This window comes from Mytilus trossulus, chromosome 2 (genome assembly GCF_036588685.1).
Source record: "Mytilus trossulus isolate FHL-02 chromosome 2, PNRI_Mtr1.1.1.hap1, whole genome shotgun sequence".
Taxonomy (NCBI): Eukaryota; Metazoa; Mollusca; class Bivalvia; order Mytilida; family Mytilidae; genus Mytilus; species Mytilus trossulus.
This window is the reverse complement of record NC_086374.1, coordinates 100,478,916-100,551,004: the sequence shown is the minus strand read 5'-3', so window position 1 is coordinate 100,551,004 and position 72,089 is coordinate 100,478,916. Positions and strand designations below refer to the sequence as shown.

The 72,089-nt window shown below is 31.4% G+C and overlaps 1 protein-coding gene across 1 annotated transcript; it reads right to left on the bottom strand.

Moving 5' to 3' along the window:
* Positions 1-16,994: 16,994 nt before the first annotated feature.
* On the bottom strand, positions 16,995-48,501 carry LOC134708540 (homeobox protein Hox-B7-B-like). The gene is made up of 2 exons (XM_063569169.1): positions 47,903-48,501; positions 16,995-20,892 (listed from the first exon to the last, which is right to left on the bottom strand). The coding sequence occupies exons 1-2, from the start codon at positions 48,393-48,395 to the stop codon at positions 20,600-20,602; spliced, it is 786 nt and encodes a 261-aa protein (XP_063425239.1). The 5' UTR covers positions 48,396-48,501; the 3' UTR covers positions 16,995-20,599.
* Positions 48,502-72,089: the final 23,588 nt, after the last annotated feature.

Here is a 72,089-nt window from a genome sequence, read left to right as displayed (position 1 = left end):
AACCATTTATTATCCAGTATTTGGGATTGAAATGCATCTGTTTGCCTTTCTTATCTGCTGATATATAACATAATATTCTTTTTCCAATTTATGAGAAGGGAGCTAATTGCTTCCTTTTCATCATTTTTATATGATTCCACATAATTCTGCCATCGTCATCATTATTTTTCATTGTCATTACTATAAAACACGTTCACACCTTTTTTCATGTATTTTTCATTTGTTCCGGCTCTGTTTCCAATAACCAGCTGATACAACTATAAATGTTCGGCATGGTTCTTTGCATGACCAAACAGTCATGAATTGGTAACATATGCAAGGATAGTCTTATCTTTAAAATACCAGAACAATGTTTTGTAAAGACTTTTAAGTCATATAAACACCATAAATATTCATTGGTGATACTTTATTGCACAACACACTCATTGACACTTTGTATAACAATAGCTTGATGACTGTTCATGTTTTGAACACAAAGCAATGCATTCTACAATTTGTTCCACTGTCGACTGAGTGGACATTGTGCTACCAGCATTTAATAGTTTCTTGGCATAAAAAAATATATATTCTCATCATAATCTTGAAATACTCCGAGGGATTTAATATGAACAAGTCGTCATTCTCGTTACCCCCAGATAAAAACTCTTTTCTAGTAATACATTAACTTCAAACAAGGTCGTCAATCATCTTTCTGTTTAAAACAATATATATTGATATCGATGCAGCCTGGGAAAGGTGACAAAACTGGCTTATATCTCAAAAACAAGCACATTGACCCCTTTTAATTTTGTGCTTTTTTGATTCTTCAATTTATCCCCTTTCACAAGAGGGACGAAAGATACCAAAGGGACAGTCAAACTCATAAATCTAAAACAAACTGACAACGCCATGGCTAAAATTGAAAAAAACACACATAAAAACAATACTACACATGACACAACATAGAAAACTAAAGAATAAACAACACGAACCCCACCAAAAACTAGGGGTGATCTCAGGTGCTCCGGAAGGATAAGCATATCCTGCTCCACATGTGGCACCCTTCGTGTTGCTTAAGAGATTACAAATCCGGTAAATAGTCTTATTCGGTAGGTCACAATCAATATATACTAGTTTTATGGAAAGTTATTTATTATGAAATTGAGCAGCAGACTTCCTTAATCATTTTAAATTGTTAAATTAATTTCAGTATGTAATTGTTGGAATATGTACTATATTGTAGCAAAACAAAAGGACTATGCAAAAACATAACACTTTTTAAATTAGGAAAGACCAACACTAGTGCACTAGTTCCTTACGCGGTAATGTAAAAAATCCCTGAAAAACAATTTATGTTCGCATTTTTTTAAAATATAACGGGAATATAAATCGTCTCAATTAGTTAACAAATATATCTCTTTTTATATAAGTACACTAATGAAGATAGATAAGCAATAACATGAACCATCGAATAATAGACTGCAAAGGGTTAACCGCAGGAAAATAACCCTACAAAATGTGTTGTTTTCAGTTTCTATAAGTTGTAATTTAAGGGGTGATTTTGTGAGAAGGAGAAAAGTTATTTAATTTATTTTTTGTTAAGGAAAATCTTATAACCGGAAAATAAAAACAATATGATTTTATGAATTGGCTTACTGGTGTTCAAGTCTAAAATGAGATAAAACAAAGTTTATAATTAATATACATACCCAAAAAAAATGGAATACGAATGGAATGCGAAACGAAGCAAACATTGCAGGCAGCTGTATTATCCACATAGTGGTTTGTTTTGTTCACACCTCTTTGTCAATATACGACTGTCGAACAAGTGAAAGGTTTACCTAGCTTTAAAAACAAAGTTTAATCCACCATTTTCCACAGAGAAAATAAATATACCATGTCGGGAATATAACATTTGTTTGATGTGTTTGATTTTCTTATTTGATTAAGGACTTTCCGATTTCAAATTTCCTCGAAGTTCAGTATTTTTTTGATTTTACTTTTTGCTATATAGAAAAGAAGATGAAAACATTCTTCTTTATTTTGTTTAGTTTTAACAGTAGCACAAATTACAATTATAAAATAAAAATGCAGTGATTCGGAATCAAGAGAAACTTATGTAATTCCGTCTCCCTTAACAAAATGACCACATTGGGAGCGAAGTGAAAAGAAACCCGCTATACTATTAATTTAAATGACTATCTTATTATGTGGTTTGTCCGTTTCCAAGAGGTCAGTATGACCGAGAGATGTGATCAACTCATTTCCAATTGTTGATTTACATTTAGCTTTGAATATGATAGGTACATGTTTCACAAAATAAAGTTTATAAACAATGTTTCAATATCCAAGTTTACAAAATGATTTATTTACCAGATCTCCTTGTTTTTAAAATTATACTTTGTACTTCATTGAAACATATTTTTTGTTTCCCCATAACAATTTTGTTTATACGACATTTATGGCTTTAGACTCTAACGTTCAAGAAGTTAATGCACACATTTTTTTCAGGTATCGGTCATTTATCTTTTGTGTTGGTTTATGGGATATCTTTCAATAGACGGACATGCTTTAGTGTTAATCGAAACAGTTGTATTAGGATTTTGTTCATCCAAATTTCAATCAATTTTTTCCTCTAAAATTGTATGGCAAATGAAATATTTTTCAATTTTCTTTCAGAAATTCTTTTGTTCGAGAATTTAAGAATCGAAGCTATACAACAACAAACTATACCCCACACGAGCCTAGATAAAACCATACCTTGATTATCCAACAAATGACAAAAAAAGTTGCAATCCTAAGACGGAGGTTATACAATAGTTTAATTTGCGTAACTGGAAACAATGATTAATTAATTAATGCTTAGATCATGTGTCAAATTTGTCCTTTTTAATTTCCGATCGTTAAGAAATCATGAATCAGTTTTCAAATATATACTTAAAAACAAATAATAACTATTGTTGTATGGTGTAATATGTCATTTTATTATGGAATGGTAAATTTATTGAAAATAAAAATTCAAGAAAAGTAAACAAAAAGTAATTTCCATTTATGACAGAATAATGAATTTCCATTTCTCAAAATACGCTTTCTTTTGTGACGCCACTTTTCTCCATATTGACGATCGTCATTTTAATATCTGTAGTATCTATGACAATATTTTTGACATTTTAATAAATTTCGAGAATATGCATTTCCTTTTGTAAGATGTTGAATATAAAAATTGTCAATCATGTAACAACATTATTATTTCTAAAATATACATAATTAACATTTCATATTTATACACTATGATGATAAGGTTAGTATTGAAAACAAACGGAGTTTCAACATGAAAAGGGGCGCAAAAAATAAAACATATGGGCGATTTAAATATTACACGGAAAGTTGAGAAATAAAAAATATTTAAATATTTATTGGATATTTTTCTATCGTTATATATATTATTTTGGAAAAGATGTAAATAAACAGAAATTGTGTAATATCAGACGGCAGAATGTGGCATGAAGAGTTGTTTTAGGAATTTTTTTATATTAGTTTTATGGGATAGTTTTGAACTTATTGGTAGTATTCTCACCATAAAACGCAAGCTTACAATATTGTTAGCCAGGCCCGCGTTTTGTCTACAAATAAAGGCAACAGTAGTATACCGCTGTTCAAAACTCATAAATCCATTGACAAAAAACAAAATCGGGATAACAAACTAAAACCGAGGGAAACGCATTAAATATAAGAGGAGAACAACGACACAACACCGAAACGCAACACACACAGAAACGGACCAAACAACAGCCAAAACACCACGAGGATAAAAAAATATAACATATAATTCATAGGATACCATAGGACTGAATAAACCTTTAAAATTAAAAACTCATACCTGGAAAACACGACATAGATAACGAGATAAAAGACAAATGTAAGCAAAATATTTGATAAAATACTTTCTAAATAAAGTACTTTGAAGTTATTTTTAAAATAATCTTTAAATGTGGTTGTATGTTAGGTAATTTCGTCTTGATGTTTACGTAATTCGAAATGAAACACCTTTAACTTTCTTCTTTTAATATTACAATTGAGAAGAAAAGCAAGCATTACTGAAAATGATAATTACAATTTACAACTATCGTAAATGGAGCTGCATTTCCAATAAATGGCCTCAAATCTTTTAATTATCAAACACTTTACGATCACAAAATACTTACTGATCAACTTTCAATTCGTTTCGTTTAATATTTTTTGGTAGTATCATTTAATTGCACGCAAAATAAGACTGCAACTACCTGAATCTAAATTTACCTCCACAAATATTTGTGTTTATTGTAAAAGTAAAATAACACAAAAACCGATCTCCAACAAAAATCATATTGGAAAATCCTTTATCATTATGATGTTTTAATATGGAATACAGATAAAGTATGTTTAGCCGTGATCTTTCATCCTCCAAAATTCTAATCCATTCACAAATATCGTCACTAGTGACGTTAATAGCTTCCCTAAATGTATTTTTGTTACCAAGAAAGATACTCAGGGACAAGCAAAAGCAGATAATGACATGACAAAATATAAGGTCAAACAAAATGCCACAAATAACTACATAGAAATTTAAAGACTGCGCTAAATGAAACCAATAAAAATATTTTTGAAAAAGTAAAATCCCAAAAATATTGAGCTCCGAGGCAAATTCAAAACGGAAACGTTGTAATCAAATGCTAAAATCAAAAGCTTAAACACATCAAACGAATGGACAAACAATTAGTATAGTCCTAACTTAGGACAGCCATTACGTTATGTAAGCAATTTTTGATTTTATCGCTAAACTTTTTTATGCTTTCCAAACAAAATTAAAAATTTTTCGTAATAACATTAGTATGGTGTTGCTGTTAGTGAACAATTTTACCACATGCTTATCATCCACCTATAATGTCATATTGCGGGAGTATTGTCATTATTTAAATAATAAGTGTTGTCTGCCTCTTTTCTTATTCAAAACTAAGCATGTTATTGCTGGGGCAAAAATGAGCTTTTGGAGGTTTTGATGCTGTTGGTATGCTGATTCATAGTTGACAAATGAATTTTTTAAAGTGTTGTTTGCATTATTTACATCACTGTGTCGATACCTCTGCTTGTGTAATATCAGTTTCAGAGGGTATCCAAGATGGATTTGGCAATGTTTAGGTTCCTTTATTTATTTGGCTCTTCAACTGTTTCGGTTCCTAAACAAATTTGGCTTTGAACGTTCATGATAAAGGTAAATAGAAATAAAACGCCTCGGACGCGTGAAATTTATCATATCTTTATTTCGAGCTTGTATTGGACCCCAAAAAAATGTTTGCTACTTGCCTCCTGGCATAAAAATAAGTAAGCTAATTAAAAGTATTTGTGTATTTCAAACATTAACAGATGCTCAAATCTTAACAAAAACCAACATTAAGTAGAAAGTTAAACTAAATCTTGTCTTTTAGATACCCATTTATTCAATTTGGTTAGCAATCCCCTTCAATGCAAAACTAGACAAATAAATGTAAAATTTGCACGTTTGTAACAAAATGACTTCATTGCAACATGAACCCCTATATATATAAATATAAAATAGATGAGGAAAACAACGAAACTACAGAAAAACCTAAAGTGCAAAAAAACGAGAATGCAACCCACTAAAAAATGGAGATCTGAGACTTGATTTTTTACAGAAAGTAAAAAAAACCTATTACAATATGTATAGATAATAAAGATTATTTTGATGAATTGGTTGTATGTCTTTCGTGTCTATCAATTATGAAATAGGCTGCTCCATTTGTTTAATTAGTTATCAAAGGTACCAGGATTATAATTTAGTACGCCAGACGCGCGTTTCGTCTACATAAGACTCATCATTGACGCTCAAATCAAAATATCCACAAAAGTCATGGTCACCGAGGAGGATTGACTCAACAACTGCATCTGCATATTGTTCTGTTCTTTTATGATGTATTGTAAACTTATTTTGATGATTAATGTATGCCTTCTACCCTATTGGGGTATAACTGTGCATTATTCAATAACCTTATTCCTATAAACTGGTGTAAAAATCGAGGCTTATATCATTAGTTACGACAGACGCGCGCCTCGACTATACATACAAAATATCGGTGATACTCAAATCAAAACAGTTCGAGGGCCAATCAAAACCTTAGTTGAAAAACATTTCAACCCGAAAACTTCCATGGTTATTGTATATATTGTGTAACTTAAAAAAAACAAATTATTTGCCTCTGCTGGCGTATATTTTAACCGCGAGAGTATCTATAGACCAATATACATCGACTCCTTTTTGTGATTATGTATAATACACACTGTGTGTGTTTTGGCAAATTAGCTGTCCGTAAACCTTTGAATCAGAAAGAAAGCAAGGCATGCATAATAAGAATACTCCTTTCCATTTCAAGGAAAGACCATTGATTTACAACCAACGTAAAACAAATGCATTCCTGTTGTTACACACAACATCCGAACTGCTCTCAAATGCTTTAAAAACGACAATCTTTGTGAATATTAATTAGCAATTATTTCTCTGAACTTTTGAAATAATGCTTACATTTAACGACAAGATATTTAAAAATCATATACATATGATTGTATAGTTGTTCAACCTATAAGTTTTGTCCATAAATTTATCATCATATTAGAATATAAGATTATTTCGTTAACAAAAATGGCTTTCGATGGTAGAGAAGTCTAAGTAGTCTAACTATTATAGGTCCGGATCTATAAAGGGTAAGTAAAATCCATAGGAGGTGAGGTCGAAGGCCGAATCTCCTATGAATTTTATTCACATTCAATGGTCCGTAGGGGGTATAAGTTTACCGTATAACGAATTAATCGCACGCTGAACGTTTTCTTCTTGTTTTGTTGAAAAAATAAATAAAGAAAAACAAAAACATTATTAGATGACGTAACTGTTAACGTGACGTCAGGAACCACCTCTGAAATTTACTTACCCCCTACGGATCAATAGGGGTCACCAACTCATGGCTGTAAGCCAATCAAAACGAAAATTATCCGCGGTCCGATAATGATCATTAGCCAGTCAACACAGATGTTGTGAGTTCGAATCCCGCACATGACACATGGTAGGTGCACTCGCACCAATCTTAATAAACGACTATTGTCTGTTGTTCATATACATATAGTCCCAGCATATGGATCCACAGCAATGAAATGGGTGGACAATGATCTGTCTACTCAAGGTCCTTTGAATGCAAAAAATAAATAAAAATTCTCACCCTCAATCACCATCATACCGATTACAACCAAAATAACCTGTGATGATGTATTCTGAAATTACACCTACATTATTGCCTCAGGCATGTAAGGAAAATTAGTGCGACCATTGAAATAGAGAACAACACAATTGTCTTAATTACTTTCCTTCTTCTTTTGTCGGTTGTTAGTAATTTTATTTAGAATGCCCGATGTTCGTTGATGCTGCCATTACTTCTGCCTCTACAGTTCGTCTCCGTGCTATTCTAGACATTCCTTCCGTTCGTTTACCTTCTTTGGTCAAATGGAGTATCGTCATTTTTCTCTCTCCGTAGGATCTGACCAATTAGTCTCTAGTTTCTGATTATTATAGTGCTCGATATTTTTTTTGCATCTAGAGAGACGGTTTTAGTTTGATAGTTTCAGGCTTAAATATTTGAAAAGTTCTTGTGATGTTTTTAATATGGAATACAGATAAAGTTATTTAGCTGTGATCTTTCATCCTCCAAAATTCTAATCCGTACACAGATATCGTCAAGAGTGACGTAAATAGCTTCACTAAATGTATTTTTGTTACCAAGAAAGATACTCAGGGACAAGCAAAAGCAGATAATGACATGACAAAATGTGGAGTACGACGAAGGTCAAACAAAATGCTACAAATAACTTCATGGAAATCTAAAGACTGCGCTAATGAAACCAATAAAAATTTTAAAAATTCAAAACAGAAAGGCTCTAACCAAATGGCAAAACGAAAAGCTCAAACACATCAAATAAATGGATAACAATTGTATATTCCTGACTTGATACAAACATTTTCTTCTATGTAGAAAATGGTGTATTAAACCTGGTTTTATAGATAGTTAAACTTCTTTTGTATGACAGTCGCATCAAATTCCTCATTAACAGTAGTGAACCGATGTTCAGTCTCTTTTTTAAAAATATATTAAAACAGAAAATCAATGAAACAGATTCAGGGAATAACATGAACTTCAAAAGAAGCAAGACAGGTTGTGTCAATATGGTACGCTTCTTGATTTAATCCAAACACAGTCAAACGTCATAATTTGAAATAGGACTCAATAGGTAAAATCCCAAATAAAATGATTATTCTGTTATGTAAGATTTATCATAGCAAAAAACGGCGCTATTAAGTTGAGACAAAGGCATGTCTTATTAGTCAATAAATGCGTGATGGTGAATGTAAAATTTATGTTGTGTCAGTTTCAGTTGTTTTTTCTTTTTACTTTGTTTGAGCAGTTTTTGTGTAAGTAGCACACCCTCGGTAATGGTGGGCATTAAGTGTGTACGAGCGTAACGAATTAACTGAGAGGTATCTACGACGCACAATGGGGCAGGATGTTACTGCAGAAAAATTGAGATGCTGACAATTGGAAAAAATGAAATACTAGTAATCTCGTGTTTTCATAGATTTTAGTTTAAAGTCGTCCTTATATGTAAATCGAAGATGAGATCGAGATATGAACATACCTTCCAGTATCGAAGAATCCTTAATGTGGTACCTAACACTACAGGGAGATAACTCTGTAAAGTCTTCCAAACGTTTTAATTACGTTGTGTTGTAAAAGGAATATTAATGATAAACTGCTATATAACCAATGTAATTTTTCTGACAAAACGGTTAGTTCCAATACTTGAAATTTTGAAATTTTTGATAAAGGATTTACTTTGACAAAATTTTATGAAAATTAAAAGAGCCAAATTAATTGTAGTTAAAATGTTGGGTACCACCTTAATCTCAAATTGACTGGAATATTTGACATGCAAGCACTCACAGGTATGTGGTTTATTGAATTATCTTATATCTGCTTGTGAAACTAAAGAACTTTGGAAGATGTTTTCATTTTCACATCGTGAAAAACTATTTTTCAATTGTCAAATTTACAAAAATCTAACAAAATAGGTCAACAGGAATGAATACAAACTAAATCTGGAACAATACATCAATAATATTGTTTATGTTCTTCATAATGAGCAACGCTATCTATTGAGCTTAAAACAAATGTATCGCGAAACAACAAGTGGAAACAATATTGCATTCTTCTGTACAGTTTACTTGTTGTTTGCCAAAAAGCATTTTTTTACATATCAAATTTACAAACTGTTGTCATCATGCTCTTATTGTTAATGTCTTGCTTGATCATTTGTTTGTAATTGCCTTTCTTCCTTTATAGCCTATTAATAAACAACACTTTGGGAGTTATTTCTTGCCAATTGTCTGTTATTTATGGTCAAGTTTTAATTCAATTCTTTAAAAGCACAAGACGGTTTAATATCAATACTTTGAAAATCCGCCTGTATTGAGACTTTAATTTTTAAGTCTTATAGTTAACCCATCCCGAACACCTTGCATTTTTCAGATCTTTGATCCATATTTTTTTAATATATTTTCTCGATAATTGTGTGTTCGAAAAAATATTAAACTGTGCGATATGACTTTTATTAATGAATCGTTGGATTGCACTAACGGACAAGAGGTATACACTTCCAAAGCAATCCATCGTATTAGAAACGAACAATTACAAAGGTACCAGACGTAGTTCGGACCTTTCAAATATGTATAAAGTTTGCACAATCATATGAATATTGCTTTAATCGTTTTGGTAAAAACAAACATTTTTGGCAACTTACTGATTATGATTATGAGCACTTAGTTTGATTCGGGACGTATATTAAAGCTGTATCACAATACTTTATATCTGGTAACCTCAACCCCGAACCTAGTCATGTAAGGTAGGACTTAGCCAACTACCTTATTAAATATACTGTGGATTCATTCATTTCTGCGTTTCAAAATTGAGTGGATTGAAGAAAAGTTGTACTTTCGTGGCAAATTCAGAAATTAATGCGAGGTTTTTATTACTGCGAAAAATGCGACAGATTTGTACATTCGCATTCTGAAATATTTTATATGAATTAAACAAGATTTTCTCAAAATTGTAAAAATTAAAATTTTCTGAATTTACAGTATGTAATTTCGTGGTTCACCAGTATATCTCAAACTTGTACTCCCTTGAACACTGAAATTCGTTGAACACCTATACCACCGAATTTCACGAACAGTGGTATCAAACAAATAATAAATGATGTAAATATAAAACAGAAAATGTGGTATGATTGCAAATGAGACAACTTTCCAAAAGAGACCAACATGACATAGACATTTTAAACAACTATAGGTCAACCATCTTCGCTAGCCAAGGGTTACGATCCACTCCCGTTCTCTTCACCCTTGGCAGATTGAGCTAACATTTGTGATATCAATGTTGCGCCATCTATCGGAGGATTAAAGTCACGCCCTTTCCGAAAATACATTATTCTTGACCAATGGAAGCACTTGAACTCTTCAATTTGGAGGTTAGCGTCTTGATTCTACACACTTGGTAAAGCCTGAAACGAAAATATACGTCAACATTCATGCATTTGTGTATGAAACATACACAGGAACTTCTATTATTAGATTAAAACATTCAAGTTTTCACTTAATAAAGTCGTATGTTTAGTGATGTAAAGACTTGTTGCACAATACACACGTGGCAATTGTTTACAAACACTTTCTACATCTACACGTGATAATGTTATAAACGCTTTTTGATTTGGTGCAGCGAGTTTCTACTGCAACCAATAAAAATCCTTATATTGTGTCTCCGAATTTTTTATTTCAATCCGCCAAAGGTGAAGAGAACGGGAGTGGATCGTAACTGTTGGCTAACGAAGATGTAGGTCGCCGTATGGCCTTCAACAATGAGAAAAGCCCATACCGCAGAGTTTGCTATAAAAGACACCGATATGACAATGTAAAAATATTCAAACAAGAAAACGAGAAAACTAACCATATTATAAGATATGAGTGAAAACAAACCCGGAAAAGTTTTTTAATATCCTAAATTTCCGTAGATTATGTCAATACTGATTGTCTCTTCCATCAAAAGTAAGGTTAATGGTTTAAGATATCTTCTCCAAAAACCATATTTAAATTGAATTCATCGATGATGCTTTGACCAAGTGACATTGAAATGTCCTCTCAAAGAGTTCCAGTTATAAGAGTAAATTCCTGATTCAAATGATAAAGTTATATATGTACTCCCATTTATCATTATAAAAGCCAAGACTCATCTAATTGCCACTAGATATTTCCAATATATGTTTGACGTTTTAACGTCCTCCGTACCAAAAATCGTCCAAACACCAGTCGTATTATTTAGCACGTAAAAAGGTTCGTTCCATCTACGTAATACTTCTTAGAAATGTTTAAATCAGTAGATGAGTAACACTGCAAAGTAAGTGTATAAAAAAGTGTCTGTCTTGCTTATTGTTTGTCCATTTTTGGTAACATCATTTAGGCGATGATCGGTACTTATTCATTCCACCAATAAGTTGCGTTGTGGTAGTTTTTTGTTTTCTTCTGATTCATTTTTGCTCATATGTTTTATCTATTTGAACTTTTGTTTTTTTTCTTTTCTGACATAGGGTTGTTTTACGGTGTTTAAAATTATAACACAATATTGCCCTATATTTAACATTTTTAACTATTCTGTCTGGATTATTTTGCTCACACATTCTTGACAGTATAAAGGAATTCAATGCGACACCAATACAAGTGAGACGTTAAGCTAGCTATAAATACAGGTCTAATCAACTGTTTTCATCATAAGAAAATATATGTTCCAAGACAGAAATATGACAGATATTTTCCATTCGGTTGATGTGATTGAGCTCTATATTTTGACATTTAATAAGTGGCTTTCATATTTGAATTTTCTTGGTGTTTGTTATTTTGTTATTTTACTTTTGCTACGTCCATCTATGCATGGGGGTAGAAAATCTGAGAGCAGGATTAAAAACTTAGTTAGTCTATGGGAGGATGCGGTGTAAGTTCGAAATAACATAGCCTTTACATATTATCGCTGTTCGCCAGATACAAAATGTCATCAATTTCAAACAACTGGCAATGCTACATGATGATACGTTTAAATAATGTTTATATAGGTAAGGGCAATTGTGTGCCTTCCTTGCTGAATGTAACATACTGTATCGGTGAGTTCACCTATCAAAGATACACGACTTAAAATTTCGAATGTCTAACGCGTGTTTTGTCTACAAAAGACTCATCCGTGAAGCTCGAAAAAAAAATCAAGGCTAAATAAATTATGACGTTGAAGAGCATTGAATCAGACAGGCAAGAGAAAAAACGATTTTTTTTAAAATAGAAATTTATATCTATATGTTCAAGATTTCGTTTTGCTGTAGTTAGTAACTTTTTGTGAACGTTCATATATTTATGTTCTTTTATTATTAATTTATAAATCATTTGTTTTTAGGTAATATCGAAACCAGGTTCAATCCACCATTTTCTACATTAGAAAATGCCTGTACCAAGTCAAGAATATGACAGTTGTTATCCATTCGTACTTTTCCTCGGAGTTCAGTTTTTTTGTGTTTTTACTTTATCCTTACTGTAGATGTTTCTTCAATATTGATGTCGTTTTTTTGTTAACAAATACCAAACAGTCGATACCATTAAACGTGTCAATAACACACTTTTTTAAATATTGGGTATATGATGCTGTTTAACATCATACTTGTTTGGCTTTCTTAACTAATTTGATATTAGCGTCACTGATGAGTCGTATGTAGACGAAACGCGCGTTGTGTGTATGATATTATAAGCCTGTTAATTTGATAGTCATATTCTTGCTATAAAACAACTTTGTAATTATTTGTTTTGGAATAAATGTTGTATATAGGTTATACCGAAATATTATTTCAAAGTACATAAAAGGTTTTCTTTCTGAGTATTAAAAAGTGTGCAGTTTCTCCCCATTCAAATGAATACCTACCATCAAACGATTGTAAATATCTGTAAAATTCGAAGACACTCAATCAAGATGACCAATGTACTAGTATAGATTTAACCTGGCAGTTTTATTAAAATCAAAATCAAGTGCAAGCCTTCTGACAAAAAAGAAATAAATTTTAATACGTAAGTCCAAATGTGGAATTTACATCGTCAGAAAAGTCAATGCCATTCAATGTATGAAAAAAATAATGTATGCGTACCGAAACAGATCTATGCAACTTAAAAAATAAATAATTGCAATACGTAGGAACTGACTGATGATACCCGCGTGTTAAGATACTCCACTAGCAGTGCTGTTGACACAGTGTTATAAATAATAAATAAAACCCTTCATATATTTATCAATTATGGACTTTTGACGAGATAAGTAAGTTATGTTGTAAATGAACCTGTTCTGACCGAGCACCAATCCTACAATATTTAAGAACAACTGTTACTTAAAATTATCTTGCAAGTAAGATGTTTAGCTATCTTTAAAACAAAGTTTATTCCATTGTTTCTACATTAGAAAATGCATGTACTAAGTCAGGTATATGACAGTTATTTTCCATTTGTTTGATGAGTTCGGTATTTTTTGTGATTTACTTTGTGCAGTGAATGCAATAAAAAGTAATCGTTTGTTCATACCAAGTCAAGAATATGGTAGTTGTTATCGAATAGTCCGTGTTTAAGAATGTTGCATTGTTTTTTGTGTTTGTTGCACTTTAGTATTTCTGTTGTTTCTTTGTTATTAATACGTATTGCAATATGCATTGTGTTTAAATGTAATATCATTATTTAGTTCTAATATAATCTTAAATCTATCCTAATTCCATCTTACTTTTAAATCATAGTTTTTCATCTGTGACGTCATTTTTATGCTGTTTCAGAAATTTCATAAATTCAAATTTGACGTATTTGTTGTGCCTTTCCGCCATCGTATGTGACGTCATGTTTATGATTTATTGCGTTGAAGCCTGGACTGTGTCGGGTGTGTCTATTCTGTGTTGGTCTTAGCATTATGTTTTCGTTTTAGTTTTCTGAAATTAGTTAATACTTCAGTTTCTTTATGTATATCTGTTTTATATTCATTTGATAAAATTTACTGTTTGCAATAGCATTAATTGTTCTAAATAATAAGGCTGTTCTTATCCCAAGCATAAAAACATAGCCGTTTTTGACACAACCTTTTTCAACTTTTGATCTTCAGTGCTGTACAATTGTGAACTTTTTTCACTTTCGATCATTTTTATCTGGGCGTCTTGTGTCGTCTAGTCTTGTGTGGACGAGGCGCGTTTTTGGCGTATTGCATTTTAAACCTGATGCTTTTTGTTATCTATTAATCATGTGTTTCTTAGTCTAATATGTTCTCCTATTTATTTGTATTGTAGTCCTGTTATATTATGTTGTCATTTCAATGTTATATTTAACATTGCCATTAAAGTGCGAGGTTTGGCATGCCACAAAACCAGGTTCAACCCTATCATTTTTTCCTTTAAAAATGTCCTGTACCAAGTCAGGAATATGGCCATTGTTATATTATTGTTCGTTTCTGTGTGTGTTACATTTTAACGTTGCGTCGTTTGTTTTCTCTTATTTTTGAGTGTAAATTCACATTGCGATAAGACGTGTCACGGTACTTGTCTATCCCAAATTCATGTATTTGGTTTTGATGTTATATTTGTTATTCTCGTGGGATTTTGTCTGATGTTTGGTCCTTTTCTGTGCGTGTTACATTTCAGTGTTGTGTCATTGTTCTCCTCTTATGTTTAATGCGTTTCCCTCGGTTTTAGTTTGTTACCCCGATTTTGTTTTTTGTCCATGGATTTATGAGATTGAACAGCGGTATACTACTGTTGCCTTTATTTTTCCTCCTATAATTGATGTGTTTCCCTCGATATTAGTTTATAACCCGGATTTGTTTTCTCTAAATCGATTTGTGACTTTTAAACAGCGGTATACTACTGTTATCTTTTCTATATTTTGTAAAGTTCATGGGTATGATGGTGGAGAGACTGCAAAAAAATACGAATGAAAAATCATTATCTATACCGTCTTCGTACGAGATTCGTAAGTTATCGAACTATATATTTTTATCTGAAAGAGGTTATTCTTATCATATGGATTCCGTTCTTGATTTGTTTGTTTCTTTGTAGGTCCAATACTTATTGGTATGTATTAATTGCTTTGTCGTCTCGTATTTTTTGCAACTGTTATTATCCTTTTAATTTGTTATTAGTTACCATATATATCCTTTTACTTGATAATAAAAAAAAGAGTATTATGCATAACAGAAAAAAAGGCTTTCCCTATAGATGTTATTCCTGTTATATTTGATGCGATTCCCTCGGATTTTACCGTGATTTGTATCTTCTTTATGATGAATGTAGGTGGACGACTACTGTTACCTCTAATTAAATAATCGTTGTTGGTCATCTGATTTATGGCATATATGATATCATTCCAGTATGTTCGACACGTGCTGTTAAAAGACTTTCAATTGCATACACTCCAGACCAAAAACTATGGAAACAAAATTCACAGTAAGACTCGAGAATCAAATCAAAAAGTGTTAATAAATACTGTTAAGACCCTCTAAAGCCAATTTTGCCTCAGGGAGTTATAAACGTGTACCTAACTGATATCCATACAAAATTTGTCAACCTAGGTATCTATGATGAGTTAAGTAATACCTATTTTATCATTTTCGTTGTTCATATGTTTTTATTTATTTTTTCACTTTTCAAGATTGTGGGATTAATTGGATTAATACTCTATTTTGTATCTGACTTGACTGCATCTTGAGCATGTTTGCTTTGTAGTTAAAATAATATTAAAGCTTTGTAGAAAACCCAGTAAATAAAATGCCATGAGGCCCTATAATAGAATGTACGTTGTGTCTCGTGTACAGTACCCAACACTTTCTCACAAATTCATGTATTTTGTTTTGATGTTATAGTTGTTATTCTCATCGGATTTTGTCTAATGCTTAGTCTGTTTTTTGTGTGTGATACATTTTGATGTTGTGTCGTCATTCTCCTCTTATGTTTAATGTGTTTTACTCGGTTTTGGTTTGTGACCCAGATTTGTTTTTATTTCTTTTGATTTATGAGTTTTGAACATCGGTATACTACTGTTACCTTTATTTATATGTCTAAAAATACGACTTACTTTTTTTTTCTCTCGCGTTCTCTGTTCTATAAATTCACTAATCGTGATAACAAGAGCAAGTATTATATTCGTTTGCATTATCTCTAAGTTGTCTATGCATGTTTATACAAACATTTCGTTCTATATCATAGTATTTTAGCCCTAATATTCTAAGTAACAAGTATATTTAAAATTATATGTATAATGTCTAATTTGTTTAAAAACGGAGTTTCAATCCGTTTTTCTTATTACTTTTGTGTGATGAGGTCTTGAACTTGTACTTTAGTTGGAAACTAGTCGTCTCAAATGTTGTTTTTTTATTGTTTTGACTGCTGTGTCAATCTGATTAAAATACAGTGTTCGAGATCTAACAAGGCTCCGTTTTACTTTATGTTCTTGTCATTTACGGCATCAGCCAATGACATTTGAGCTTTCAAATTTGTGGCGGTGTGTGTTAATCAGACACAAAAAGAGGATCCAAAAATGTCTTAAAACAGATACGATTTAAGAGTTCTTTAAACAAAGCTTGGACATGGGATATGAATTTCAATCACAATGAAAAAAACAGCGCTACAACGTTGTACTTGTTTTTGGCTTTTTAACTGCTCTGAGCGTCACTAATGAGTCTTGTGAAGACGAAACGAGTCTGGTGTATTAGAATAAAGCCTGGTACCTTTGATAGCTTCTTGGACCAACACGTTCTTTAAATTGACAAAAATGAATAAACACATATATTTTATATAAAAAATCAACAATAGTCATTTATTGCGTTTCTCGTTATGGTTTTCAAAAAAAGACTAACTTACAGTGATACATAAATATACAATTGTAGAACATGATGTTCATTTACCCCATCGTTTAATAAAAAGGTATTTTCTCAAGAAAAACAAATATGACATATACATATATATATAAGATAATGCGAAATGAAAATAAACATACAATATGTCTATTGATATATAAGGAACAAGTCATAGCATACATAGCCATAAGAAAATCATATTTTGTTGTTTCTTAGGGAACAACTGTACACTTTCTTTTGAATTAACATTTTCCAATGTTTGTCAAAATAGAATATCGGATGAAAATTAGTGCATCTGTAAATGTTTTGCTTTTAAACCCAAAAAATGAGAATTGTGTTACGGTTATTTAGCCAATGTTACGGTAAAGCCTTTTCACGAAACTCATTTCGTAATAGTACTGGAAAATTATATGTTAAATGATTTGAAAGTAGAATTAGTGTTTTGCACTACATCAAAGAATTTTTTTTTTAATTTTTTAAAGTTTTCTTGTTAATCCCAAATTCCCAAAAAATTTTAAATAAGTTCCTCTCGATCATTATTTTCAACAGAGATGTCTGCTTGCTGAAATTATTTTCTATAAATAGCTTTAATTATACAGTTTTACATAACAACCTAGGCTCTGACTAGCTTCTAAATATGTAGATAGCAACTATTGTAAAGTGTTGAGAAATACACAAATGTAAATACACTAAGCATAAAGAGCATATGAGAAACTGTAATAACAGAATGCATTTTATAATATATGAAAACATCTGACGTAGCAAAATTTGTTAAAATATGTATTATACTAATTACAATTAGTAAACTCTGCGTTCAATCAAAACTGAAATTTCAAACATTAAATATCAAAATTTATGTTGATATTTAGTATTTGAAACTTTAAATAGGCTTAAAAATTGTTCCAACTAGGAACTTTTTGTTCTTACTTTTTTCTAACCTTTTTGTCATTTTACTAATTGATTGATTGCAAAGTGACAACGTACATCATATTTCTTTTCATGTCGTAAAAATTCGGTTAATGAAATGTTGTACAGCCCAGGTGCTTGAATACTTAAAACAAATCGTGTGCTCGAATACTTAAAATATTTTTCTCGAATGCTCTAAAAAGTTGGATGCCCAAATGCTCTTCACACTCTTGATGATTTGACAACTAACTACATGTATACCATCGAGAAACATAAATACAGTTAATTATTACAAGGATAAAACATAATCAAAACTTGGAATTTGTTTCTTTGCTAATTCTAATTATTCTCGTTATGAAATTATAAATACATATAGGTTAAAATTAAGGGATCTCTGCCTATCTTATAAAGGTAAATATAAAATATCATCTCGTTTCTAGGGAATTGTTTGAAAAGAGTTGCATTATTTTGAAATTTTTAAGATACAAAAATGAGTGATCAACAAAATTAAACATTTAAATAGTGGGAATTTGATTCCAGATAATAGATTTAACGCGTTACGACGAATTCAGCTCAATTCTTTTAACATAAAATGTAATGGTATTGATTGGCTTACTAAAAAAGAATATGTAATCAACTAAAGAATATGTTAGTTGTGTGATAGTTTATATTCAGATATCATCGTGTATATCTTTACTTTTAAAGATTAATATATGAAATGAAGTTGACTTATTGGTTGTGTTTAGGGTTGTGAATTTTATAAGTTTTAATAATTTAGAAATAATGGAAATGCGGGGGGAAAATGAAAAGGTTTCCACTTTTAGAAATAAAAATGATGACGTATTTTTTTCTAACTGAATATGTGACCGGTCGGGTTTGAATTCCTATAAACAAACGACATCAGAGCAAAATGAAATAAAGATGTTGAAAGGCAGTTTCAATCTACGTTGTAGCACCTAAGAATGATGAAAAAATACACATATATATAAAATCAAATGTAAAAACGCAAAATTAAAACCTGAGGAAAAATTCAGTCATCATGACTGGTGTGACAAATTAAATAAACTACAAAGCTTCTATATAACTATTGTATCTACATATTTTTGTATATGTTGCTATGTAACCTCTGAAAACCTAACTGCAAGATTAAGCTATATGCATACGTTACCGCTAAAAATATCATTTTCAGTTTCTAAAGTTAATCATTTACAGCTCATCATTTCTCTTTTAAAATATTACAATTAACAAGAAAAATTGTTAATTGTAATATTACACTCTATAGAAAAATTCACAAGTATAGATATGTATCGATGGAGTTAAAGTAGAATCGTTCATAATTATAAATTGTTAATATTATTGAATAAAATTTGTCATAATTTAGTTATAAAACAAAACATAGATGGATATTGTGAGGACCACACAAAAATATAGTTTTTATCTCTTACATTAGTGTTTAATTTAGTCCACTATTTTATTGGCTACCTGCGGTCAATTGTTACAGGATAATCTATCATCCATTATATCGTGTATTTTAAGTTTTAACATTAAAAATATTATTTATTTATAAAATAAGCTTCTTGTACATGTATTTCAGTAGATTTCCTGGAATTAACTGTTTAAACGTGTATTTTATTTACATTGTATTACGTATGAAAAAGGTAAATTAAAATACCGAGCTCCTAGAACATTCTAACCGGAAAAAAACCCAACCAAATTGCAAAATAAAAAAAAACTCGCTCCTTCTTGATATTAGTATATTGCAGACAGGTTTACAGAATTGACAGTAAAAATGTTTAAAACGAATTAAGTACTATATCCTAGTTAAGCTACATCGAACAACTAAATCATGGGCAACATTCCCTCTTTACTCTTCTTTTATGGAAACAAATTTTGAGTCCTTTGCATTTTGAATTTAAATGGTGCAATTTATGAAATGAAAATAAATATATCAAAGCCGTAGAAAAGGAACAGTATTGTAAACCCCATCGCAGATTTTTTTCCCCTAACAACTGCAGATCTGAATTATCTGAATTTTCCTTCCAACATTCGGATTTTTGTTCGAAAAGCAATTTTACTATTACAGAACATGTAAATGTATTTTTCTCCTATATTGCACTATTATTTACGGCAAGAAAATTCAGTAGTATCAAATTATGGTTAACTTTGAATTCGGATTTATACAAAGCAAAACATGAAATTTTCACATGTGAAGTACATTATTTTGAGCAGTATCTTTTTATATATAATTTCAACAAGTTAATGTACATACATAAAAATATACACATAATAGCACTATAAACATTTATGACGATGAACATTTGCGACGATAGCGATGATAAATGAAAAGGTTTGTAAAAATAAATGATATCTCCACTCTACTTGCATCCGCCATTTTAAATGGCAGGCCACTTGGAAACGCTTTCGTATTCACGTAAATTCTCGTTAATAGGTAGACCATTCTCGTTTATTAGGGCAGTACCAAATGTCGGGCTCCCGTATCCGTCATCCTATAATGTGAAATAATAATTCTAATTTTTCTACTGATAAACGTATAATTTAAGTAAAAGTTCTCGTTTCAGTCTTCTCGTGTAGGAAACACCGGATGTTCGGGAATGAGCTCTTCAGTCCGTGGAGGTAGGAACCTAAGAACACATAATCTCTCAGCTTGATGCATCGCCTGAAGACACAGGTGATACCGGTTTAATAACAGTTTTTTCTGGAGATTTATTCTGTTCATTTATTTCTTTTATTGCTAATAGTTCTTTCTTTTCTTTCATTCTTCTATTTTGAAACCAAATTTTAATTTGTCTTTCAGTCAAACACAACATATGAGAAAGTTCTATTCGTCTCCGTCTCGTGAGGTATCTATTGAATTTGAATTCTTTTTCTAGTTCTAATGTTTGAAACCTTGTATATGTTTGTCTGCCTCTTCTTCTCTGGTTTGAGTTTGGTCCTGAAATCAAAGAAATAAAATTTATTATAATAATTTATATATTTAGATAGTTCAAACATCAGTTATACTTCTGCGGTGTTTTTTCTCACTCTTAAACGATTGTGTTACGTAATTAATACGATAATTTTTAACGAATTTAATATATCTTAAAATTATCTCAACTTTAAAGCATTCAATGGGAGGAAACTCTTGATTGAAATAAAGTTTTAAAATTAAATTTTGAAATAGTCGTAGGATATTTGAGAATATATATACGCCTCAAGAAATCAAGAGAAATCAAGAGATATCAACGTCTAAATTCGATTATTTTACAGCAGTATTTGATTGTCCATTAAAGACGCAATGAATTTCCAAAGTGATGCTTTTATTGATTGTAAGTGAACGAAGAACGTATATAAAGCATATTTCAAAAGTTCGACAAAAAAAATATGTATAAAAAAGAAGATGTGGTATGATTGCCAATGAGACAACTATCCACAAAAGACCAAAATGACACAAACATTAACAACTATAGTTTTGCATAGTTTTACCAAGAAAAAAAGACAATCGACCCATGGCAAAATTTAAATTTTAAACTATTGTTTTCACTTTCTGACAAAGAAGCAGATAACTTACGTCTCGGTAGAGGTAAATTGGGAATTGGCAATGAAATGTTCAAGATTTCCAGTCATTTTTCATTTTTATTTATTTTTAATCCTGTAATTTTTAGTGTAAATGTCCCCTAAACTCCACATCTGGAGCTAGCAGCGTTAGAAAGAACGAAAAAAATACAACAATGGTTACCAAAGGTCGAAAGGTACAAAAATATTATTAATCTTTCTTTCTGATGGCCTCTAATTTTCAATACTTAAGTTCTGAAAATGCTTTTTAATTTTTTCACTATCAACAAATCAAAGATCAAAGGATCGAGAAATAATTATCTTGAATTATACCTTTATTTAAATCATTGATGGAATGTATGGTCATTCAAATGGGGAGAGAAACTTAAAAATGAAATATTTTCTTCCCTTTATGTTTTTATCATTGTTTTGTGTGTAAGTGAGTTTTAACTTTTTGTGTTTTTCAAAATAAACTGCGTGTTACCAATCAATCAGATTTCGTTGAAATAAAATCGAAGATTCGTCCAAAATTTAATATATGGAATTTCAAAAGGTATAAATGGAGATTTTCTAGTTTTTTTATTGTGTTCTTGAGTAGTGTTCTTACATATATCATTGTTAAATTATTTTTTAGAGCAAAATAAGACACATTTTAGAATGTTAATATACATTCGATCTATGGGGGAATGAGTTCTATTTCTGCACATTTTATTAAAAGCCGACTTGCAAGCAGGAACAGAACAACATTTTTTCATTGGTTATGGTATGGCCTAAGTTATATAATTTAATAAATCAATAACCCTGTTTTAATAAAGTCCTAAATGTAATCTTGCCTTTCATGATACAAAGAAGAACATGCACCTTTTATTAGCAATAGTAAAGAGACGTAATTTGCACTCATGCAGTTTAAATGATTCCAAAGGATCTAACTGGTACCATCTTCTCCAATCTCAAATAATTAAAAACGAACTTAAAAAGCAAAGAATCGGGTCAATAAAAACAACATTTGTGCATTAAGTCAAAGAGTCAATTATATATAACAAAGGTCCAAAAGGTCCCACTTTACTTACCTAAAATGACACCTATCAAATTTCTCATTTAGCTTTGAAGTTTTATCAATAGATTTAACTATGCAATTTTTAAAATTTGGTAATTTAGTCTTTCTTGACTAGAATTACATTGTGCAATCTTATACATGTATTATAACACTGTTTGATGTTTTCTTGACATTTGTTGAATAGTACCATGTACTTACAAATGCATGTCACATGCATGCAAATAAAATACTTATTACGAATGTTATTAATATAGCTTTCCACTATTAAAGTATCCGTGTCTATAGAGCCTTGTCTTTTTATACAGATGTCTGTCTTTTTGTTGAATACCGGAGTGTACCTCATACCTCCTTTTAGTCATATTCCTTAAAATAAGATACTCAATATGTTTATATCTATCAGTTCTTGTCATTGCATGTTTTGTATTTTTTTGTTTTTTAAAACAGTCGGGGTCTTTTTTAATCAACAGTCTCAGAATAAAATTTCAAAACTGAGGGAAAGCTGTGCCGGGGAAAGAGCAGACATGTGAAAACCATGCTAGTGTCCTCATCTTAGGTATAGGATATACTGACATGAACTGAAGCCTATTTTTACTTCGAAAATCGAAACAAAAACAAGAAAGAGATGTCAGATGGTTAAAATATTTGTAAGTTCTGTTATAAGGATGTTTTTTGTTTTTGTTTGGGTCATTAAATTAAAAGACGACGAGTCTGAAAAATGAACCAGACTTTTAAAATAACCATATAGTTATACTGATATCTATTACATTAAATATTTATTTAAAAAAATTAGGAGATGTGATATCATTGTAAATTAGACATCTATACACCAGAGTCCATATTACGTGAATATAAGCACCCATAGGTTACAGTACGACCTTCAACGATGAGCAAATACAATACCATCTACTAGTATATTCAGCTATAAAAGGCCTTAACACGAAAAAAGTGAAACAAATTTAAAAGAAAATGCAACGGTTTGATTTAAGACAAAACAATAATCAAGAAACAAATATGGCAGACAACAACCAAAACAGCATTATATTTTCTATCTTATTTATGTTAATATTGGCTTGGAAGGTTGAAATACACAGTTATACTTCTAAGATGAATATGATTTGAACAAGAAAACAATATTGCAAAAAAGCTTATGTTCTCTTCAACGGTTCAAATAGTTCAATCTACTGAGAAATTTTAAACAGGGAGGTCTTTGAATGGCAGGAAATCACATCGTTTTTCTTGGGTGTCAAATTAATAATCATATCACATATTATTATGAAAAATATAATTTATGCTTCATCGGTATACTTGATGAATTATTTACTAAGGAAAAAACGAGAACACTTTACCCATATACATAAATCACTCCGCCGCTACTGTTTGTATTGTCCCGCGACATTGTTTATAAAAATCATATTCCATTTCTCCAATCTAAATTTGAAAAGGTGGAGAATTTGACATGTAAATGTGTGAGGTATACGTCCATTAGATGCCATAAATAACGTATATGAACATTAGAACTATTTAGATAATGGCTGAAGCGATATTTTTACATTTTTATTCACTCTATAAATTACATTACGAAAGAAAACATTATTTCTTTTTTAAAACATTAACAGGTGTAAGGGACTCTAGTGTGATGACGTCTTTTAAAAACAGCGTGTTTTTTTTTAAATATTAATATGGACTAAAGAACCCAATGACAATTTTTAGACAACATGGGCGAAAGTCTGAAACCTCCCACATACTTAACATTGGTACAGACCACCACCCAGAACGGGGAGATATGTGAAAATGTTACGTATTTGGCTGAAAACGTTAATTGTCTTATAGACAAATCCAGATTAAAAACTAGGGCGATAGAGATCACAAAAAAAATCCAAATTAAACACAAAACAAGTTAGAAGCTTTACTGTCGAGTTACCGTATAAGAAGATAAGATAAGAATTGTATTAATCTAATCAAGAACCCATAAAGGGCATATATAATTATGTTTGGAGATTTCGGGTTGGTGGTACATTTGATAACTGTTAAAATGTCCAACTGTTTGAGAAAAATGACGATTTAGAGCTTGACATACTATATAGCCATATTAAAAGTCTATTATTGACCAGCGTATGTTGATGTTTACTTTTTTTTTGTTAGTTTGCTGTCGTATTGACGTATGCCCTTTATCTCCGTTTACTAACATATCTAACAAATAAGAGTTATATAACCATTCAATGACAGTTGAATAAATCAAAATTGAATGCATATTTTAGATAATTATTTCGACAGGAAACAAATGCATGTTTAATTCATACGCTAATTAAATATTCCATCTTAAAAGTCAAATTTGACCTAAATACACAATTTATAGGAGCACTCGATGACCTACGGTAACCTTCTATTTCTTGTGTGTGAAGAAAACATCTTTCACAACCTTCAAATTAAAGAAAAGCCACTCGACTAAATTATATTTCCATTATGAATCTTGTTTAATTTTTGCTTCCATCAAAAGCCCACTTTAGATAACATATGAAAAATCTTCTTGGGATGAAGCCACACAGCTTAAGCAGTCGGACCGCCCTTAGCTTCGATGCATCTGGTTGTTTGATACCACAGGCAAGTAGCAAACATTAACCTACAACGGCGTAGCTACTAATGGCCCATTTGAATGATTGGTGTACTCAGCTATTCACATTTTTATGTTACAAAATATGATAATGTTTTCACATGAGTGACTTGCTGCTTTTTTATGCTTATGATATCGTTTTATTTAGTTGAGTGAAAGATGTTATGATGGATTATTATCTAAGGTGAAATTGGTACATTTGCCAACACTAAATTTGTTCACACGTGTTGTATATTATCTCTTGTCAGGTGAAGATATTTTCTAACATATCATGATGTCGGTATCTCTATGTGTATTATATTTTAAAATAGCGGAATTTTGAAAAATAAGATGGATTCCTATTTAACTGTTAACAAATATTCGTATTTCTTTAAATTAAAGTTTTAACTTTTAGATGCAAAACATAATAGAAAAGAAAAAATATGGAGTACCTATATAATGGCCATGAAACAAAATCAGTACACGCGCACCAAAATAACACAAAATGCAATTGAACTGCGCTTTTATTAATGTTTATCATCTTATAGCGTTTATCTTGAGCTTTAATGTTTCTTGCACTTCTGGGTTTATTATTAACTAAAAATTAATAAGATGTGGTGTGATAACCAATGAGACTACTCTTCACAGGAGACTGCGTTGTGAAGAAATTAACAACTATGGGTCACCGTACGGCTTTCAATAGTTATCAAAAGTACCAGGATTATAATTTTATACGCCAGACGCGCGTTTCGTCTACATAAGACTCATCAGTGACGCTCAGATCAAAATAGTTAAAAAGCCAAACAAATACAAAGTAGAAGAGCATTGAGGACCCAAAATTCCAAAATGAGCCAAAATTTCAACAATGAGCAAAGCGGATTAACCCATTAGCATAGTCAATGATAAAAGGTCCATGTATTTCAAATGAAAATCAATTCAAACGAGAAAACTAACGGCCAAACTCATTTCCTTTTTCCATTTTGATTTATTATCCTTGATTCTCATCACTCGATTGTAGTAGCCGTATAACAAAATAGCAAAAAAAACAAGAAAAATATCGGATGCTTGAAACGCCTTTTCAAGCACTCTCAGTTAGCTTGCATTATCTATTAATGTCGCTTGGGTAGATAGCCATGAGACATTTTCAATTCAAAATTGTGCTACTAGCGAAATAAGAAACGAACATTAGAATTAACAAGATTACACTACACTGTTGGTGATGCATATTGCAAATAAAACCAGATTATTTTTTCAGATCAGACCAACTGACAACAAAAATGTGGAAAAACAAAAGATACATGTATCAACAATTAACTATATGACTAGTCGAAATGTATATAAACCGGAAGTGGTGTCAGCCAATCTAAATAAGGAAACATATAAAACTGTTCCGAGGCGTCTAAAATTCGCAAGTCAGCGGTGATTTCATAAGACGGCTAGACTGATAGCATGAATGAAAGCATGTTCAATACTTGCACTTTATTTCGACAGAGTTTGTGATTTAGTTTCTGATTAAATAATTGTGTGTCCTAGTGGAATGATGTGGATTAAACAATCAAAATCGGAAATACCGACTTACACATTCAGAAGCGCAGTGATATCTAGAACTTGAATAAATGTAAACATTTCACATGGTTTGTCAACACGGATCGTTTGGCTTTAATGACTCGTTAATTGCATCTAGTTTATGACAAAAGAACATGTTTTATTAATGAACTATCTTGCTTAAAGCGTAATTTTAACATCAATATTTCACCGATCATGGCTATATTTCATTTCCTCAATTTTTATACAATTCGCTCTTGGTGTTCTATGTATTAGTGTCTACGACCTTATTACATAATACATGTAACAGTTGCGTGTAGTGTTTATCGTGACAAAGATAATTTCTCATGTAAATGTGCAAAGTGTTGAAACTATAAGTGTGAAATGTGAACGTTAACAAATTTGTTTGGTGTGTTTAAATGCTTTTGTTCATGCATTTGTTATGATAAATGTTGCAACATTTTGGTCTCAACAACAATATCGTGTTTCTTCTCGTGCCTACAGATGTGAAAGACACAAAATAAATTTCCTCTGTCTTTTTAGTAGTTTTTGTGTATAATTTATGTTATTCGTGTATAAATTAAAAATAATGTCTGTTGTATATTTGAGCCTTTGGATTTAACTGGTATCACTTGTGTGTTGCAATTTTGTTTCCATTCGGATCTCGAGATTCGGATAGCGTATTAGTTGATTAATTGATTGATTGATTGATTGATTGATTGATTGATTGATTGATTGTTTGCAAAATGTTCAGAAGCAGCTTCGGTATTTGTTGCATATGTTCAGGTCGATATCTTGTTTTGAAAAACTACTTATTATCTTTAAATAAAGTTTACAAAAAAAGGGAACTACAATGAAAATCCAAATTAGCAAGTCATGGTACCTTTAGGTACCTATGTTGCAAATGGTGAATTAAACCTGGTTTTATAGCTAGCCTAACCTCTCACTTGTATTATAGTCACGTCAAATTTCACTAAATGAAAACAATTCGTGTATGTTGTTTAATTTATATTCTGAGTTTAGTAATAAAGGTATATAAATGACGAAAAAAACAATTGAAACATATCTCAATTCGGTGGACACAGCAAATGACATCGTTTAGTTTGAAGTTTAAAATTTTGTCTAAAACAGACAATCAATTGAACACTCATGCAGAGTATATACTTTGTGCATTGTATTACGCATAGGGCTATATGAAAAGGAGGCTATAGATTCTGGGTTTACCCCCACCCTCATACAGATATTCAGCATATAGAATAGTATATCAGTTGTTATGCCATTGGTCATTGTAACGATGCTGACTGACTATTTATAGCCCTGCTAACAGATTATTTATAGCCCGCAGGAATACGTTACATTCGAGCTGTAAAACAGACAATCCACATCACTAATATGAAAAAGTATTGCAAAAATACTATGTGATATAATCTTCTTGAATACTGTACGTTTGGGAATCTTTTTCATTTGAAAAAATAACAACAACTTTACGATCGTTCTTTACAGGCACGTTCTGCTCGTGACTATATCTACTGGATCTCTACAACATGACATTGTACTAGTTAAGTGAAAAAAGAAACTATTGTTATCTTTACCAATATTGTATTCAGTTGCATGTCACTTTCAGGACTTAGACTCTACTAGAACATTAGACAAAATTGCAGAGATTTCACATTAAAAGATCGATTTCCTTTGAAATTAGTTTTTGTTTTCACTGAAAGCAACAACATTGAGAAAAAGTTTTTGTTAACATAACGAGTTCATTCTCATTACATTAAAGCCATATTCGATTAATAACTTGGTTATTTGACACTTGGTTTCATTGATTTTAAGGAAATTTGCTTTATTTAGAAACAAATATTTTACTGCAATAATATATTGACCACATTGTTGGTAAAACAGTGTCGCTATGTTGATGAATGAGTTCTCAATTAGTATCACAGGCGTTAGCTTGGTTTACTGGTTGGAATCGAACACACGTTGTTTTACGTCATCAGCAGAAATTTAAAAATTGAGATTTAATTAGTGTTGCTAAAACTTTTAAATATATCAAAACAATAAATCAATATCTGCAAAATAAAGACTGATAGTGTACTGTTACATACTTCTAATCTGCTCCCAAGTTCCATATTTTTTCTTCTTAAATTTCTCATCTTTCGTAGTCGTTACAAAAAGTGATTAAGAGGGAGTGACACGCTTGAGGAGATTTGGGACATGGGCGATAAATTTCTGCAAAATATAGACTGATAGTGTACTATTACATATTTCTAATCTGCTCCCAAGTTCCTTATTTTTATTTCTTTAATTTCTCATCTTTCGTAGTTGTTACACAAATTTATTGAGAGGGAGTGACACGCTTGGTGGGATTTGGGTGATTAGAACATGTGGGAACGTGGGATATGAGGATAGAAAAAGAGAGGATGTGGGGAAAAGAGGATACGAGAAAAAGAAGGAAAACAAGGGGGGATACAAATAAAGCATGACTTGGGGAATGTTTACCCCATGTCATCCCTCTATTACATGCGTTTGGTTCCCCTCAATGGGTATGCACTGTCTCTTACGACGGGCGACTGACGCCAAAAAACTTGCGATTATCGTGGTATTTTTCGTTGAGAAATATAACAGCCAGGTATTTCAATCAACATATTCAGACGATTTACAATCAAGCACAGACATTGATATTATAATTAGTATTTTGTGTCTGAGCTTTACATATACTCGTTCATTTATTTTCTTCTGGCAGTGTCTCAAACAATATTTGTGAATGATACTTTGGAAACTTGGCAGGCATTTTAACATGGCTAAATGAACATCATTTAAGCTCACCTGACCAAAAGGTATAACGAGAACTGTTCTCGTATCTTAGTGTTCATCGTGGGTCGTAAACATTTCAAAATATCTTTAAAAAAACTCCACTGGAACGTCTTGTTTGAACAATATTTCTTTCAGAAGCTACGTTCTTCCAAAAATTATATATTACAGCCGATTTCATTGAATGTGTAGGCAAACGTTAATTTTGATTAGCTTTCTTGCTAGCTGAACTGTGTAGCCATGATAATGTAAGGTATACTACCTCCTTTCGAACGAAGTGGTCTAGTCCTACAGACAAATAGATTGGTTATCTGACGGACTAGTCTACTCGTAAAGAAGGGTAGTTTACCTAACCTAACAATGACTTCAAGGTAAAGTTAGCAAGTAAGCTAACCAAAGAATTTACCTTTGACCTTACACTCAATGCAATCGGCTGTAAACAGTAATGCTAGTCAGAACATCAAAATATTGTAAAATTGTTCTGTAAGCGATCCAGTCTTGGGCCTCTAGTTTTCTGAGAGAAAAATCGCATCAATTTAGATAAAAGATGCATGCATATCAATGAAATGCAAAAACCTATATTTCCATTAATATTGTGATATAGTGGATGAAACTGATATTGAATAAGTTTTATTTGTTTTTTAGGTAGACATATAGTTGCTTTTGAAATACGTCGAGACGCATCAATTTTTTAAGACTTTTTTGCGTGATGCGGAATTATAAAATTTAAAATAAGCGAGTTGTATGTATATGCATTTTTGCCAATAGTTGTTGCATTTATTTTGAATGACATCAAGTAGTTTCAAAAATATAATGAATCAAAACTTTTGAAACTCGTAATAAAATTTTGTGTCTGTAATATTCGGTGCGTATTCCGTAATTTGATTGTTGTAAAATTAATCAATTACTAAAATGAAAAGTACCAAAGTGGCAAATGATCAAAGAGGAAAAACACAATTAAAAAGACAAGCAGCAGTCCAAACAACACTATACATAAAACCTCTTTTTTTTTAAATTGAACAACTCGAACCCAACAAAGATATTTATTATGTATATTTTCAACTGCTATATGGATATCTTTTCCTATCCTATACATCTTTTCCTATCCTATATATATCTATTTTTTAGCTGTCATATACGTTATATGATGGTTTATTTCGTTTTCCAGGTGGACAGTTTTTGTCTCAGGTTCATCTTTATATGGAGGTAGTCGCGTTTTATGTTTATTCTGCGGATAGTGCTTTTTTAATTGTCGCGTTGGTACCTTTCCCTTTTCTGCTAAGTGTTGTGTTTTTTTTTTATTAAGTTTAAAATTAGATTGGCTGATGGGAGCCTTTCAACTAACATACTTTTATTTAATGAAATTAGTTAAATTGTCAATCAGTTGTCTTCGTCTTATGTAAAATAATGTGTTCATTACACAAAATATATATACACATAACTACTATAAAAGTCATATAAATCATCATGGCACGATGCCGCGGTTTGTTTTGCTTTCATGCAGTTGTCTTTACCTTTTTGGGAAATAATTAGGTTAATTAGATTTGGTTTTTCTATCACCAGTGACAAGTATTATAGGCTGCTTTAAGACGAGACATTACTAATTAAGAATCAGAGGTGGTTTAAGGACCTGTCCCCACTTTTTTGGTTGAATATATAGGGAATCAATGAAGCATAACTAGATTAGGCCCCCTCTTAGGCAGACAGTGTCTCCCTTCAATTTCTGGATCCGCCACTGAGAATAATAGATTAAGAATTTGCAAAAAGTCCAGTGGAAAATAGTTCATGCAACTTTGGTCAAGACGACAAAAACGAGACTGCAAAATTATGAACAATACTATATAAGCCATATTAAGGCGGAGAATACAAGTTAGGCAATAGTGTGATAAAAAATGACAGCCTGGGAATGAATGGCAAGCTTATGTATTTGTATGCAATATGAAACTTTTTTTTCTAATTTTATATCAAAGCTTTCGTCCTGAACATGAATACAATATTCTTGGTGTTTAAAAAAGTGGTTATTAATCGATATATCAATGATAAATCAATCATTTCAATCAAAATTATTATTTCCGTTAAGTATTTACTTCATTGATCCCACATGTCGTCTTATGGAAGACCTAATAAAAATAAGTGTAGAAGAGTTACGTATAACGGTCTAAAATACCATTTTACGCTCATATATGTGTGAAGAATTTATGCGTCTTTTTCTTATGTCCAGTAAACGGATTGGCACATTCTAATGGGAAGGTCAACGACCAGATTAATATTTATACTAGTACCGTGAAACAGGTCTAAAACTGTATATTTTGAATGTAACTTTAAAATGCAGAATTGAGTTGAAGTTGTAGATATCAAAAGGAATTTTATACTTGGAAAAACGTCCCAAATAAGCAGAAGACCGGAACAAGCCATGTGCCACTGGACATGTACTCAATGACCAACTCTATTTATGTTTTGTCTGAAGGCCACTTCAGGTGTTCACCGCCTTTTGTTTGATAATGGGTCAATTTGTCATAATTTAATACACATCAAAAGGTCTAGTTATGTTATCTGATGAAGATGTATTGATAACAATATATATTGTCCTGAAATAACCTTGGTAATTCGTGGTTTCTATGTATGTCGGTTTATCTATGAAACAAATAAGGTTATACGTATTATTTTGTTTTGATTTTTCAATATTTTAATATCGTCGCAAACAGATAGCTGTATATTGGTATATGATGGATGTCGTATTCTCGCAAATTCACTTTGGACTCGATTTCCTTTGATAAACATATAAACTTATATATTTAGTCATTATTTATCAAATAACGTTAAACATAATGTAGGCCAAATGCGATTATATGGATTGATAGTATCCTTATTTATGGCTAGAAACAGTAAATAAATAAATGGAAAACCGTTAAATATGCAGTCTTCAACCATGGTAGCGGCTAGAAGAGTATCGAAAATTTAAACGACGACATAAATTACTGCATGTGCTGTACCGCAAACTTTGACCTCCCAAAATTCTCAACGCTTGTGTCATTTGTGAACCTACATCAAGCTGCTAAACACCTGTGTTTTATAGACTGATTAATTTACCTGTACACTTTGATGTTACCTAATTTTACTTATTCAAAGAAATTTATAGCCTTGTCTTAGACATATATTTGCATATCATTTGGAAGTGATATAGTGACTCTTTTAAGCTTTAAATATCAAACACAGACCTACATTTTGAAGAAAAAAAATTAGTTCGTATGAGAATTTTTCAAACGTTTTCTTAATCCATTAAATACTGTGTTCGTGTTCTTGGTAAATGAACATTATATATTTGCGTAAGTCGAAAATTAAAATTTTAAATGTAGTATAATCTCGATGAAGATACACCTACTTTTTAAAATGGGTTCATATTTCGTGTACCGATTGTGTTAATTTTAATCACACATATCATAAATACACGAATCATCAAGCTTACTGTGTTACACATTTATGATTGTCAATTAGACAAGTATAAAAGCCATAGAGACGAAAAAGACAAGGATTTAAGAAGCTGTAAAGTATATGGTTTTCTCAGATAAGTAAAACCCATTCAGTATAGAAAGATATAAAAGACTGTAAAAATTATAATAGTCCAAATGAGCCTGGAAAACAATGGCCTGTTTATGACAAGACAAAACACAAAACACCAAAATGAAAGACAACAACGAACTACACAAGTTGTAAAAGAATGAAACAGAAACGAACGAAAATCTGCCATTTGGATGCGTGGCTTGGTAAAAATCAGGAGTAGGTAAAAGAAAACATAAAGTTAATTTAAGGGTCAACATTGTAAATGAATTGACAATTCCTAAGTGGTAAAAACTGAAAGCAACAACCAGTAAACAAAATTTTGACTTTGGGCTCGCCTCTAAATATTTGATTGGAACCGTAGATTTGCTAAACGGAAGAAAATAAACATATCGATGTTTTGTGTATTGTGTTTTGTTTCGTCATGAATAGGCCAAGAACACTTCATGTGTATATCGTTAAACCGGTGTTTAACCTCTTTCTGTTAAAGTTGTCTCAATTTTTTACTGTCATTGCTATGACCTACATTTCAGTGAAGTCGCACCGTGTGTTCCTTATTTACATTTTTTAAATTTAATTCAGCACTAGTCCTCACAAGTTGCCACGAAAATGTAGATAATCCTGTTTCAGATCAGGTCAAATCTCTTGGATAGAAAAATATGTTTGACATTTGTGGTATTTGCTGTAGAAATGTTTTATAACAAAAGTAATATTTATAGTTGAATCACATTTTACCATATATGTGGTTAAAAACAAATGTATGGCATGACTATGCATGTATAAATGACATATTAAAATTAACCTTGTAGTAAAAGGTTTGGGAAATGTATGTCTTGCCAATAATATTTATGTATGTTAATGTGAGGGAGTATGTTTAGTTGAATGTTCGATAGAAAATGAAATGAATATTTAACTATTCTCTGTGTATATGTATGCCAAAATAATGTTCATAATTTGTTTACAATTGGAATATATATCATTTGTCATCATTGTGAATGAATAAAGCAGCATGATAGAATCTGTGAAGACCAGTTACGTGAATTAGATCTCAATAAAACATCGAGAAAAATTATAAATATCATCCATAGAATATCACACTATGGTTTTCAACGATTTGGTGACAGTGAACTGTTCTATAACACGCTCGAGTAGTAAAAAGCTCCGAGAGATTTCAATATTCATCAACAAAAGCCACTAGACACCCAAAACTACGAAATAATAAGTCCACATTAGACAAAGGCATACAAACTTAAATAAATTTCTTGATTTGCTGAAATGCAGTAATGCAAAAAGAATGTAATATCCGCATGACCAAAAATATGCAGAAGAATAAGTAATGATACTACAAAGCAACCAAAAAGCCTTTTAATAGTGTATCAATGTAAAAGATCTACTACACCCTGCGAGGTCAGCTTGTTTCGTGGTACGAATTTGTACCTTCTTTAGTGAAGACAATGAAAATAGCGTTTAAGACCTAGACCTCGGTTTAGATGTCCTATGATTTCAAATATATCTTAATGCAGGATTTCCCAATATCTGGTTATTTCTTCTATTTGAACATTAAATATAAAACGAGGGACAATATGAATAAAAAATAAAATGACTAAGGTCTTTAATTATGTGCCTACACGGTCAATTGGTTCAAATAAGGTGTAAGACAAAAACTATCTACAATATACAATTATTTTCTGTATTATTTAAACAAAGTCAGGCGTGTTTGGAGTTCAAGGTTTCTCTAACTTTCAATGTTAAAACTGTTAACACCCGTCATCAGATTTTAAAGATATCACATTAAAATTTAGGGCCTATATATGATAAATATGAACTATTTTCTCTTAAATTTTACCACAAGGTATTTCAAATTTGTTTGAATACCTTAAGTCACATATTCATTTATGAAGTTAACTTTTGACTTTTGATGAACACGATTTTCTATCTTTTTAAATCATGATTAAAAAAATTTGCACGAGAACTATTTTTCTTCTTTGTAGGCTTTTCGTATCTTTCCCCTGAAGAGTACTGTTCCGGTATATTTATTACAAGGCTTTTTGTATCTTGCACCTGAAGAGTGATGTTCCGGTATTACTTTCTTGAACAATATTGTGACATCGAAGATCTTACAGATGATTAAACGTTGTGTGATGGTAGAAAATATCAAAGTAGTTATTGGAGTGCATTGTTTTATGCTTTTATGCACATGAATACATCTATTCTGCAATTTTCACAATATAATGTGCCATCATTAACATCGGAAATTAATTTTAGATCTACAACTTCCTAAAAAAAATCCCTAGAGAAAATTATTATATTATTTAAGTTTTGAATAATCGTCAAGAAAAAGTTAAACTGAAATTAATAATTAGCATCTTCTTCGTTGATACTTGTACTTTGGTATTATTGGGAAATTGAATATCCTAATTTTAGTTGGTCATAAATATAAATCTTGAGAATCAAAGAAGGTTTCAAGGGCCATGCATTTAGATGTTTAACCGTTGATCAATGAATAGAAAAACTTCGGAAAAGGCCCTTATTGTTACGAGCCATAAAATCACGAACTGTTAATATAAACCAGACTTCTATTTTGGGATTTCACATACCAATAAACTCCTACTTATTTGTACTCTACTTTCTTCAAACTCGTTAGAATTCTAAGTGACCGACTTTTACGTTTTACGCGCTTTTTTGATGTTTTGATTTCTTCTTTTTCATCGAATAATATCGGTTGCCCCCTGAATGGCATAAATGTTCTTGGAGATTCAGGTCACGGAAAGCTTAATTGCCCTCCCATTGGTTGTATTTTTTAGACAGTCAGATGGTAATATTTCGTATGTCCAATACAATTTTTTGTTAACATTTCTGATCTAAATTCTCATTCCAAAATTTCAGAACAAAAATTGTTTGTCGTCATCGAAACGTTTCCTGAAAGATAAACACTAAATATTTACTAAGGTACATATTAAAGCATCGTTCTAAATATGCATGATATATCTTTCGCTGGACTTAATTCATTTAGTTTTAGAAATTAATGTTGCAAAACGTTTTGTTCTATGCCTGCTTACATACAAGTCGGTACCACAAAGAGTTTATAGTACCGACTTGTAAATATTCTACAAAAAGATCTATTTTAATAAGATACTAAATTCATTTGTGCTAAATTCACGAGTATTTCAATACTATAGAAAAATTAAGTCAAAATGTATATGAAATTCAAATTATATCTCAATAGCTATTTTAACTTCCTTAAGTAAAGATGACTGAATATGGATTTGTGTTCTTTAATGTCATGTAACTCTGTAACTGTTACTGGTTTTAACCGTTTCCTAAGTATAGGGAACTTGTTATCTCTTTCTTACCCTGTCCTTATGTCGAAAATATTTGTTATTGTTATTGCTAGTATCATGTAGCACTGGTTTCTTTGGAGTTTTTTTTGTCGTTGGGTTGCTGTCTCATTTTTGTTCACCTCACATCGTTTATACAAGGTTTTGTCTGTCTATGTTCTACATGTCAAATTGTCATTTTCTTTGGAAAAGAAAAAGTGTTATTATAACGATTGGGATTTGAGAAAATGGACAGACTAAAGTTTGTGGCCATTGGCCATCTCGAAATAATGGTATCTCAGGATGTTCTGGTTTTATTCTACATGCCTAAAGCAATATATTTGTAGATGAAATATGCCTGTAACACACAAATAAAAAGAATTGTCACTCGAAGTGTAAAGATAAATGTTTTCTGTCTCTTTTACCTCCCCCACACACAGAAAATCTTAACATTTTCATTAAAAATATCACGAGACTACGAGGTTAGTCACTAGTAACGGTTTTATAAATGTCCTGATTGAAAGTTTAAAAATTTCACCTTCCGTTCTTTTAATGTATTTTTAAGATTTGTTCCTCAAGATTATCTATTTGACCTTATTGAAAGAAACGACCTTTTTCACACCTGCACGTGTGGGTTACTCGGACTTTTGACGGTGACAAATGGTCGAATTATGCCAAAACATTACACAAGCATGACGTATGGAAATCGAGGAATGACAAACTTGTTTACTTTTGGATTACAAATACCGGAATTGTGACCGGATTAAGTCCCTTTATGTCCTTTTTATGGTCACTCGAGCAATAAAGTTTGATGTACTTTTCCGATGATAATAGGAATAACGAAAAACATATTCATTTTAGAGATAATGGTTGTCCAATTCTTGCATATTTCTAATCTTAAGAATGCATAAGTGATTGTAATTATTATGGCGGTCATTACAGTTACTAGTGAGAAATATGCGAGAATGGGACATAAAATTATACTTGACGAAATAAGCTACTCGTAAACTTAGGCATAAAACTGCTATTAGAGCACACCTGTTTGTTCACACCTGTCCGCAGTAAAATTGTTTGAAGTTCTTAGTTAGATATAACAATGATCTCATCAGGCTCGTAAAATCGGTTGAATCCCGACTTCGTTTTCCAGTTTAGAAAATTATGGCATCCATTAGTTGAAACTATATTGCTCAAAAGTCAAGTTTGGACTTATTCTAAGATTAAACTTAAAACTAATGTTTCAAAAATACATAACCTGGGGCAATTTAAACTTGCAGAAACATATTTACACATTTAACAGAAAAGAAACTACGAAATCTTCAACATGAATATGACTCTTACTAATTGTTGCAACTTTGAAGTAAATTGTTTTGGGTTGTAAAACTTTCAGGAACAACAATTAAAAAATAAATAAGTTTGGATACTTCATTAAAATTAGACAAACAAATCTGCAAAACGATCTTCAAAACGTGGGAAGCTAGCCATTGAAAACAAATTTGAATTGTCAATATTCTGTCCGTCGTTGCAGCAATCAGTTAAATATTCATTCCTCGCCATATGTACATGATTTATAGTCATTTGTCAATAAATATTATGTTGTGGTCAATTTTCTAGCCATATGCAACTATTACAGTCATAATTACGTTCGATAACTCTGCATGTGACTGGTTCATTTAGGATTTTTTTACTGGTTACCTGATGAATTATTTAAAGAAAATTGAAAAATATATTTAGTTCACCTCGGTTTATATCCATTCGATGTCTTCTTTTATGAATATAAAATAATATTGCAAAGAATTTCATTGATAATCGGACATCACTAACCGGCATAGGTATTGTCAAAGCATGCATCTACATGGGTATTGTCAAAACTTACATCGTGATTAGGTGCCATGTTTGTTTTCTTTGATCACGTTGATGTTATGACTTAATTAATATCTCCTTAATCTAGCTATATCTAAGGCTATTCCTATAGTTACAATAACGTGTCATATTTAATTGCAATATAAACAGTGAAAATAAATTGAATTATGTGCATTAACAAAATAAGTGTCGAACATCCTCTACGTTTGAAAATTATTTGTTCGCCATTTTTTCAAAGTTTTATAAAAATAACAACAGCATGTTTAAGCTTGATAAAAAGGAACCAATGTTCGATTACATGCTGCTTTAAGGTAAGACAGTGACTGAAAACGCGAGCATCCAACAGTTATTTAATTTTCATTGTAAAAATCGTACAAATTATATTTTTACCATGTCGCCCCACGCTGTCAATCTGGTCGCCATCTTGAAAAATAATAGCAGATTTTCTGAAAATAGCTTATTTTCAAATCAATTTGGAAGGGACATACTAGAAAATTAAACTATTCTTTATACGATATTTCAAATATTTATGAATATAATAATAAGCACAAAGACCCACAATTATTCCATCTGTTTTGTTTAAATCGCAATTTAAGGCTAAAGACGACAGAAAATCCAATAGTTATCGTAGTTGTATGATTTAACAGTGTGAACTATCGAGACAACAAGACAAATTTTCAAAAGCATTTGGAAGGGAGAAGATCAAAATTTAAACTATTCCAAAAGGAATATTGTTATTTCTAAATATATGAGGAATTACTACAAAGACCCACACTTTTAGTATCATGAATTTAAAGTAATGTATTTCATCGATTCCAGAAAGCCCCTATGCATTTCTATACAATTTACTTGGGCTTGATACGGGTGATGTGTGACGTCACAAAAGTCACGTGATGACTGCTATAGTTGGATATGTTTCTCCTTTTCTCATTTCTTGTACAATCAATATACATTCTAGCCTAGTAAATCAAAAATATTACGAAATCTTTATGATTTTCCGTTGTATTCATCTTGCGTTTGTGTCAATTCCGAAGAAATATATTGGAAAAGACTTGTCATGCGGGCATTAGTTTTGATCTCGCAGATTTATGGGCAAAAATTGTGTACAGGAGTAAAGTTCCTTGTTGTCGCCGAAGGCTTTTCTTGCTTTACAACGTCAAAAAATACGCAATTATGGATATTGGATCTGATTTACAGTTTTACCAGCAGAGTAGCATCTTGGCTGGTGGCCTACATATAACGGATGACATTCAGATCTAACGAAATCCCGAAAAAGTAAACATACAACGGTTGACATTCAGATCTAACGAAATCCCGAAAAAGTAAACATACAACGGTTGACATTCAGATCTAACAAATCCATGTTAAATTACTGGTATCGCTTGGAAAATCTTGATTCCCAATTTTCTCTTCTTAAAGATGCTTATGTAACATCACAGAATCTTTCTCACTCAAAAAAAACATCTTGGTATGGCTCTATGAAGTCAATTCTTGAAATGATCCCAGACATCAATCATCTATCTTCACCATTACCAAAAATTAATAGCTTCAAAGTTAATATGAAAAAAATATTAAAATCATATTTTATAGACTTGTGGAACACTGAATTGGTAAAGCATTCAGATGGTAAACTTAGAACTTATGTTACATTTAAATCAGTTTTTGGAAGAGAAAAATATCTTTCCATTATTGGGAATTTTGAACAGAGACGAAGCTTAACAAAGCTCAGAATTTCATCACACCACTTAAGAATTGAGTCTGGAAGGTATCAGGGTACTCTCCTAAATGACAGAACTTGTACTCGTTGTAACTCCGGAGATGTGGAGGATGAATATCATTTTTTATTCCAATGTGTTAAATTTAATGATGACCGCAATCATCTATTTCAAGAGATAACTAAAAGTTGCCCCAACTTTTTAACTCTTAACGCAAGAGATAAACTGATATGGCTTATGAACACAGAAGATAAGTCTATTCTCACTGCTGCATGTAAATTTATTTCGAAAAATTGTTAATTATGTGGCCTTCTTGTCTGCTTCAGACACGAGGAGGACTGTGTAAATACCACAGCTCCTTGAGTACCGCCCCTTGGTGTCTGTTGCAGTAGGGAAACCTACACTATTCTCAATACCTGTTTACTGCAGTATATGTTATTTGCTGTGAATATACATAAACTTTTTTCATTTGTGTTTGTTTTTCTGCATCAGATACGAGGAGGATTGTTAGAGCTTTTAAGATCACAATCCTAGAGCATCGTCCCTTGGTGTCTGTTGCAGCTAAACAATCATTTATTTTTTTATATTTTATATTTATACATTTTCAGCAAAATATTATAAAATCAAGTGAGAAAAAAAATGGGGTTTGCCACATCTCTGGAGTAGCAACTCTCAAATACTTTTTTATTTAACAAATAATACCTGTATGACTATTTCAATAGTTTATTTTACAATGTTATGTAAAATACTGTATGTTGTATCAATCATATATGTTATGTGTATATGCCCCCCTGGGGACCTAATTTGGAAAATAAAATTTATCTTATCTTATCTTATCTAACGAAATCCCGAAAAAGTTAACATACAACGGTTGACATTAAATCTGAAGAAGTCTCGAAAAAGTTGAAACTATATTGCTAACATTTCATATTCGATAACAAAGTTAAATTTATCAAACGATTTGAAAGCAACTTTATGTGCGAGTCTTTTTAGCTAGTTTTAGTTTGCTTTCATGTCCATTTCTTATCTTTTTTTTTTCAACCGCCTCCAAATGTACTGGTTTAAGTGATTGCCATTATGCTGAAAATTTCATATGATTGCAATAAAAGTATGAAATATAGATAGACCTTAATGATCACCTACAAAGACTATCAGAAGACCATAACAGACCCAAAATGTCTTCACAACCAAAGATAAGTTTTATATCCCTGAGAAAATATATTATTTGATATTTTTTGTTCGTTGACATGGATTTCAACTTGTTTTCTTTTTATAAATCTGACTAAAGGAAATCATAGACATATTTTATGGTATAAAATGTATGAATCGATTTGTAAGATTTCAGGAAAACTATAATTATGCATTTCATTTTAAAACAAGATCAGTTTTCAAGAAAATGCTTTGTCAACCTTGTGTGGATGATTTTAGCTTTTTTACCAAAACATCACGGAAATGTGTAATTACAATTTACGTAAGCTCAGTTTGCTTTTTTTGCCTCGAAAACCTAATTTTCTTTAGGAAAATATTGAACACTATCCTCTAGGCATATTTTCTAAATTATCTCTATGGTAACCATATCTTTCATAGAAAAAAGATGCAATCCATATAATTATCTCTTTGCCTAAAACGCCATTCTCACTACGTTTAAAACGGATGTCAAATTACTTCATCTCTATGAATGAAACACGAAACAGTTACATGACGCTTGACAGTTAATTGACACATACAAGTCAAAAGCTTTTTCTTGCTTTTCAATTTCTAGAATGACTCATATATCTGATGGCTAAGCATATAACGTATATGAGACTTCTGGAAAACCAAGATAAAACAATTGTTTAGAAGAAACAGGAAGTGCTATGGTCAATGTTTAGAGACTAAGATAGCCCTTCCGGATCACGTGATACGACTACATGCTGGCAATGCGGCTTGGCTTTTATTATTGGAATTTGCTTGCATTTATTTATTTTCTATTGTAAAGATTGAGAATAGAAATGGGGATTGAATCAAAGAGACAACAACCCGACCAAAGACAAGAAAACAGTTGTATGTTGTTTATTAATATTTCCTTGTCTTGTTCAGTTGTGTCTGTCTTGTGTTGTCCAAAGGACTTAAGATGTGTGTTCATTCTTATACCGGGTATATGCTGAAACGTTCATTTTTTTTTAAATATTGAGATAAACGCATGGTCATGAAACAGATGGTTACTTAAAGACAAGTTAGACAAAATGTGTCCAGACTAGTTGGTTGAAAGATGAACCAAAGGAAACGGAAGTCCAGATATAACAGAAAGATCTAAACAAGAGAGGTATAGACCGAGGCTCCTAAACATTTGAAGCAAAAAGTTATATATTTCAGACAGCTCATCAAAGATCACAATGTTTCTCTGTGATTATAACCGTTTTCACAATTTTTAATAAAGTACTGAAACGTAGAAAATTGTCACTCAAGAATTAATCAAAGAAAGCCTAATATCTTATATAATTTCTGTACTTCTGTGACCAGTCACTAGTTCAATGAAGACGTACTATTGCTATACTGACTAACTAACATTAAAGATGATAACTAGTCAATTTAATTTGAAAACAGTTAAAGCAAATTGTATGCTAAAAGTCACAATTGCAGATACACGTTATCATACAATGTTCATAGAAAGACAAACCCCTGTTCGAAGTTACATAAATGTTTTTCAAGACCCAGAAAGTTTAAAGTGGCTCATATCAAAGAATTCAAGTTTACTGTTCATTACAAGTTGTTAACTTGATTCGAAATGATAATTGTTAATTGATTGATTATGTGTTGTTTAACACCACTTTCAGCACTACTATGCTATTTCATTGCGGTCAGTTGTCATTGGTGGAGGAAGTCAGATTGTCCAGAGAGAACAAACAATTACAATAATGTTAATAGAAAATATAGAAATGTTTCATGGAATTATTCAGAGAGGACAGATGAATTGCAAGCTTGCTTGATAAGATTGTTACTAGTAACTAAGAAATTGGTCGATTGATCGACTTGTCGATATGTAATGTTTATCACCGTTGCGGGTCAAGTTAATGCCAGGTCGAGTTAAGTCTAAATCTGGTTATAAGTAATTGTAAAAAATAATTACTTTGATTTACTCGAAAGGCATACGGTGAGATGTTTTTACTTACATTGAATCAGAAGGGTATGAAATTAAATCCTTAGAAAGGTAAAGTACAATTTCAAATCTGTAAAAACAGCATTTGCAGAGGAGAAAATTTCTAAAAAAAACTTGAATTAATAGTTATCTTTTTCTTTTAACAAAGAATTAATAGATCCCGCGCAACCAAATATCTTTACGTAGGTCCTGGGAGTCTGAATATTTTTGCAAACCAATTCGAAGTTTTGACTGAATAAGTAAGCATATTGGAGTTGCAAATTGAACTACTCTAAAGGTACCAATTCGTGTTGGCGATGTACATTTCCACAATATTTGCTAGAAGTTACTTTAACAAGAAAAATATAATTTTAAAATAAAAGATTGTATAATCGGAATTAATGTTTAATATCATTTGACCCCTTCCCTATACTCTTTCCTTTCCTTAATAATTATTAAAAGTTGAACTAAGGAGGTTACATTAGAAGGTACTATATAATTGATTATATCTTGGAATACGCATTGTATCATATGTGCTTTGTCCAATAAAATATTTGAATTTGAATATAATTTTCATGAAAGCGCTTTTAATTATTTCTTAATTTTGATTCTCTTCATTCGTCCCCCATTTTCTATTGGTACACTTCAAACCCAAAAGTATAAAGCTGTCCTTCAATCTTATCATAAAGAAACTGAGGTTGTAACTCCCTCAGGCAAGGACATTTAGTGGATTTGCCTTTTAAAAGGGCATTGTTGTTTCATAGCTTTTCTACTGTTTCGGTAATTGTACATCCTTTGCTTTCTAAGGGTTCATGATGGTGCCACAATGGTAAATCCAGAAAAAGCACTTCGGACGGAATTCATATACTATTGTTTCTCTTATTCAATATAAAGATTTAAAAACATGGTGACCGAATGAAAAAAGTTTTGAAAAATCAAATGAATTCATATTATTTAAGATTAAACTTTTCAATCATGGTACAATTTGATTTCATTCTAAATCTAAAATGCGACCAAGGAAGTAATAACAATCTATTTTACTCTTATTTATTCTGTAAAGTTATACGGCTAGATAATTTTACTTACATTGAATCGGACGAAAATGAAATTAAAGCCTTTACAGGAGTTAGTTATAATTTCATATTTGATATAAAATAAATGGGTAATGTGTATGATATGAGTTAGTCTGCTTTTCTTGGTGGAAATACATGGATTGATTTGCATTTTAACACACAACTCAATAGTTGATTTGAATATCTTAACGTTTGATGAACAGAATCCCCTTTAAGAATTTTAAACAACTAATCCTCATTTTAGGCAAACCTGTAAAGTTTTTTGTGTTTTTAAACTTAATCTCGATTCAAATATTTTAGTGTAGCAGTGATTTTTTTTTACAAATATTTTTTCCCCTTCGTTTATAAGGATCGCTTTGTAAGGTATACGATACAAGAAAATTCACATTTTTCTTTCAAAAAGTTCCTAAAGCAAGTTAATAAAGCAGTCTTGGTAAGTCTTCAGTAACAACCAAACAAACGATAAAAGTTGACAAAAAAGGCGCCTTAAACCGATAGATAATCAATTCAAAACAGAACATGCTTAAAACCCCAAAATTTTATACTTCACAATAAGAATGTATCTAGTCTTCTTTTCGCTGTTGTGTATGATTTGACAACAAAGGAGACTTGTCCATCTTCTGCATTTAAATATTGTATCAGTCTGAAGGTTCTACCTATTATGAGGTGTGGGGTAGACGCCAAATTACAACAACCAACCAACTAAAACATCAAAAAGTCAACATACGGTTTCCAACAATAGACAATTGACCACTCATATGTCAAGCTCTAAATTGGTTTAGTTTTGTGTTTACAAAATGATTTAACCAACCTTGTTCCCCAAAATGAAGAAAAGCTTATAAATAAAAATACTCTTCGGTTACATATATTTGTATTTTCTTTTAAAATGAATTCGCAATATATTTTGTAATGAGTTATAGAAATTTATAAATCTAATTTAGTATAAGTATTTCACGTTAGAGTTATGTTTTCACATACCTAAGTATCAATGGGCAATTTTAAACATGTAAAAATAAAAGAGTACAGGGTATATGTCAGTGACAGCAACCCTATGACACACACAAATCTAGAATATTTATTCATTTCAACTTCTTTTAATCTTTTAACGATTAACTGTCTCTTTATATTTTCCATATATTTTGTACAATATCTTAAATTAAAAAAAAACATAAAAAATTTAATGTTCATATATTTGCAAATTAATTTTATAGAGCTTGACTAGAGGCTGACTTATAACAAATAAATATTTTTGTTTTCCAATTGAACTGAAACAAATCATCGGGCTATCAACAAAGTGCTCAACTTCAGGAACAAAAAACAAACATACCCAAAATCCTTTTTGAGGTATCACGAAGCAGCTATTAAATAATACAAATAAATTTATTGTGATCTGACATTAATATAATTGTGTTTAATGATGGTTCGTATTTTTATGAATTAGTTTGATCCGCCATCAAATCCTGTCAGGAATAATGAGTATTTAATAGTTTTGGTTGTGGATCTTTGAGATTTATACAGCACTACCTATTAAACAGTTGATTATTTTCTCATTTTGTTGGACAGCCATAATACGTCACGGATTATCACGTTTGTATAACCCTATTCAAACTTTCAACAATATTTTCTTTGTGGTTTTTTCAAGTTCAAAAATTATTTGAATGATATTTTGTATTTCTTGACAATGACCATAATAACTTGTAAAAGGGTGAATAAGATCTAATTGATATTTTGTGTAAGGATAATTTAAAATCTTGATTTTTTTTTACATATACACAACAAACTAATTTTGAAAACTTGAGACAATTTTTATGCTTTAATTTGAAGGGGAAAAAATAATCCTTTTTATCCTATAGGTAGCCTTAATGAACTAATATAGATATATAGCCTTTTTTGTGATAATGCGGCGTAAAGCAACCAACAATCAATCAATAGATATTTATTAAATTTAAAAATATTTTTTTCTAAAGAGTGTTGAATAAACTAAATGTTTTTCCTTCTTTCAATGTTTCATTTATAACTTTTGAGTCACTGTTTTATACAAAGAACTTCAATGATCATTGGATTCCTGTTAAAAATTTTGCAGAAAGTTCGCTTTTGATGAAAGATATTTGACTGTGAGCAGTGTAATGGCAATTAAACATTTTAATCTCAAAAATATGCAGTTAAACTTTTACATCACAAAATGAATTAATCCATAGCTATCTGTCTAGACTCAACTTCTCAAACCTCGGCGATTTTTTGTTACTTTTTTGTCTGACTGAAATATCTTTTAGCCTATATTTACTAAACCTAAATAGTGTTGCTTAAACAACGATCTTGTTCAATGTTCTAATTTCAAAGGGTCACATATTTTACCTTTTAAACTTTATAATTTAATACAGGCGTTAATTGTTTTTAATTTTAACTTTTCGTGTGATTTTATCTTTATTTTGATCAGGCAATTCGCCAAAAAAAGTTGATGTTCAAATGTTATAACTGGTAAAAAATACAATAAAAGGGAAACAACTCGAGAGTGAAAAGCTGAATCATTTTGGTCGTTATCAGATGTAATTATTGTTATATGATTACAGCAGAAAAACAAAAAAATAATCTTTGTCATTTTTTTACAAGAGAAAAATTCGCATGAGACGTCATGAAATATTTAGTACCATACTTCACTTGCAATGTTATTCACTAGTTACAGTAAAAGAACTTGTTCAGTTGTACTAGGTTATTTTGTCTAAAATGAATTTTGAAATTTATTTCATTTTTATATGTTTTTGTTACTCATTGTGAAGTTCTCGGTTAACAGGCAGTACACGTTTAACAATGAAGCGTCGTTTGTAATTTCTGTCATTAAAATGTCTTTATTATTAAATTTGAATTTTAAAATTTGTTGAAATGATGATACAACACTTAAGTTGATCATTCTCGCCATTTTCAACAATTAATTGCTATTTTTGTTACATGCGGGTACAATTTCTATTAAATATTCATAGTGATCATATATTTTATTGCCCTGAAACATTGCTCAATTTACAAAATGATTTAAGGGGAAATTTCTACAGTCAGTAATTTTCAATTTACATTTTTCACCACCTTTATTTACAAAAAAATAAATTTTAAAGAATATATTCACCTAATTTGTTTCATTGTTTATTTTTTAGTATTTTTAAAAGTAGAAAAATAGCAAGAAACAATTTTATCTTGTAAACGAGAACAAATTTCTGAAAACTATAAAACCAACAGTGTTCGTTGATTTAATGCCTGTATTGCATTTTTATTGCCGAGTATCTGAGGGTTTCTGAGGGCAAAAGAAATAAAAAGAAAATGTTATGGCAAAAGAAAATGCTTGTGCTTATAGAACAAGTTCTAAATGTCAAACAGAAATGAATTTGATATCTGAAACCTAGCGTTACTTAGTAATAAATTTTGTAATAAAATAGAGAAAATTTTCAATATCAAATACAAGCAATAAATTTAAGGACGTAAACATATCGTAAAAATAAATACATGTTTATCCTTAAATCACTATGCACTAGAAAAATTTATCTAAAAAATGCCGCAAGATAAAATTGATGTTCTGTGGTTAAGAAATCTTTATTATTATTTTCCGGACACTAATAAATAATACATTTTGACATTTGTATTAATAAGTTTCTATCTCAATTTTTATAACTATATTGGACAAACAATCTCCCAGATGAGGGGTCATATATCCATGTTTACTGCCCAATCATTAGTTTTATGTGTATTTTATTTGTAAAATGAAATAAAACAAGGCTACTAACCTACAATTGACATCCACGGATAGAACGGTGGTGGTGGCTCACCATCCTCATTTCCAGATGGGGTCCCTGGTGTCAGCGGACTAATTGGATCTTTACTGGTTCCATTATTTATATTATTACTTGTAGGAATATTTTCCGGACAAGTTTCCCTATAACGTAAATTCCCAGAAACACTCATATTGGGATAAAACGATGGACGTCCCGCGTGCATACCCATTCTTTGGCTGAGATCATGAGTCCGTTGTAGAGCCTCCATACGACATGCTTCGGCCTGGTTATATCCCATATAGTACCGTTGGGACCTATAATCAGCCCCTGTTGGACAAATATCGGGGATGTTCAAAAAATGATCCATGTATGATGAATTTTCTGTTGTACCATGTAAATCATCACCTCTCGTCGACGCCGTATGTCGTAAGGGCAAATACGAGCTCATTCCAAAATGTTTGTAAGTGTGAGAGCCGTCCACAGTGTTTTGTTGTGAGGACACCATCTACGAAAATATTATTTCAGTTCCAGAAATTTGTTTGAGATGTCTCAGGGACCCTGTAGCCCTTTCAACAGATAACTGACACATTTAATACTCAACCAATCACATTTCAACGGTTTTGACCTCTGGTGACCCTAATTCTTCACAGCTTCGAGTCTGGATTTCCTCCGCTGCGTAAAGCAGTTCCTCGGTTTTCGTTGCATAGATGAATTGAACGCCTGTTTATATTTTTAAATTATGTTGATTATATAAACAAATAGCTTAGTGAAACTTATTCTAAATTAATTCAACGGAGCGTTGTAAATATTTGGGTAAGTGAGAAAGAAGGTGTTCACTATCACTGTAATTTGTTTAAAAAGTCTAATAACAACATCAAAGGCACTTATCTCTACATATCCCATTATTTAGAAATTTTTCAAAAATTCTGTCAAAGATATTTTTCAATCTGTTTTTCTGTAAATACATGGATTAAGTCAAAGAGATCTTTCTTTGCACTGAGTAAATTTATATAAGTGATAAATAGATACAAGCTAAGGCCTTGTCTGACGGAATTGAAATATGATTGGGTTCTGTTACCGTCCTAATTACAAAAGAATAATGGTGTGTTTATGGCTTCTTTATTTTAATCTTTGTTCAGGTGGCGAAGAGAGAAATGAACCAAATATACAAACCTTTTTGATAAAGAAATCTGGTTAATTTAGGATTTTATCGGCGTTTGTTATGACGAATAAACAAAACAACTATAAAAAAAATATTCAGCCGAGAAAAAAAATACTAATAAAAAATTGTATATTTTTATTGCACCTTATTCTTAAAAGTGTAGTTTTTTTCTGTAATGGTAGAATGTTCATGAAAAATAATTTATATTCATTTAATTAATATTTTTCACTTGATTATATTTTTCAGATAGAAACGTTATGTGCTACAACAAGAACAGAATATGCGAAATAATGGGAAATATATTAATTAATTGAAATACTGACATAAACAATATCAGAAACCTATTTATGTTAATTTAATTCCACATAACCCTACGAGTTATTTTCCATATTTTTCCAATATAACACGTGTTAATTTAGTAACGGGACCTAGTAAATATATCAAAATAAAATGAAACAGCTCAAATTAATATAAATGTCTTTTGTGGAAGACCACACAATTTAGAACACACATTATACCATTGACGAAACAAATTTAGCGAAAAAAATAAATGTGTTTCTTAATGTGAAAAGAAAACATATTAATTTCGTATGATATTAACAGATTGATTTAGGGAACGATTACCCAGCACCCCCAGCCAATCCTGTACGGTTTTCTTCACAGAAATTGCTTATGTATAAACATTGAAATTCGAGGAACCTGTGGGTATTGTGTACTCAACTGGGACACCATTCTAAAATGACTTCGTGGACAATTACTTTGTCACAAAGATGCTACAACCCTATTATTACAGAACAAACTATGTTTTAGAAGGTTGACAAGCCAAGAAAATTTAAAACCTCACTCCTTTTGACATCCAAACCAGTTTGAAAATATCTTTTCACTAGGTTGAAAGTCTATATGAATTTCTTGTCTATAATTAAGACATGGATAAGTTCATATATAGTTTTCTTTTCATTTAAGAGACAGTAATTTAATGCAACACCTGGTATTTTATATTAGAAATAAATCTTAGCAGATAATACGTACAAATTAGAGGGTTCAATAAGTTTTTGATTTAGTTTTGTCCGGAGTCTGTCATGTCCTTACATAGGCCGTTTCCTCTATGTATTTATTTGATGTATAATTTTATCTATTGGTCAAAGGGTCGAAGAGATATTTGTTTAATATTATTCTATAATTAATGCGTTGCTGGACAGGATATGAGGGACATTTATCTAGGACTAATAGTTGTGGATTGAGTAACCAAATCCATTCAGCGAAAAACTAATTGTTCTTAATTGTTAGGCACGCTTCGTTGGCAGACTAGACTTTTCTCTCAAAGGCCCCTTACAACAAAAGAAAAATAATTTCCTTTATATTTTCAATGGGTTTGTCGTAGAAAGTTTTGTCTTAAATAGAACCCACATCTTCTTGGTGACAGAAAGTTTCAGTTTCTCCACAAAAAGTATTAGGCTTTAGTTTGAATATCTATGGTTTCTAATGAAAAAAATAAAACCTTGTCTATGTTTGATAAAGTTAAATACATTGACTTTAAAAATTGATCAATGAGCACATCAGAGATTATTTAAAACGAACTTACACCTCTCAATGAGGATATAAAAATCAAACGGGGTAGTACAAACAGTTTCGATACACTATACCACGAAATAGCTTCCTATAGTTGGTAGATTTATTCTATGTAATTTTTTCTGTTAAAAAAATACAAAACCCGAAGATTTCAAGATACAGACCACACCTCAAACACAAAGAAAAGGAGAGAAACTCAATTATAATAAATCAAAACAATGGATAACTTCTGTTGCGCCATAAATAAGCTTTCTACTAATTGAGGAGGAATGAGAATTTTGATACGCAACAAAAAACTAATTTCACAGCAAATGTACATTTTAAACCAAACAAAATGAAAAAGATCATTCGTTTATCCAAAATTAATGATAAAAATATGGCTTCTTGAGTGAAATCAGTTTGTGAGATTGTTCCAAGTTTTACTGTCATTGTTTGAGTTACAGCCCTGCACGTGGTGGAACAAAATGGAGAATTTAATGGTAGAAAGATTAAGCCTAATACCTTCTTTAATAAAGATCACAATTGGTTGTGAAGACTTCAGCTCAACGAAGACAATAAACCAAGTCTGATTTATTCATCTTGATACACATAAATACTCATAAAATTGACTTGAAATTATGCATCTCGGTGGAAAAAGCCATATTTTCTTCTTATTTTGCTAGCAATGTGAAACGCCTCAAGCTTGTTCAAATGACTATGCCAAGTTTTTTATGCTTTTTGGTACAAAACAGCAAATAACCAGAAAGGCTATAAACCAAGTATATGTATAACAATAAAACATCCCTGCGTGGTCATATCCCCCTAAAGAAAGTCGTAATTTTGTAAAATTAAAGTGGTTTAGTATCAAGATTCGTTTGTTGTTTCGTTTTAAGAGCTTAGAATTAAAAGGAAGGTTATATTTCCATAATTATGTGAGCCGACTAGAAAGTTTATGTCTTTACGACAAAAACGGGTCAGGATACAAGAATGAAAGAGTAATAAAACTTTGTCTGCGGTAGATATAAGAAGAAAACGAACGCACCTGCCCTCAGAACGATTTTATACTGTGTAGAGTGAAAATCCCTCTTCATTTTTATTTTGTCTTCTAATCCAAGGAATATTTGTTTGTTTCTGTGTTTTTGTGTACATAGAAATTACTTATACCTTCCCTCTTGTGGTGGTCCGGAAGATTGAAATGGATTTAAATATGGCGGCTTGTTGTTTTCAAAATCATTTTAATATTTTGTTTTACCTGTTTCTTTGTGCTTAAAAAATATCTCTTCTTGATTCACTTCAGGATATGTGGGGAAAAGGCATTGACCGGTCGGATTAATAATTGTTCATGCTACTTTTATGGAGTTTTAAGAAGGATTGAAAGAAAACAGGATTTTCTTATGTTCAAGTGAAATCAGGAGGTATTTTCAATAATTGCTGAATAAATGCATGTATATAACTATTTGATGAACTTGGCTAACATGAACCTACACATATGTTATAACGAATATATTTTTACACACATTCGTTTCTATTTTGTCTTCTTTTACAAGTAAACAAATGAGTACAAATGGGTCAACAAATAAAAAATAAATATGTATATTTTTGATGTCGGCTTTATTATATATATCATTAAACATATTTATTTGATATCGTTATTGAGAATTTTATTATATTGAAGAAGTTTACAAGTAATTTAGTTTTTCTTTCAACAAATGCCATGTTGTATATTATTTTTAAATGATGTTTGAATTATGTTTATAGAATATTTTCAATCAGCTCCTTCAGTGGAGTGGGTTATAAAATGAACAAACAAACATTCGTCCGTACTGATTTTTTTGAGTATGAATAAAAAAGTGTCTTCTATTTTATATTTATTTTAATTTTGATAAGCATGCGAAGTCATATTTTTATTTACTTTAAGTACTTTAAGTAAATAAAAATATGAAATCGCTTGCTTATCAAAATTAAAATTAGTTTAATTTTAGTAAGATGTTCACGGAAAGGGTGAAATGGAATGATCAGAAACAGTATGAAAATATGTAAATAAAATATGCAATTTAAATTAATAAATCAAACATTAAAGATGTGTAAAATAATAGATTAAAATATCATATAAAACATTTAATTCGTATACGATTGTTAGACACAGACAAAGAACTCTGACAAGGTTAAATGTATATTATTTATTACTTATAAACAAAATAAAATATAATATAATAAACATTTTGATTAAGACGATACCAGTAGTCAAATTTTTAAAAAGATCAAAGAAATTAGTCAAATTAAATATACGTATATCATAATTTTAAAGAGTTAAAGGTTCGTGACATTTGAAACAAAAGATCAAATAAAATTATTGATACATGTTAGTACGTATCTTGTAGGTAGTAACGCTTTATTTCATAATTATAACCGAATGACAAAGTTTGTTTTGAAGTTTGTAACACGCTATGGTTTTAAAGATTAAGGTCGAACCCTTTATTACACGTTTTGCACAAAGAAATTACTCAATTGTACAAAATGTATAAAGAAAAAGTCATAACGCCACTACTGGGGTCACTCGCTACTGCGGAGAGCTCGCGAACTTCACATTAATCTTATATGTAATGATTGCCTCGTTTATAAGCCATTTGGATACTTAGCCGATTAAATATATCTTAATATAAATACAATTTATCTTAATAAACTCGGAACATTATTGATAATTCACCTTTTCGCCAGGTAGCCATTATTATATTTATTTAGGACAAATTCCAACAATGTATTCATAAACACGATGACATACCACGTTGAATAAAGAAGAACACACACAATCATATTGGATAACGAGTTCGGCATATTGTATTCATACGCTGTCGATATCAAATGAAAATTTAATATTTTATTTTCTTTCATGATAATTGCATATGGATATATTTTGTAAATTCAATAGTTGGTTGATGATTTTTCGGTTAAAAGAAATTAATTGAAATTATTCTAATGGAAATGAATTTATTTAAAATATTCTTGAATCTCTATAACTTCAATAATTTGTAAGGATTCACTGTAAAATAAAATGTGTATACATCTTTTAAAATCTTAGTCCAAAATATAACTTTATTGCTAACAAAAACACTTTTTTTTTAATTTTATACAACAATTTCAAGTAAATAAAGAGAATTCAGCATAACATTTTTTTCTAATGAAAATTAACTGTATTAATATGATATCACAATTATCACTCTTATAAATGGGTCTTGGTAAAAATTAAGAAGCAAAATACAATTTCTATAGGGCGAAAATTCTATCACAATTTTTTAGTTATTCAAATTAAAGATAAATTTCTTAACTGGTACTACATACATCGTTTTTACCTTCTAATTTTTCAATTCTTCTTAAGGTAAGATTTTATTTTCACACAATGATTATTATCCTCTAGTAAACATGTCATGAAATATGTATTAAAAATGTAGTTTTTAACAAATTTGAAAATAAATTATCCATGTTAAAATGTTGTTAAAATATTTCTCCCAAAACTGCATCTAAAAATATAAATTGTGACTCTCATTAAAAGGTACAAAATACAAAAAAAACACTCCAAGTCTTCGAAACAGCTTCGAAACACTTATCCGCATGCATCTTCGGATTTCAAATGTTTGGCTTTGGGCGTTCCTAATGAAGCTAAATCCAGAAAACCGCTTCGGACGCATGGAATTATTAAACGTGTTGTTTTCATTTTTTTCTATCTTTTACTCTCTTCTTAAAGGTCTTGGATTTGATTGTAAACACTAGACTTAAATGTATTAAAACAACTCTACAAAAAGCAAAGAATCGTTTCTACAATATCTATCCTGTTTACTGTTAACTTTGAAGAGAACAGAAGTTCTCATAGTGATCGAAAAATTATCAAAATCGACGGAAATTTGATTAATTCATCTGCATTACAAAGCAATCTAATTTTAAATAAGTCTTATTATGTATTAATTATTTCAAGTCATGTATGAATTCGTGTGTTTCTATTTCCAAACAGGCAAAACCCCCTCCCCTTTTTTCGCTTCCTCCATCCAAACACAATAAAGCATACTTGCAAAGCTTTCCTTGTTTTTGATATTAAACAACTGATTTTGTCAGTTAAAACAAATCTTCAAAAGCGATATTTGTTCAGTAAAAGCCCGTTTGATATTCAAATACTTTAACATTCAAGAAAAGTATACCAAGATATCAGTGTAAAAAATGAATAAAACAAACGAACATTTGATGAATTCGTATTTATTTCAAATCAATGCATGTCATGTTAAATGTAACTTATTCTGCTGCCGTTTAACATCCTCCAATAATAAAAAAGGGCCCCCTCTTTCTCCAAAAAATAATCAAATCTTGCCTAGCTAAAACCGATCTACAAAAGTGAAATAAGTGCTTCTTTAATAAGAGCCCGTTGGCTATTCAATTACTTTAGCCGTGATTCAAGAAAAATATGCAAAGATCGTAAAAATTTAATAAAACAAACGGAAATTTGATGAATTGATCTATATTTCAAGGTAATGTAATGTAAAATGAAACTTATTCTGTTGTTTTAATTTTCAAGTCATGAATAAATTCTTGTGGATCTCCCACAGGCCAAACCATAGGCCACACAAAGGTAGTACAGACCTCAAAATGTGTACTGAGAATACTAATTTCGCCTCGAGGCCATCAGGCGGTATTTCAACAATCTCATATTTACAAGTAGGTGTGATCATCATAATACACTGTGCAAAGATTTATTAAAAGAAATATTATATTTTGATAAAAATAACAGATAAGTCAGTAAAAATGGATGATATAGAATTGTTTATGTTATACAAGGCTTCATATTTTGGATTTTTTTCGCCAATATTAATTAAAAACCTGATACAGCCTTTTGATGACGTCATCTGTCTCCTAAAATCGTGTGTAAAATCTGCAAATTTTGATTTTGACTATTTCCGAGCTTTGCTATTTATGATATTTTTCGGCATTAAAGTCAAAGGATCAGCAGGGCGATACAGGGTAGTGCGTTCACATGTTACTGCTGACACAAAAAAAATTTTTTGGGCACATTTTAAAATTAAATACTTGCAGAGGTTTCTTATCGATTTTTTTAATTTTCGATACAAAAAAGTAAACAAATCTTTCCAAGCTTAAAACGTAGATTAAAAAAATGTTGCATGTCCTCTATTGCTAAATCATTCACCAGTGTGGCAAGCGGGATTCGGTTGTTTTTTTAAATAAATTCGTGAAAATGGTTTGCTGTATTTTTTTAAAAGACGTATCAAGGTTATTATTAAATACTCTGGTCAACTTATAAATTTATTTGAAGTTATACCAGTGCACTTTATTCAAATTCAAAAATATATTTTGTTCGAAAAACATGGAATACGAGATAAAACTGAAAAGCTTCAAAAAGTAAAATCACAAAAATACCGAACTCCGAGGAAAGAGTTAAATTCATTTTTTGCGGTCAGAAACTTTGTTAACTTTTCCTTACTTAAGACATCACACGGGACATGCTAGTAAAAAACATTAATTAACATCATAAACAATTAATGTAATGCATGACCACATATTCATAAAAAAAAAACCATAGCCAGTGTATGCAGGCGGAAAGTACTACACGTTTCTTAAATATAGAAAGAACATTTATTTGCAAACATATACTAGCAAGAAGATATATATTAAGACTTTTATTTAAGTATTCGTTTGAACAAATAAGAGTCCCTTTAAAAAAAAACATTAAATCAGATTCGACTGCCTTCAACAATGAGAAACATTCATACCCTCTAGTCTGCTATAAGAGGCACCGATACGACGATCACTGATTGATGAACAATTACAATATATCTGCATCTTAAATATTTTATCAGTTTAGTGTTTTTTGCCGGCGCCGTAGCGCAGGGCGTTTTAAGTTTTACCATTGTCCGTCTGTCCGTACGTACATCCCAAAATTATTTTCCGTTCTGTAACTTAAGTTTGCCTCAACCAAATGTTATGAAACTTATACACAATGCGTATTGCCTTAAAACAAAGATAAATTTGGTTGTGGGTGGCGTCACTTTTATCGTACTACAGTTATACCATTTACAAATGGAAAAAATGCTGAGTTTTTTGTTTCCGTACCCGAAATTTAGTTTGCATAAACCAATTGTTATGAAACTCAAAGTTATGTCCCTTTTCGATTTGAAGAATTGCAGAATCTTTCGTTTCCAATCTTTAACTTAAGTTCGGCTTAATCAAATTTTATAAAGCTTAGGCACAATGCTTATCACCACAAAACACAGATAAAGTTTGAATTAAAGTGGTGTCACTTGTTACTTTCACCATTCTATATTTATGACCCTTTACAAATTGGAAAATGGCTGATTTTTTCGCTTTCGTTTTCTAACTCAAGTTTGCCTCAACCAAATGTTATTAAACTTTTACATATTGCACAAAACTCTGATCAAATGCAAATTTGGGTAGTATCACTCATATCGTTCTTATGTCCCTTTATAACATTATATATGTAGGGGCATAATATATGTCCCATGGACACATTCCCCATCCAATTTTTTTGTGTTCAACGATTATTGTATTTTGGATTGATAATCAAATTGTAAACCCATCGAGGACGCGTATTACTTTAAATAAAATAGATTTTTGTTAAGCTGATGCCCGCCACCGAATTGGGGATCTTATCGCTGTGTAAAGGACCCACTGGTGGCCGTGGGCTGTGTTTTGATTTTTGGTCGGGTTTGTTGTCTCTTATGACATATTCCCCGTTTCCATTCGCCATCGTATCACCAATTTATGTATCACTAAAATTTCCGGATGTCCAAGCATGAAAACATGGATATCACAATTAAGGAAAACTCACCAATACATATTTCAAAAATGCATAGCAAAGAATTTGGCAGGATAGTAATACCCCTAAAGACTGTTGAGTTTATGTTTATGCCCCTACTGTAACGGAGGGGCATTATGTTTTACCCTTGTCCGTCTGTAAGTCTGGTCGTAAGTACATCCGTCCACGGGTACGTCCCAAAGTTGGTTTCCGTTCTTTAGCATTAGTATTAGCCTTAAATTCAAAGTAATGAAACTTATATAAAATGATTATTAACAGAAAATACAGATTACATTTGAATGTTGATGGCGTCACTTTGACCGTTATACATTTATGTCCCTTTACAAATGAAAAAAAAAATGCTGATTTTTGTTTGTTTCCGTTCTCTAATTTAAGTTAGCCTCAACCAAGTGTTTTGAAACTTATACAAAATACTTATCGCCACAAAACACAGATCAAGTTAGAATTTTGGTAGTGTCACTATACTATTCCAGAGTTATGCCCCTTTACAAAACGAAAAAAATGCAGTTTTTTTCGTTTTTGTTCTCTAACTTATGTTTGCCTCATAAAAATGTTATGAAACTGATATGCAATACTTATTACCACAAAAATCAGATAAAGTCCAAATTTTGAAATCGCCACTTTAACCGTTCTTCTGTTATGTCCCTTTATAACTTTATATGATATGCTAGCTGGAGCATCATCTGTGTACATTAGACACAGTCCCCATTTATTATTTAATGTAAAAGAAATATTGTTTTTAGTATATCTTTGTAAGAATTCTTAGATTTTTTAAGTGCCTGAAGAAAACTTTACCAACTGCTGTTATTTCACTTTAAGACATGCAGTATCTAATAATTTGAAGGCACAACAAATCAATAATCGATCGAATTCAAAAATGCTGTCTGACTTAAAATGATATTCTCTGCAATTTGAGGTTATCTGAAAAATACACAGCGCTTAAATCCATCAAATAGCAGAAGAGGAGTTGAATCGAAGTCACATTGACAGAACGAGGAACAATGGGTCGTTTTAACCATTGTGAGAGGGTTAGCGCTATAGAACCAGGTTTAATCCACCATTTTCTAAATTTGAAAATGCCTGTACCAAGTCAGGAATATGACAGTTCTTGTCCATTCGTTTTTTATGCGTTTTGTTATTTGATTTTGCCATGTGATTATGGACTTTCAGAATTGATTGAAGTTCAGTATTTTTCTGATTTTACTTTTTAACATTTCTGGATATTATTTTTTAACAGGAATAGATATATTGCTTAACACTAACATTAGTTGCCCAAAGGAAATCCCCTGATTCAAATACAATGTATGTGAGAACATAAGATATTAAATATATTAAACTTCCTAAAATATACTGATTTTATTAAGATGTAAAACGTTTGAATGATCTTGAATTCATTAAATCAGAAAGCAGTTTGTTGTCATTTACTCGTCATTATCTTGAGCATTATACAGTGAGGACTTGTATTCAAGAAGATCCAAGACATTAAATCATATGCCTCGTGTAAAGAAAATGCTCATCTGCACGTGAGGGGTTCGTATATATGTGGCCTGTTGCAAGGCAACATTTCTGTTCTTATCCAAATACCACAGGCACTTGTTTCTATCCATTGGAAGACCCACTATCAACGTATGTGCCAAATACTCTCATTTTTCAGTGGTAGTCAATTTTCTCGACCTTCATCCGGAAGACCTCCATTACAGGACTTTCCTATTGTATCTCTATTGTTAACGTGTTCTCGTCCTGAACATGGATGAAGTATTTGCCACTGGATGCAGTGCAACCAGAAATCATTCAGTCTATTCCAATCTCGTTCTGGTGCATAAATATGTTATTTGGTATATGGGATCTAATTACCTGTCAATGCGTAGCATCCAATGAGATACCAGGCGATTAGAATATAGGTCACTGGCAGGGAATATGATCCAATATTCTCTGTAGCACCAATAATAATAATCAGTTCAAAATCGTTTTTGCTCACATGAAGAAACGATCGAGCTCATATCCAATCAAATTACATATTTAGTAGGGGTGTTTTAACTCCAGTATAAAATATAAAGGCCTACATGTAAGGCTCGTTTGACGGAATTTTCCTGAGGAAATTAGTAATCAAAAAGGAACAAAAAGAAAAAGAAAAATGACAATGACAATCAGAAAAAAACATCATTTCCCTCCAATTTAATTTTCAAAAAAAATTAAAATTAAAAGATGAATATGATGTTACTCGATCTATCTAACAAGTTTGTTTCGAAATATTATAGTACTATGCAAGGACGAAAAATTGGATTTCACTTAAATTCAAGGCACCCACCTTCCACCATCCCGGCTAGCAAACAAGTAACGGACTTCCCCTCCCCCGACTTGCTCTAACGACGACAAAACAGTACAAAGTACTCGTTACATAAATCTACAAAGCTTATAAACGGTTACCAGACATTTGTAAAGAAGTACTTATTCGTGTTGTAATTTATTTTTGAGCTTCTCGTTTCCTAATCCCAAGTTTTAATTATTTGGACGCTTTGATTTTTTTTCTTATATTTAAACGTATAGAATTCGTTCATGAAATATGTTCACACTAGGTATGTTGGGAATACATAGATTGCAAGAAGTAAGAAACTTTTGCATTAAATCAACAATTAAATGAAAAACAAGGAATATCTGCCTCTCAGCATTGCTCTTTGTAGCACCGAACAAGTAAGTAACTATATTCTACAAAGTCTGTGCAATTAAAGTTTTTTGAGTTCAAGATTTCGGAAATGACATGCTAGAGCCTATCTGAAATCAGGGTACAAATGTGTCGTCCCGAAAGGAAAAAGATAATTTTCAGTAATCTAGACACTAAACATAAAATAGCCTTAACTTTAAAATAGCGATACTGTACATATACTACTTATAAATACCACAGGATCACCGAGGGTCCCAGTGCATATTATTGCAAAACAATGGATGTTATCATTTGTCTGAGAACTGAAATATTATAGTTCTATGCAAGGACGATAGATGTACAAGAGGTGTGATCGATAACACGTTGTGGTTTGATTGACTACATGAATGAATATTAATATTTACGTAGATTGATTGACTACTTCGATGGATAGTAAAATGAAGGAACAGTATACATTGGCTTAAGCATCAGACATCAAAGTCACACCTCCTATACATTATTTCATTTGTGTAAAAAGTCACACCTCCTATACATTATTGTGTAGATAGTTACACCTTTGTTGGGCTTGGTCTGATGAATTGATACATATTTATCTTACTTTCTCATCAAGTTGTGTACCGTAAATCCACAATCAATCACACATAAAAAAAAAACCAACGACCTTGAAATCTGTATGAATGAGCAAAAGTCGGTCTCAATTAATATCAAGCTTCGAATATCATCGATTGGTTGATTGTTACTTGCTTAACGTTCAGTGACAAACATTTCATGCATTTTCAGTGGGTTATTTGTTAATTGTAGGTCGACCGGGATTATCAGCGGGGAATTTGGACCGTCACTGAAGAGTTAGAAAGAGACTTTATATAGATATAAGATAATCAGAATATGTAGTATGTGTGCCAATGAGACAGTCACAATTTGTAATAGTTAACCGTTATAGGACAAAGTACGGTCTTCAACACGAAGTCTTGGCTCAAACTGAACAGTAAGCTAGGAAATGCCCAAAATGACTAGTTTAAAACACCATTCAAACAGGAAAACCAAACAGTATAATCTATATATATAGAAAAAACTAGAAACACTTATGAACCACATCAGCATACGAAAACCACTGAGCACCAGGTTCCTCACTTAGGACAGGTGCAAACACATGCAGCCAACCTTCGCCTTACCTGAAACAATAGTGTAACATTGCATCATAGAAAGACACACTATAAAATATCAGTTGAAATGCGTGGCTCATTTCAATCAAAAGATATATCAAAGTATGTCTAGATATGAGCAGACAACAGAACACCAACAGTTCCCTCAGAAAGTTCTTGCAATGGTTCTTTAACGCGTGGGTACCGTGATACCACTCGCATGGACAAAGAATTCAGAGTGTCTGCTTTGACCTGATGTACCTGCACATTTATGCATCCGTGTTGCCAAACGGACGTTTGTTTTTATTTTGCTATGGTTTACTATCGAAGGCTGGAGTACAGTGATGCCCATGCATGTGTTTGTATCCAAGTCAACTTAGGGTGGACAATTGACGGCAAATTCCGTAAAATACAAGGCTAAATTGAAAATGTTGATACAATTACTAATGAATTTACTAATTTATTTGCAATTCGTGTAAAACACACACATATCTTGTTTACAATCCGATTAAAAGGTTGTTTTACCATGTGTGAACGTACACTTCGTGACATTCGATATCCAAGTTATTGCTATTAAAGTCAAATATCAAACGCCAAGGTTGAACACATTTCAATGTGCCAATTGACCTAAATTACAATGGTAGAAGCCTGGCTTAACGTACACGCAATCTTCATAGTATTTTTATCGCCTTGTGTTTCGTTCTTTAAAATCGCCTTCTTTGATGTTGTTCAACCTTTAAATTCAGATTGTTAAGGTACCAGTCAGTACGGACAGATAAGTCTGCATGTAATGCAGTCCTTTAGTCACACACAAACCGAACGAGTTAAAAGACAAATGCAAACTTACATATTATTTAAGTTGATAAAACAATACGCAATTGTTTGGATGTTGTTATAAGACAAGGTTTTTGTTAGAGACGAAAGTTTGATGTTCGTACGGACGTAGAATTTTATCTAAAATATGAAATGAAGATATTCAAAATTTAAGAAAAAATAATCAAACGATTTTTATTTAACGGTGCATTCTATTGGCTGTCTGATATACTGGCTGGTAGTGTGCACACAATATAATATACTAGTACATGTACACGATTCGATGTGAATGCAGGATATAATTTTCAACGCGTGTAATCCAATTTGTGTTTTCTTGCCTAACAGTCTGAGATAGTGAACTTGTGATTTCTATTGTTGAAAAGTTATGGTTTCAATTATAATTCGACCTTTATTTCACATTTTTATAAACAGTATAACTCATCTGGATAGTGTATAGTGTTGATATTTGATAAATAAGTTTGACAAAATTCGATAACCTTTCGTTGTGTTTGGTTACTGTAAATCGATAACCTTTGTTTTGTGTCTTGTTACAAGTCTTCGTTAATTTCTTATCAAGGCTTTATTTCACCTGCATGTACGAGAGTCTAATTGTGGAAAGTTGAATCGGTTTATTGATTAAAAAAATAGCTTTTACTCGTGGATAATTAAGTTCTCCATTATTCATTCTTCATTTTTTGTGGTATTTCACACAAGGTTCTTGTTTAAGGCTTTCTAGTTGCAATAAACACACGTGGTCAGGACTTAACCTTTGTTATTGTATCCTATTTCAAACGAGGTTCTCACTCGATAAATAACATGTGTTTGATATAAACTGCTATCGGTTCCTGCATTAGACAGAATATCGACACTTTAAAGCAGAAATATAAAAAAATATCCTTTGCAATTGAAGCATGCAATTCTTTTAGTGTCCTTATCTTTTCCATGTTGCATTACGATATTTGAATAATGCGACAATCAATTGTTAGATTTATTTAGACAATCCATGGATATGTTCAATCGTATCAGGATTAAACAATCAGACATAGATTGGTCAACACACAGTTGTGAAATACAGATTAAACTTAAAATCTCCAATGACGATTGGATATTATGCAATTATTGCTTCGTCTCCGATACAACGTAACAATCTGAACATTTCACTGTCTGTAATCAGCCACATCTATAGGCATTGATTAATATGTATGGGTTTACTATGGTACATATTGATATACAAAAACAATAAAAGTTGTGAAACAGTAGAGCACAAAAATATGCTTGTTTAAAAAAAAAATATGTATTTGTCTCTTTTCAATAATAATTCATTTATTTGTACCATAGTCAGTCTATACCAATGCAGTTAAAATAAACACTTGGAAAGACACAGCTAACTGTATATACATAATGATAGTGTTTACATGAAACATTCATAAAATTGTGGCTTTCAAACATAAAACAGAGAAAACATCAAAGAAAGAGAATGCGAGAAAGCATGTGCATTATAAACTTACACGAATACCAAATGCTCACTGTTTTTTGTTTGATTGAATTTGTTTTTGTTAATGCCCAAAAACAATAATAGGAATCACCAAAACCCTACTTATTTGACGTAAACCAATAAACATATAAAGACCGTCCAACAACGTACAACACATAGCCTGACGATACAAGTACAAACTGTGGTATTCGGCGGCTTTTTAGTGTGAACCCAAACATAAATACTGTCGTGCATTAAAAAAGAAGGAAAAACACAGTGTGTCGTAAGCATTTTGTCACATTATTTCTCAAAATGATTTATATAAATGACTCTTCGTTTCAGAATCTTAAGCATTTTTTGCAATATTTTAAGCAACCTACAATCAAGCGATAATCTGGCATACATCGGACATCAAAACAGTGTGATTGCTTAACACCGCCACCCCTTAAAGCGTTGTTGTTAGCTTAGAGAAAACATTTAAATTTGTTTATATATTTAATTTGATAAAGCACAAGTTAATCAACTTATAAAGTCTTCTACCTCCATAGCCATGTAATTTATTTATATTGAAATCCAACATTTTGTGTTTTGTTCACACCAAACACCACAGCGTTATCATTGGTAATGTTAGATGATTGGTGTACACCGGACATTTCAGCGTTGTGGTTGGTTATACCGGACATGTCCGACCGTGCAAAGGCTGTACAACCAGTCAAGGCTGACTTCATATATGAACTATAGGAAGAAAGATAAGAAGCTAGCAATATCCTTTAACTTTACTTTCCGCAATACAGATGATGTTCTCTCACTAAATAATTTAAAATTTGGTGACTAAGTTAAACACGTCTATCCCATCGAAATAGAGATAAAGGATACAGTTAAATATGACTTATATCTTTACTTACATCTAGAAATTGACAATGAGGGTCGGATAAAAACAAAACTTTACGACAAAAGAGATGATTTCAGCTTCCCATGGCAATTTTGAATTTTTCATTTCTATGTATACGGAGTATATATCTCATAATTGATACGATATTTCCGGGCCTGTATTTCCTATGATGATTTTCTTGATAGAGGGTTGCTGATCACAAGGAAGCTATTAAACCAAGAGTTCCAAATAGTGAAGTTGATATCAACCCTTCGTAAATGATATCGTATAGCTTCTGTATGTCCTGATTACAATCCCGTTCCCTTTTCACAAATATGACCTACTGTATTAATAGACCATTTACCGGGTTTCCAATAACATGAGTACCTTAACGGGTGCCACATGTAGAGCAGGATCTGCCTACCCTTCTGGAGCACCTGAGATTACTAGTTTTTGGTGGGGTTGGTGTTACTTAGTATTCAATTTTCTATGTTGTGTCTTGTGTACTATTTTTTGTCTTTTTGTCCTTTTCTTTTTCAGCCATGGTATTGTCAGTTTATTTTCGATCTCAGAGTTTGACAGCCCCTCTAGTATCTTTCGCCTCTCTTTTACATCGGACATCAAAGCATTTTAACTGCATGTGGTTTACGAAGGCAAATGCGTTTTGAGAAGTTCACATCGAATCTAGAACGTTGTAATATGTTTATACCTGACACTTTATCGTTGTAATTGGTTTACACTGTTACCAAAATGTGTTGTGATTGGTGGACTTTCCAACCAGTTTTCACGGAATATCAAAGCTCTGTGATATTTTTAACCTCGACGCCAAATCGTTGTGGAAAAAAAAATAGAACAGGAGTTTTGAGTTTAAAAAAAAGGTAGGATGAGCAACTAATATTTCAAATTCTATTTGATATTTCCTGAAGTTTTACGAGAATCAAGTTTCACTCATACATTGTCTACTCATCTTTTTTGTTTTATATGATAACGCCAGACACGTATTTCCCCTACAAAAGACTCACCAGTGGCGCAACCGGTTCGAAGGAAGTTTAAGAGTATTGAAGGCCACATGTTTGCCAAATCTGGCTCAAGCAATCAATGGCGAGGTGTTTTTCAAATGATTTTTATCATTTATGAACAGTTAATATGATTCCACTTTTAAGAATTTAATACAAAGGGGTATATCTCTTCCCGCTTTTATAATAATGTTTAATATTCATATTCTTAAACTTTTTTTCACATTTGCAGATATTGATAAAGGTTTAATACTGTTGTTTAAATTGTCCGACTCTTGGTGAGATTCGACATGCACACATGGTTTTACATAACTCATTTAATCCTACTACCTGAGCGAATTTTGATAAGGAAAAAATTTTCGGAACGATATTAATTTCCGTTTTATTTAGAATCATATTCAAAACAGTGTGGTCCTGGCCATTGATTGACGCCCTAAATTATCCCATTGACTGGGACAGATTAGGTGAACTTTTGTCTGTAACGACCATTGCTCAATTCTTTCTTATTATATAATTTAAACTGTGGGGGGTCACCAAAGGTTCTTAACGCCTTTAATATTAAAATAATTCGAAAAATTATTCAGGAATAACCTTTATGTTTTGATTTATATTATTGATATAAATCAACACATCGTATTATTCCGGATTCGTTTTTCGAATTGCTTTTTTTAGGTGTTGAGAACCTATGGTGACCCCACAGATTCAGTGTCTTTAACAAGTACATATTGAGCAGTGATTGTTACAGACAAACGTTTACCTAATCTGTCCCAGTCAATGGGTTAATTTAGGTCGTCAATCAATGGCCAGGACCACACTGTTTTGAATATGATTCTATCTTAAAGTCTATCATTCGTTTAAACATTCTATAAAAAAAATAAAGCAGGCGCGATTCCTGCCGTTTGGAAAAGAGGTTTCAAACCCCCGCTGAACCATGAACTGTTCACACGAATAAAAACATCGAAAAATGGTTAGTCGTAAATACATTTAAAGAGCAGGTTTGGATAAAAAAAAAAGATGGATAGAATAATCTTATATGATTTTATACATTTCTGGCTATGTCTTGACAGAACATACAGTCTTGTGATATTCAAAGAATGCTAATGCTAGTATTGCTGATGGCTAATTTCGCAATCTGCCTATGAACAAATTGCAAATCACATTACTGTTTTCTTTTTAAAGTATCTTTAGCCTATCTCCAGTAATTGTTTCATTCACAGGGTAAAATATCTAAATGCTGTCAAGTCCAAATGGAAACTGAACATTTAAGAGTCAATATCATATACATGAACTTAAATTGTTGTTACACAATTTCCATGAAACTCAAATACTGTTCAGCGCTTCATGTTGCTGTTGAAGATATAGACATATATATTGATGCAAATTTGAATATTTTTTATACATTTGGCAACATTAAAAATTTGTCAAAATCTTTCAAATCGCGGTTTCGGGCTATTTACAGCTGTTTATAATTGGACGATTAGTTTTGATATATGCCATGCATATATAACAGTGTTGAAACCTCAAAGGACGTGCATTTGTCTGTGATACTATAAAATTTAGGCTCTGGAATTTGAGTGAAGATTGAAAGAGGTTTTGAAAACAGCTCTTGTTTTAAATATATTCGGGTGAAACATCCTCTACCTCATTTTACAACATTTCTAATAACAGTGCAGACGACAACCCGATCTGATGCAGTATCCAGTTTATGAATTCCGATACATTAAAATAAAAATTAACTGATTTAGATTGTTATGCTTCGAAATCATACCACCTATTGTGCAAAATACAACCTTAATAAAGCAAAATGAAAATGAAAAGTAAGACAACATTTCTATTGGCTATATAGATACTGCAACAAACATATATATCGTATTGAGTCATAGAAAGAGGAGTCAAAATTTTGAAAAACGTTTTTCTTATTTCTATAAGCCTTACAACTAAAACCATTCCTGGATTTTTTTTGGTCTAAAAAAGGACAAAAGATAGAGGGCAATCGAAACCAAAAGTTAACGAAAGTGACCTTTAAAAATACCAGGCATAATTCCAAAGTAACATGTGCGGTATGCCAACATAGAAGTAAATAAGGTTTTAGAATTTTATGTTGATACCCAAATTACTAGAATGTGAATCCATATGATTTGTAGTTGTAGATCGATATTCCGCCAAAAATCATAACATGAGCTTCGATGATCTATCATACAACTGATGGACAACTTCCAATCTGACCAGAAGGCTACGGCTATCATGACGTTGAATCAGGAAACTCGATTCATCACTGAATATAGCTGTTTGCATTTATTAAAGATTGTATTTGCCTACTGCGTCGTACCATCTTACATGTGCGCTTGGACGTTGACTTCTTAGAATATCGCCATATCAAATCCTACTTTCCGGACATTTGTGCTGACTATGCGAAGAAAACGTATGTTTGCTGCTGGGTGTTGTTGCGCTGCTTTTGTGCAGATGGAAACCAGATATAACGACCGTGAACTGCAGTTGTAATACGCGGTCATATTCATACAGAAAATAGGAAACACAACAGTGACATTCTCAAACTTTAGTTTAAATATCTTCTTTAAAATATGTTTTTTATGGCGAGGACGAAATGGATTACGATGTTGTCTCGGTGAAATGGGTACAAGCTTTGCTTGAAAAAGAAAGGATGCTTCCATTCTTTATTCATTCGCTGTTTAAAATTTAGTATATATCATTTTACATTGGATGACATAACATCTATCAATCTTTTATCAATACATGTATACCTGCAGCGAGATGACCACCAAAGATGATCTTTAATATGTGTACAGAGTTGACCATACTAATGTTTCATCTCCATTTTCAACTGTCTAAAAGTGTTCATTAAATACAGCGCAAAAATGTTGACCACCATGCACCGTAAGGTCAAGGTTGCAATAATTCAACTTGCATTTTTATATTAGTAATTTTCTTTGTCTATTAGCATGCTGTGAACCCGAGACAGGATCTGTCAACGCCTTAGTCCAGAAGAAACCTTTGTGAGTCATAGATCACCCTCCATAGCGTTAAAGTATTGGTTTTAGCATGAGTTACGAGAAAGCCGAAAATTTATGAGACAGCCATTATTGCTGGAGAAATTTAAATCAATATCTTACCGTTTTATCCTGTAAGATGCATGTTTACTTCAATTACAAGTAATTTGAAAATTTTAATTGGATTTAATGCAGGTTTAAATTAATTGCATTTTTTATTCACAGCGACATGACTGAAATATTTTTTCTCAAATTCTGATAGAGTGTGTAGGTGGTTGACTTTTGTAAACTAGTATAGACCTTTGTATGTATTTTTCATTTCGTTTAGAAAGTCACGATGTAAGAAAATATAGAAATATATGACTGCAACATGTGTTTACGTGTTTTTAAAAATGTAGCCTAGGTTAAGCTTAAAGAATCTTTGTCTTTCACAATGAAAGACTACGAATCTTTTGGCTTAACCCAGTTACTTTTGTTACCAACAAACATTTGCACAACAACGTGGAAACCTTTTTGATATGTTATTTTGTTAGAAAAACATAGGATTTTGTTTTCAAGTCTATAAACAAATTATCTGCATAAAACCATTGATTTACTGTCATGTTTTGTTTCGCACTAAAGTCACGGTGAAAATAAAAATATATAACTGCAACATGTGAGTACGTGGTTCTTATAAATAATATACATAGACTTCAAAACTTTAGTCCTTTTCAAACTTTATTATTAAAACCTTGTCGGTTTTGTCTTCCTACACACGTGATAGAACGTGAAGTGTGAAACGTATGGATCTCGTGTGATAAAACGTGTTGTGTGAAACGTATGGCATGAAACTGTAAACTCTTGTGTATAACAATCTTATTTGAATTTGTCTGAAAGACCTTACCAATTTTCTGCTGCAATGCTTTACTCGATAAAAAGATGGTGAATATAGTCTTTTACTTATTACGGAAAGGGGTATTGTGGTCATTTGTATAAAAACAAACACTTATAATTCAATAGTGTAGTTTAAAGATTATTAATTGCAAGTGATTTAATAGCAGTTTCATCCTGAGTTAATGTGTATTTGACCTTTTAATTTCGTGACTAAACGACTATTTTACTTTATGAAAATAAATAAGTTTCTGTAATTAGTTCATGATTGCATCGTTCGGTAACCTCTTTTATCTTTTTTAACCAACGTGAACTTATGTTTTTGCGGATCAGAAAGATTGAAAAGAAATTGCCTGATCTTGGCGTTGCTTGTCACTCTCAATTTCAGTGACGACGTTGTGATATCGTACACAAAGAAATAAGATCTTTTAGAAATCGAACATTATATGAACTTCAAGTTAAATTCATGTAATCATATAATTACTTCGTTGTCGGAATACGTCTTTTCCGAAAAGGTATCACGCAACTAATTTTCTCCTCGGACTACTTTTTTAATGGATTAGTGTATCAATGCGCCATAATTTGATTGGATGTTAACATTATTCGGCTAGAAGCTATCACATTCACATTTTGTTTTTGTTTTAATGGTTCAAAGAAAAACTAATTCATGTCGTTAAAAGCATTTCATTTTTATTTAAAAGCTTCTTTACTTAGTGTAGTTTATTTTTTGTTTGTTTCGATTGAATGGCACGTTGGTCTGCTCCCACTATTCAGTTTTTGGGCGGTAAATAGCAGTAATATGACCAGTACAAAAGTGCTTCAGCATATTCTAGAAAAAAATTTGAACTCGATAGTTGGAAAATCAAATTTCAATTTTACACAACATAGCGTTCCTACGTTCTGCACTTCTTTTTTTTACGGTTATTCAATTTCAAATTAGGCCGGGAATAACTCATTACATAATTCCAAAAGAAACACATGGAAATACAATATGTATATCAGTTTATAAAAAGCTGGAATGCAATAACCTGAAATATGATAAGAACAAAAACTTGATTAAAACCATCCAGATGAAGAACATTTTGCATATTGCGAGTAAATATTTTAAATGCAATTAGAAGAAACAGTGGTTTTGGCTGAATTATTATATATTGTCATTACTGTGACAACATGTAAGAATCAATGCTTTAGATCTATTATTAAAGATAGAATGAGAATTATCGCAGTATAATTTACTTTTCGATGTAACGCGTCTTCTGATTGGCTGACGTTATTTTGTTATCAGCCCATAGACATAATTAAGTCATGTGACCGTGACGTCATCAACGTTTTTTCATGGCTTTCTACGGTTTAAAATGGAATTTAGAATTAAATTATAAGAAACGACTGTTATATTTTTTCTGTCTATTCGAAATAACATAAAAAAAAATGTGATGCACACTGTTAAATAACCCGCTACGCGCGTTATTCAGTGTGCACCACATTTTTTATGTAATTTCCTCATAGACAGAAAAAATATTACAGTCATTCCTTAAATATCTATTTTAGTTTAATATTGTGAAAGTAAAATTTATATAACGTTAAGTCTGTGCCCGAGTCGATATATTTCATTATAAAGTCAGCTACCTTAGTAACTCTATAAATACTAACATTAACTGTACCACTTTCATTGAGATATGACAATATAGAAGAAAATAGAAGCTTTTACTGATTATGTTTTAGCCACATATTTTGATGACACAGTGCTTTGTTCCAACCATGCGTATGGGCTTTATTATTATTAAGTAATATGAACTGTTTTATGCATTTCATCCTTCAATGTTTGTGTTTTTAGACAATAAAGTGAAGTTACAAGCTACTACATACATTAAATATTGGGAAGTACCCTTGCAGCAGCAGAAAGAAGAAGATATATTTCAGAAAAGGAAACATTTGCCGTGTAAACTGCCAGTTCCAGGTGCGAATAAAGGAGTAGGAAGTTATTTTTCTTCTAAATGGCGCAATCATGTTTTTTATTTGGCGCAAATGATACCATGTAATTTCAAAACCTGTGGCGCAAACTAAGCATTGGAGAGAAAAAGTTGTGGCGCAAAAGGACGCATTTTTTGCGCAAACGGATCTCTCCTTTTTTTGCACCAGATGATTATTTCGAAAATTACTGAAGTGATGCTCGAGTCCACGTATTTGAAGGTCCAAAAACCAACCGCAAATGTTCAAGAGGTAATAAAACCAATTGAATCTTGACCAATAAAAAATCTAAAAGTATTGTTGATACATTAATAAATGTGTCATCTTTTGTTGTCTTTTTCGAGTTAGAATTATGCTGTTGACCTTGGAAATATTATCTTTTTTGATTGATTGTAGTTATTTTGATAGCCTTGTTGCTTTTTTGAGATATATTAAAGTGAATTTAATGTTTTAACTTTCACCTCCAGGGCAGAAATATATCAGTGTGAAAAGGTTGCGACAGGAATTTCTTGAACAACAATTCCAGTAATATCAATGACATTTCTTTTGCAAATAGTAATGACAATAAAACCTAATTACAATATGTTGAAATAATTATGTTGTTACATCTCATTTATTGGTCTTAATGAACAAGTGTATGATTTAATAGCGTTATTTCTATAATTGAATTCTATATTTCTTTTCATCTAGAAGATAGAAAATTATCGTGATGTGTAAACATTACGAGGAGTTATAAAAATGCTTTTTATTGCAGATGCTGCAAAATTAGTCTTTGCTCCTCAATAATGTTTGTCTTGTACCTATTACCATTGACCACTTGTAGTCCAAGC

Coding starts and splice junctions, on each gene's coding strand:
- LOC134708540 (XM_063569169.1), bottom strand. CDS start 48,395: ATGGTGTCCTCACAACAAAACACTGTGGACGGCTCTCACACTTACAAA. Junction 20,893..47,902: donor TCCGTGGATGTCAATTGTAG/GTTAGTAGCCTT, acceptor CTTTGATTTCAG/GACCAAACTCAAACCAGAGA.